We start from the raw sequence: 71,661 nt of genomic DNA on the forward strand, positions 1-71,661 counted from the left end.
TGAAAAGGTGATATCTTGCCTGAGACTAAAGGATGATAAACAGTTAATGAAAAGTTACTAAAAAGACAAATGACCCAATTGAAAAATGCACAAAGGATCTGAATAGACATTTCTACAAAGAAGATAAACAAATGGCCAATAAGCACATGAAAAGATGTTCAACATCAATAGGCCATCAGGGAAATACAAATAAAAACCACAATAAGATGCCACTTCACATCCATCAGGATGGTTATAATCAAACAGATGGACAATAACTGGTTAGTTAGGAAGTGAAGAAACTGGAACCCTTATACACTGCCGGTGGAAACGAAAAATGGTGCAGCCACTTTTGGAAAACAAGTCTGGCAGTCCCTCAAATGGTTAAACATAGAGTTACCATATGACCTAGTAATTGCACTGCTAAGACATATACCCAAGAGTATTGAAAATATATGTCCACAATATAAACTTGTACCTAGATGTTCATAGCAGCATTCTTTTTTTAAATGTTTATTTATTTCTGAGAGGGAGAGAGAGAGAGCAAGCAGAGGAGGGGCGGGGTGGGGGAGAGACAAGAGGATACGAAGCAGGCTCTGTGCTGACAGCAGAGAGCCCAATGTGGGGCTTGAACCCATGAACTACAAGATCATGACCTGAGCCTAATTCAGACGCTTAACCGACTGAGCCACCAAAGTGCCCCACAGCAGCATTATTTTTAATAGCCAAAAAGCAGAAATAACCCAAATGTCCATCAACTGATGAATGTGTAAATAAAATATGGTATATTATTCATACAGCAAAATGTTATCCAGTCATAAAAAGGAATGAAGTACTGACACATGCTACAATATGGATGAGCCTTTAAAATAGTACACTAAGTGAAAGAAGCTCATCACAGACCAGATACTGTATACTTCCATGTATATGAAATGTCCAGAACAGACACATCTATAGAGATAAGAAATAGACGAGCATTTTCCAAGGACTAGGAGGAGGGAAGGAAGAATGACGGGGAGTGACTGCTAACTGGAATGAGGTTTCTTTAGGGGGTGATGAAAATGTTCTAAAATTGAATTGTATATTCTAAGTGGATGAATTCTACAGTATGTGAATATCTCAACAAAGCTGTTATAGTAATAGTAATAAGAAGAAGAAACTAAGGGAAAAAGGGAGGAAGAGTTCAGTTCCCAGACAGAGAAGTATGGAAAGGAAATGAAGGGGGGAAAAAGCAGTGTGACTGAACTACAGTGAGCAAGGAGAGAGCAGTGGGAATCGAACTGAAGAAGCATACAAAGGCCAGGCCTTTCGGGGGCTTGTAGGACTTTAGTCTGAGAGCAGTGAGAAGCCATTAAAAGCCACAAGGAGATCTACAGTGGATATGTGGCCTGATAAGTTGAAAACCATTAAACCTATCTAGCTTTCCACACTTTGTGTTCCACAAAACACCCCCTCAACTATCCAAGGAACGTAGAAAAGGGTGCAGAACTGGCCCGTGTGGCTCCAAAGAACCAGGACCAATGGGCAAGAGGCTTATTTGAGCTCACTTTATAATTTTATTTTATTGTTTAATGTTTGTTTATTTATTTTGAGAGAGAGCACGGGTGCGTGCACAAGCAAAGGAACAGCAGAGAGAGAGAGAGAGAGATGGAGAGAGAGAATCCCAAGCAGGCTCCATACTCTCAGCATAGAGCCTGACGCAGGGCTGGAACTCACAAACCATGAAATCAGGAGCTGAGCCGAAATCAAGAGTCAGACACTTAACCAGCTGAGCTAGTCAGGTGCCCCCTGAGCCCATTTTAAAGAAAGTTTCATAATACTCAGGGCTTTCCAATAAGGTACGGCAGCTCCCTGACACCAGCAGTGTTCCTGCAAAGCTGTCATACCTACATGTGCTCTGTAGGATACTCTAGCACTGGGTAGGACATCAGTCAAGATTACTTCTAAAACTGAAACCCATTCAATCACTAAGATTCTGCAAAGACAGAACTCGCTTAGCTTTTCTGAAACTATCTGTGTACAGGAGCCCTTTTCTTACTCATTAGCCACAAATGCTCTTGCCCAGCTGCTACAGTTAACCATTAGGTGGACTCATGGTCCTAGAAAGAGTCCAGAATTTTCACTAAAATAATTATCAGGTGTCCTATTTTAAGCATATTTGTATACAATTAATATAAAGGTCAAAACACATAATGGCTCTCTGCTAAACTCCCCATTTGGGGTCAAAGAGCTGCTGCAATAGCTTCATGCCCAGCTGAGTACCCAGCTGGTGGAGCAAACCTGGCAAACAGAAACCCACAGCCCAGAGGCTTTATCCATAGCTGGCCCAGAACATTCCACCAGCATCCAGGAAAGAGGATGCCAGAAATATTCCTCAGACCACTTCATGAAACCACGAAATAGTCAAAACAGGGGGCAAGCTTTGAAGGAAAACGGTTTGGGGCTAAAATAAGACCCAGTCTTCCTGTCTAATGATTCAGGAAGACTGGATCTGCCCCCCCCCCCATCCCTTTCTCAGTTAGATATATACCCAGCCGATGATGTCAAATCAAAAATATACAATAAAAAGGAGCCACCTTGAAAATAGTATGGCACTTCCCCCAAAGTTAAGAATAGAATTACCGTATAATCCAACAATATTACTTCTAGATATATCTACCCCCAAAAAACTGAAAGCAGAAATTCCCCCCAGGTAGCTGCACCCCCATGTTCATAGAAGGGATATTTACAACAGCTAAGCGGTGGAAGCAACCCAAGCGTCCACCCACAGATGAATGGTTAAAGGAGACTTGGTACCCCACAACGCATACAATGGAATATTATTTAGCCACAGAAAGTAAGGAATTTGGGGAGGAATTCCTGCCACATGCTACAATGGATGAACCTTGAGGATTTAATACTAAGTGAAATAAGCTAGTCACAGAAAGACAAGTATCAGATGATTCCACTTAAATGGAGTTCCTAGATTAATCAGAATCACACATAGTGAAATGGTACTTGCCAGGGTCTGAGGGGAGGAGGCAGAGGGGAGAGGGCAGAGGGGAGTTCTCATTTCATGGGTATAGTGCTTCTCTTTGGGAGGATGACCAAGTTCAGAATGTGGATGGTGGTGAGGGTTGTACAACATTGTGTGATTGTACTGAATGCCATTGGACTGTACACTTAAAAAGGGTTAAAAATGGTAACTTCTGTGACGGATATTTTACGACCATTAAAAACAGCAGTCACCCTGCAGTACTCAGAACTTAGAACTTTTAGATTCTTGAGAACCTGCACAAGTAGAGCTAATATACTGGTGCCGAGCCCCGAATTCATCAGATTTGGGGTTTACCTTATTTTTTCTGGGCTCCTGTGAACTTTAGGGTCTGAGAGGTGTAGGGTGGGCCTGTCTATGCGGGCTGAGCAGGATTCCGTGACCGACTCAACCGCCCGCCCACCGCTCCTCAGAAAGGAGCAGCCTGTCTGTCTCGGGTCCTACCAGCCGTCTTTAATGCGCCGGGAGCTGCACGTTCTTCCAATCAAAGGGCAGCGCCAACCGCAAGGGGTCTATTTCCTTTTGTCCCGCCCTCCCCTGCTTCCGACTGGCGGGTTTCAAACCCGCGGGAGCCAATGAGAGCGAGCGGACGCGCTGAGCCCCGGCCTTAGATCCAGGCGCGGGTTTTGAAGAAAAACTGTCGCGAAGGAGTCATGGTGCCACCGCGACCGTCTGCAGCCGCCGGTGAGTATGACCGTGAACCCCTGCGTCTCCCATGCGCTCAAGCAAGGGCAGGGAAGAAGGGAGGGCACTAAGTGAGTTCTTTTCGCGGAAGTTGCCCCCGTCTGCTCGCCTGTCCACTTTGGTCTCCCCCTAGGCGTTTCCAGTCTTAGGAGAGCTGACATCTGGCCGCGGGGAGGGGAGAGTGGGTGCGGGGCCAGATGCATCACAGGCATCTTCCCAGTAATTCCTGCAGCAGCCCTGCAAGGAGATGTCATTGTCCTCTCGTTTAGGTAGAGAACCTGAGGCCCCTTGCCCGGGTCGCACTTACAAAAAGAATACAAGAGCTGCGGTGGCGACCCAGATTTGGCTCCAGGGAGAGCCTGGGTGTGGTCTTATGTGCTGCGTCCTGAGCTTTGACAGCTACCAAGAGGCCGGTTCTGACGTTAACAGGGGGCACTGGAAGTTGATGGTTAAATTTCACTGAGAGCTGAGGGTCCTGGGTTCCCTGATCTCTTAAATATACCTGGAGCCCTTAACTATCTTTCCAACTACTCAGATGCCATCTGCTCCTAAATGCAGACCGTGTTTGGATAGTTTCAGTAATAATACCTGTTGACTGCCTGCTAGGGTCATACACTAGTCTGTTACGTCCTGGGCACTGTTCTTGGTGCTTTACATAATAGCTCTTAAAGTTGGACATTTCTGTCTCCATTTTTATAGGTCCAGAGGCAGCAAGGCTTTCTAATTTGCTAGAAGTCACAGAGCTGGGATTCCAACCTGGTCTGTGAGCCCCTGCTCTGTACACTGCCTGGCATGGCACACAATGCTTAATTCTCAAAGCTGTCTCCTTGGGATGCATCAGAGACAGATATCAAAACACACAGCACCTCAGTTTAGACGAAATTAAGAATAGTTTTGCACCCCTGTAGTCTTTTTTTTTTTTTGTCTTTTTTTTTTAATTTCTTTTAAATGTTTATTTTTGAGGGAGAGACAGACAAAGAGTGTGAGCCAGGGAGGGACACAGAGAAAGGGAGACAAAGAATCCGAAGTAGGCCCAAATCCACGAGCCTTGAGATCGTGACCTGAGCCAAAGTTGGACGCTTAACCAACTGAACCAACTGAGCCACCAATCACCCCGACCTTTTTTTTTTTTTTTGCCATTATTGAATTTTAGCCCTTTCCAACTACTTATTCCATGAACCCCCTAAGCTGGCCTATTTTGACCGTAGGCCCAAAGGAAACCATGTAAGGGTTTGTGGGCAAAAATCATCATCCCTGTCAGAAAAAAAAAAAAACATAACTAATGAGACCAAGGCTGGTTCATAAGCTCAGGTGAGCCAGTAATAGATTTCTTCATGCAAAGCATAATACATTGTAGCTGAGAACAGTGGCTGTGAGCAAGGGCTCTGCCATTGGATAAACCTAGCTTCAGATACTCGCTTTGCTACCTACTAGTTGGGTAACTTTGGGCATATCATTTACCCCCTTTAGATTTCAGACTGTAAATTACCTCAGAAGATTGTTGGGCAGATTAAAGAAAGCAATGTAAGTGGGAAGAGCTCAGTATAGGATGGAGCATACAAATGATATTGTTGACATAAGCATTAGCTTGGAGGCAAACCTATGGGACTAGGGACTTTATCATATGTGATCCAAAGCCAAAAGCATTACAGAAAAGCACCATCTATTAAAAGCTAGATGACCGGGTTAAAGCCTCCAGCTAAAGCTCTGTTGTTTGTTGGCTTGCCTATTTTGCAGAAGAGCGGCAGAGAAAGCTCCAGGAGTACCTAGCAGCCAAGGGAAAGCTGAAGTGCCAAAACACCAAGTGAGTCGTCTCACACAGTTATGCAAGTTCTGTTGCCCTGGTTGCTAACAGCAACGTAAAGCCTTTCAAAACATAGCCCTTTTTGTGTGTAGTCTACTCAGACTGCATTGAAATCCTCTGATAACTCAGAAAAGGGTATATTGGTCCAGACATGACAAAACCCTGGCCAGTATCTAGTACACTGGCAAGACTAAAGCACTATTATTGTGCAGTCTCTAAGGGAAAGAGGAGAAGGTCCACAGTATTACCTACAAGGCTTTATCTGTCCCTGTCCCTGCTTTTTTTCACTCCCTGAGAAAGGGGTTCTTATGAAGGCTAGAAAAGGTCAATGAGTTGAGTGCCCCCAGTTATGCTACTCCTTGCTAAAGCAGGACAGCCAGTTATAATCAGTCCACCAGCACCCTCCAGCCGGACCTCTGTGGTCATTCTCTTAGCACGTACTCTTGAGGTGGACAGAATATGACTGTTTGACTTTTGCCGTTTGTCAGCATCTTGCCGTTGTAGTGGTGTTACTAGTCCCTCTTGCTTAGCATTGATATATTTTCTCCCCAGCGTGTGGCTAAATTTTTATTTGGAAATGAATTTTTACAAAGTTAGCTTTGACCCTTTATTTTAGTTTCATTTTACTTTGGGGTTTTAACTCAACTCTATTTCCTCGATTAAATAAATTTAATTCATTTATTCAACAAATATTTATTTAATACCTATAATGTATCAGTCACTCTTGGTTCTGGAGATATGGTGCTTAACAAAACAGAGAGGCCCCTCCTCTTCCAGGGTTTATATTCAAGATGGGGGAAACTAACAGCCAGTCATGGTCAAAGTCCCTGTTAGTCTGGCAATTGTTTTTGATCCATGCAGATTGAGTCCTTCTAAATTCTCCTCTATTTTCCTATGCCTTTTTGCATTTTCTGTCTCACTAGCTAGATTTCATATCTGCTCCAGTTTTTTTAATGATATCTCTTTTTTTCACTCCTGAATATTCATTATCTGCAGATGCTTAAGCTTTTTAAAGAAGCTGTTAATCACCTTACTTGACATTGTATCTCTAGTGCCTGGCACACTGCAGTGTTCAAGGACTGATGTTTGAATGAACAAGACTATGCAAATATGAAGAAAATACATACATCTCATTAATCTTGTTGGAATGCTATATTTATGCATAGAACATCTCTGAAAATGATTACCAAAAAAATGAGTAAGTGGTGTGGTCTAAGGAATAGAATAGCGGCACTAAAGAAGGGATAATAAGGAGACTATTGGATATAATTTTGAATAGTTTTACTATATACAGATATTCCAATGATTTAAAATTCTAATCATAATAAATTTTAGTTACTATACTTCCCAAGCTTTGCTGATCCTTCTGGACTAAGAATTAGTTTTATTTTGTCTTTTATAGGCCTTACCTAAAAGCCAAGAGTAATTGTCCGAATCCTCCACCTTCTAAATCTGTAAGTAGATGGGGTGCCTGGTTGGCTCAGTCGGTTGAGTGTCTGACTTCGGCTCAGGTCCTGATCTCACAGTTCATGGGTTCAAACCCCACATCAGGCTCTGTGCCGGCAGCTCAGAGCCTGAAGCCTGGAGCCTGTTTCCAGTTCTATGTGTCCCTCTCTCTCTGCCCCTCCCCTTCTCATAATCTGTCTCTCTCTGTCTCTCAAGAATGAATAAATGTTTAAAAAAAAAACTTCTTTTAAAATCTGTATGCAGAAATTAGTCTTTTAAAAAAATAATCATTTTGGATGATTAATAATAAAAATAATGAAGACGTTTACAACCTAAAGACTATATTATGCAAAGATACTTCTTTTTGAAAAGTTTAGCATATTATAGTTCAGTTTTGTTAACCAAAAAACAAATCCTCAATGGCACATTGGCCCTCTTAATAGCTAACATTAATTGAACATTTACTATACATCTGGCACTTTTCTTACTTACATTGACTTTATTGAGTCCTTACAACTTTATGAGGTTGGTACTTAGTAGCCCCATATTACAGATGAGGGAACTGAGTCACAGAAAGGTTAGGTAACTTCTTAAGGTCACATAGTTATTACATGACAGAGTGAGAGCCTGTGGTCTTAACCACTTGAGTATGCTGCCATGAAGTTAAATGACTCAGTAGTCATTCAAAGGGACCATCTTATTGTATCTTCCAAGCTACTTAACAAGATATGCTTCCCAAGCAGTTCAATGCCACTAGATTATGGACAGAATGGTAAAGGATTTTCACATTTTCAAGGTTTAAGTGGGAGAATTTAGCCTTCTGAAAGGCTACTATAACGGCATTAGACACTGTAAAGGAAAAAAAATGTATATAAGGCAAAATTGGTACCTCATGATGTGAAACAGTTGGGAATCACCGGGTTAGACTTCTACTTTATGCAGATTGAGTTAGTGTAGCACGCAAGTCTTAAAGGAAAAACAAAACAAAAAACTTCATTCAGAGTTCCCAGAGGCATCTCTCGAAGCTGACAGTACTGTATACCTATCTTTTTTATCCAGTTGTGAAGATAAAAATTAAGTGGGAAAGGCAATTATGAAATAGGAGAAACTAAAAGGATTAGGCAAATAATAGTCCTCATTACAATTGTATAATCATTTACAATTTACAAAACATTTCTATACCTAATTGTAATAGCTAACATTTGAGTACTTATTATCACCATCCAGATCCTGGGCAGGACACTTTACATACAGCATCTCAGTTAACATTAAAACAACCCTACAAGAAAGGTGGCCTTATGATTTAATGTCCAGGTACCTTTGAGAGTAAAAGGAGGTACTGTTATGTTGGGCCAACAGCCATAAATAAAAACTATCTTGAGGAAAAAAAGACATTATAACACCCTTCCCAGAAGACAGATATCATTATTGTTATTCTCATTTTACAAACGAGAGGCCTGAGTCTCAAGGAGATTGAGTACTTGGCCAAAATTCTATAACCAGTAAGGGTCAGACTTAGGACTTGAACAAAGCTTTTTCGGCACCCTCTTACTGCAGTGCTTCTTTGCACTGTGTGTCAAAGAAAAACACACAAAGTTTTTCTTTTTCTGTCCCTATCTGGAAGTTTTAACATATTGAAATAAGATTTGAAAGGATTCCTTGGAGCCATGCTCTTAAATTTATTGAGAAATAGTAATGTATAATTGTTTAAAACTGCCTAGGTCCAAATGCTAACTCCTTCATTTTCCTGCTAAATGACCTTGGGCAAGTTATTTACCTTAATCTATAAAATGGAAGTAATGGGAGATATCCCATAGAGTTGTTTGAAGGCATTGAGTAAGTGAATATTGAAATACATTAGAAATGTCTCAGACTGGGGTATATGTTCCTCTGGAGGTACGTAAAGTATCTCCAAAGGGTACCCAGGTTAACAGAATCAGCTTCCAGATCCTCAGCTTCCACAGCACTTTTGCCTAAAATTGATTTATTGGAGCACCCGGGTGGCTCAGTCAGTTAAGCATCTGACTTCGGCTCAGGTCATGATCTCACAATCCATGGGTTCAAGCCCCGCCTCGGGCTCTGTGCTGACAGCTCAGAGCCTGGAGCCTGTCTTCAGATTCTGTGTCTCCCTCTCTCTCTGCCCCTCTCCCACTCGCTCTCTGCTCTCTCAAAATAAAATAAAGACATTAAATTTTTTTTTAAATAATAAAATTGATTTGTTGTAGAATATGCCTCACATACAGTTTCTCCTTTCCCACCTCCCTTGTCAATATCATCCTTCTACCATTTTTCAGTCCTTTCTTTTTTGTGCTGTTTTAGGCAAACCCCTCACCCTTCCCATCCCCAAGTTTCATGTGAGGCTTTGCCCTGAGATGGGAATGCCTCCAGAGTACAATATCAAGGGACAGTAGTGAAATAATGGTGTTGATGTTGAGAAAGCCATTTTCAAATCAGGTGGCTTCCAGTTGTTTGCATTCAACATTGTCATCCAGTAGAACATTAAAAATAATTTTTTACTAAGCGATTGATGTCCAATTTTTAGTATATGCCTCTAGCTGAGTTCAAAGAATTGACTATAAGTGGCTGTAACAAAACATCTTCTATTCTCATGAACTCATGAACTTATTTTTTTATTTTAATTCCACTATAGTTAAGATCCAGGGTTAAATTAGTTTCAGGTGGACAATATAGTGACTCAGCCATTCTCTCTGTTACTCAGTGCTCATCAAGCCAAGTGTACTCTTAATCTTCACCTGTTTCACCCATTCCCTCCTCATACTGCGCCCCCCCCCACCTTCGTTAACCATCTGTTTGCTCTCTGTAGTTAAGAGTCTTTTTTTTTTTTGGTTTGTCTCTTTTTTTTCCCTTCATTTGTTTTGTTTCTTAAATTCCACATATGAGTGAAATCACATGGTATTTGTCTTTCTCTGACTGACTAATTTTCTTAGCAGTATACCTCTAGATCCATCCATGTTGCAAATGACATGATCTCTTTCTTCTTTATGGCTGAATGATATTTATATACACTTCTTTATCCATTCATCTATTGATGGACACCTGGACTGCTTCCATAATTTGGCTATTGTAAATAATACTGCAATAAACACAGGGGTGCATATATCCTATTGAATTAGTGGGTTTATATTCTTTGAGTAAATACTCAGTAGTGTGATTGCTGGATCATATGGTAATTCTATTTTTAATTTTTTGAGGAACCTCCATACTGACTTCCACAGTGGCTGCACCAGTTTGATTCCTACCAACAGTGCACGAAGGTTCCTTTTTTTCCACGTCCTCACCAATACCTGTTGTTTCTTGTGTTTTTTATGTTAGCCATTCTGATAGGTGTGAGATGATACCGTTTGTGGCTTTGATTTGCATTTCCCTGATGACGAGTGATCTTGAGCATCTTTTCATGTGTCTGTTGTCCATTTGTTTGTCTTCTTTGGAGAAATGTCTGTTCATACCTTCTGCCCATTTTTTAAACTGGATTATTTGGTTTTTGGTGTGGAGTTGTAAACGTTCTCTATGTATTCTGGATACTAATTCATCTACTTATTAATGTGAACAAATTTTCTCAATGTTTTTATTTAAAAAGATAAAGGAATAAAATTGATGTAGACCTCTGTTTCATTCCAGCAACAAATGTCTCCCAATGGATACATAAACTAATTATAGGGATGGGAGCTCCCACCAACTCATTAAGAGATATATTTCTATTTCTTTATGAAAAAATATTTTCCTTTTCATGTTTAATAATTAGTGATCAGGGTGCCTGAGTGAGTCAGTTGAGAGTCTGACTCTTGGTTTCAGCTCACGTCATGATCTCATGGTTGTGAGTTCAAGTCCCATGTTGAGCTCTGTGCTGACATCATGAAGCTTGCTTGGGATTCTCCATCTCCCTGTCTCTCTGCCCCTCCCTGGAGTGCACCCTCTCTCTCTCTTAAAATAAATAAACTTTTAAAAAAATAATAGTTAGTGGTCAAAATTGGTAACATTTCTCCTTTTGCTGGATTATTTATAATTATGGCAAAAACAAATAAAATAAATTTATAAACATATGTATATTTGTTGAGAAGTGTGATAGGGTAATGAACTATATGCAGCCAAGCACAAAAATCTAGGATGAAAATTTAGTGGTGAGCTGGAGAGAAATAGACGAAGGGAAAAAAGGAAGCATGTTATGTTTTCAATTTTAAAGAAGTATGTATAGTTTTTTAAAGGCATTATAGTATCAAATTTGATTTTTATCTTAAAATGTCAATATTGACAGTGTGCCTGAAATTACATCTTTTGCAACTATTTAAACTAACAATGAAAAACTTTAGACATTAACTCTAAAAAGTATGAAAGGGTACAGAGTTTGTCAAAATTATTTTGGGCATATATGAACAAAAACACTTGAAAATCAGTGATAAGATGAGCTCTACCATCTCTCCCAGGCCTGCCATAGTCCTATTTCATCATATCATCATTTTTTGTGCCTGTATCTTTTTGTTAGCACTCCTCAAGGACAGGTGTCTTCTCTCTGCATTTCCTTAGAGTCTGGTGCTGTGACTAGGATACATTCTAGTAAATCTGTTTTGATTTAAACCCTCATCATATATTGTAAGTCATATATTTTCTCCCTCCCCCGACTTCGTATGTCCAGAATAAAGTGACCAAATTCAGTTTGAATCAATTGTTCCTTCTTGTATATTGATTTTTTTTTAATCATTTTGATCCATCAAGTCTGAGGTATGTTGTCGGAGACCAGGATATAAGATGACTGAATGAAGTTCTACCTCCAGCCCTGCCTCAAACACCCTGCCTGACCTTGGGCAACTCACTTTCCCTCTCAAATGAAGGGATTCAATTTAATGATCTCTAAAAGTCCAGCCTTGGGGACGCCTGGCTGCCTCAGTCGGTAGAACATGCTACTCTTCATGTCAGGGTGGTAGGTTCAAGCCCCACCTTGAGTGTGGAGACAACTTAAAAATAAAATCTTAGGGGCGCCTGGGTGGCTCAGTTGGTTAAGTGTCCAACTGCAGCTCAGGTCACTATCTCGCAGTTCGTGAGCTCAAGCCCCACATCGAGCTCTGTGCCGACAGCTCAGAGCCTGGAGCCTGCTTCACATTCTGTGTCTCCCCCTCTCTCTGCTTCTCCCCTGCTCGCACTCTGTCTCTCTCTCACAAAAGTAAAATAAACATTAAAAATTTTTTTAATCTTAAAAATAATAATAATAAAGTAAAATTTCGACCTTAATGGTCTGTATTTGCATGTTGATTGCTGGCTATTCTGTCAGCCAGATGACTTCTAAGCCTAGTTTTTCTCTCAGTGTAGTACTTCACACTGCAAACCAGTTCTACCACTTACAATAGATTAGCAAGGCCAGGCTAATCTAAAATGAAGATATAAAAATGAACAAAAGAGAAAATACTTGCAAGTCATATATATGATAAGGACCTACTATCCAGGATATACAGCAAACTCTTGCAGCTCAACAGTTAAAAAATAACCCAGCTCTTTAAAATGGACAAAGGAAAATAATAATAATAATAACAACAACAACATGGACAAAAGATCTGAATAGACATTTCTCCAAAGAAGATATACAAATGGCCAATAAGAACATGAAAAGATGTTCCATATCATTACCATCAGGGAAATGCAAATAAAAACCACAATGAAATACCACTTCATACTTAGCAAGTTGGTTATAAACCAAAAGAGACATAACAAGGATAGGGGAGGATGTGGAGACATTAGAACCCTTCTTCCATGTTGGTGGAATGTAAAATGCTACAGCCACTTTGGAAAACAGCTTAGCAGTTCCTCAAAAGTTAAACATAGAGTTACCATAGGGCCCAGCAATTTCACTCCTAAGTATATACCCAAGAGAACTGAAAACATGCTCACACAAAAGCTTCTAACAAATGTTGATGGTAACATTTTACATAATAGCCAAGAGTAGAAACAACCCAAATGTCCATCAGTCAATGAATGGATAACCTCTGCACTGTCAGCAGAGTCTGCTTGGGATTCTCTCTCTCTCTCTCTCTCTCTCTCTCTCTCTCTCTCTGCCCCTTCCCCTGCAAGAGTGCTCTCTTGCTCTTAAAACTAAGATTAAATAATAAAGTTTATTATTGAAAAATAAAGTGATGAAGATGAATACATTCTACAATATGGGTGAGTCTCAAAAACATTATGCTAAGTGAAAGAAGCCAGAAACAAAAGGCCACATGTTGTATGATCCCATTACATGAAATGTTCAGAATAGGCAAATATATAGAGACAGAAAGTAGATTTTGGTGGTTGCCACTGTTTGTAGAGAGAGGGAAATGAGGAGTGACTTTTAACAGGTATGGGACTTCTTTCTGCGGTGATGAAAATATTCTGGAACTAAATAGTGGTAATATTTATACAACCTTGTGAATATACTAAAACCCACTGAATTATACACTTTAAAATGCTGAATTCTAGGGGCACCTGGGTGGCTCAGTCGATTGAGGGTCCAACTTTTGATTTCAGCTCAGGATATGATCCCAGAATCGTGGAATTAAGCCCCTTATCAGACTCGATGCTGAGCATGGAGCCTGCTTAAGATCCTCTCTGTCTCCCTCTGCTCCTTCTCTCCTCACTCGTGCTCTCAAATAAGTAAGGTGAATTCTGTGGGATGCGAATTATATCTCAATTTAAAAAAAAGAACAACTAAGGAATAGCATATATTTGGAAACTTTGATACCATCGTCCCTGCCTCTTCAGTAAGCAATAATGGAGAGATCCGAGGTGGATGTAAATGTGGGGACTGGAGTAATCCAGCTATAGCCAGGTGATGTACCATCCATCTTTCTGGCTCCCACTCCCAGCCCTCCCCTCATTCACCCCCAGCAACACTGCCAGACGTGTTCCATTCTAGAGTGAACACCTCTTTGCCCTTAATGGCCACATCGTTCTGTTAGACTTTTACACACTCACAGAGCTTACATAGTAATTCTCAACAATATTACCAAATCAAAAATTAAGTGTGGTAACTCTAGCACTCCCTCTAGCCCTCCTATATCTTCTGGAAGTCACAGCTTGCTCCTATTATTTACTATATCAGTGCTAAGCTCCCTTCGTTTTCTTTGAAGTTCTCTATAACCTAGCCCTACCTTTCTTATCCAATATTAAAATCACATGCCTAAAACATTTACTTGTTAATAATGTAGAATCTAACCTTAAACCCTGTCCTGACTTTACAAATATGACTTTCTACTGAGATGTTAGATTTAATTGAAAACTGTTCCAAAGTGTCTTCAGCCTCCCATCCTCTACCACCTACCTATCCTTGCAACTGATCTCCAGGGACAGGACAAAGGTTCTTAAGTAACGCTGTGACCTTTACAAAGGCAGTGTTGTTTAAAAAAAAAAAACAACAAACAAAAAACGTATGGCAATACACTCTACTACTAGGAAGAAGTTGGGAGGTACCCTAACATAAGTTTATTATGTATGTATCTTTCCATTGTCCCTAGAAGGACACTTCATTTGAGACATTCATGGACATTCAGCAAGTACTTGTTCAATTGAGGCAAATTTGTTTTTTAACAGCAATTATGTGTTCACTACATCTCTGCTTAATTCTATCAAGCTAAAATATTCTAATACATTTCTAGTAGGAGTTCAAGTTATAAAGACCATCTATTAGTGAGCCTTTATTTCCCAGATTCAACTTTCTTCAATAAAATTCTAAATAAAATAACTTTTTTTATTTTAAAAGCAGTGAACTATTGTTATGAATTTAATTTTTGATATTTTTCTTTGTCTTTTTAGACTATTCTACCCAAAAAGAATATTACCAGTAATGTTGCTTTGCCTGTCAAAGCTAGAAGACCTGTCAGCACTGAACTCCAGCCCAGACCTGCCAATATCACAGAATCCCAGAAGCCAAAGTTGGAGCCACCAAAACTACTGGGCAGAAGGCTGACTTCAGGATGTGTTTCTTCGAACTCAAACTGTAAGCCTTCCAACAATAGTCAACAACAGCATGAAGCTGGATCATCCACCACTGGAGAACTGTCTAGAAAAACCATGGGGACACTTACTATACATGAACTGAAAACTGCAAAGCAGCTGGTAGCCAATCAAGGAAATGCTAAGTGTACAGATTCTGTGGACCCTAACCATGTTGAAAATGAATCCTTAGACTGCTTTCTAAAAGAGATAAACAAAGAGAACTTGCCCCAAACCTCACCAGACTCTGAAAGGAAGCCAAATCCTGAATTATGGACAATAGGTAAGCCAAAGACTAACTCTTATAATCAAACCAAGAGCAGTTTGGCTCCTAAACCAGGCTTGGGCAAAAGTTCAGGGAATGGTGCTATTCTGAAAGACCGAGTTAATAAACAGTTTGTTAGAAAAACACAAATTAGAATTCCACCAGTAAAGTCACAGCAACTCTCTAGAGGAACAAATCTTGCAAGACCAGGAGAAAAACTGAAGACAGCTCCCTATCACTATGTTCAGACCCTTAGTAGGACTCGAGCCTCAAAGAAACCAGTGGTCAAGGACATAAAGGATATAAAGGTTAATAGGGATAAATCTGACAGACCAAATGAAACTAAGGTACAGTCACACACTGTTACTGAACAGAAAGGAAAACACACCAAACCCCAGACATGCCCCAGGGTGCTTCCGGGAAGCTGTAACAACAGACATCCAAACATTAAACAAGGTCAGAAATCCACTCAACCTGGTTTTAGACTTCGGACATCATGTGCCCTGCAAAACTCAAAAGCCACAAGCCAAAGGCCTAATTTGACAGTTGGCAGTTTTAATTCTGTCGTTCAAAGCACCCCTAACATAAGAGCAAATGGAGCCAATGGGAATAAATACAGCAACAGCTGTCAACAGAAAGCACAGACTTTGGACTCCAAGTTGAAAAAGACTCTTCCCCAGAACGATTTTCTTAATAAGACAGCTCCTAAAACTCAAGCTGGTAACAAAACCATACATGGAGGAAGAGTTCCAAATGGAACCCAAACTAACCCAAATATTAAGAAGAAGATCACAGCAGAGGATCGAAGGTACTTTGCTTTACTTCCATGATTGTGCAGTTTTAGATGATTAGGCATATTGACCATCAGGAATACCCAGTCAGGACACAGGCCATAAATAATGACTTCCTAGTAATTAGGAACAAATATAACAGGTACTAAGACTTGGTAGAGCTAGGTGGTATATACATGTAGTATAAATTATTCCCTGTAAATTTCTGTATGCTTGAAAATAATTTATTTTTTAGAAAGAAATTGAAACAAAAGGGTTGGATAAGAAATAGGAGTTGCAGGGGTGGCTGGGCGGCTCAGTAGCTTGAGCCTCTGAGTTCCACTCAGGTCTTGATCTGCCTGTCCATGGGTTTGAGCCCCGCGTCAGGCTCTGTGCTGACAGCTCAGAGCCTAGAGCCTCCTTCAGATTCTGTATCTCCCTCTCTCTGCCCCTCCCCTGCTCCTACTCTGTGTGTGTGTCTCTCTCTCAAAATAAACATTAAAAAAAAGAAGAAGAAATAGGAGTTGGAGATGTAGCCTACTCATTCAACAAGTAGCCTGCGGGGACTGATCAACAATAGAAGAGGGCAAAGTAGGAGAAGCCAGAGTTGGGAGTTCACATAGCTAGGAAGTGGGGAGTTGGTAGTCCCTTCTGAAGCAGACCAGTGGTTAAATCCAGAAAAGTTATCTGGAAATTAAGTTAACAGGAAATTTCCATGAGTGTGAGCAATCCAAGTTTTGGAAAGTAAGCTGAGACAAAGAGGAGCAATTAGTTCACATACAGAGTTCAGATGGCAGAAATCAGGATCTCCTGGTGCTGGGAGTTAATATTAACATTCATGGTGCTTGAAACCAAGCCAAAGGATGCCACGCTTCCTGTACAGCACCAGACATAATCTCATACTGTGGCGAACCTCCCAGGAGAAGCACCTATGTATACTTGGTTGGAGTAGAAAATAAGGAGATTCCTGACTGACAAGGGTGAAAGGAACATGTAAAATTAGATGGTAGCGGGATGCCTGGTGGCTCAGTTGGTTAAGCGTCCAACTTCAGCTCAGCTCATGATCTCACAGTTTGTGAGTTCCAGCACCGCGTTGGGGCTCTGTGCTGACAGCTCAGAACCTGGAGCCTGCTTCCGATTCTGTCTCCTTCTCTCTCTGCCTCTGCCCCACTTGTGCTCTGTCTCTCAAAAATAAATGCAAAAAAAAAATTTTTTTTTAATTAGATGGTAGCTAAAAAGTATAGCAGGGTGAAGTGAGGGCAGGATCTAGTCTCTGAATACAGCCCTGAACACCACCACCAAGCTCTCTGCCCTCCTGAAGAAACAGAAAGTAAACAGCTTAATTTAGGGTGATGCGATTGAGAGAGTGAGACTGGGCTGATTTCCTTGGGTAGAAAGGCCAGGGAGGTGCTTTCAACAGCATCTGGTCTAGGGAAAGGATAGTGACAAAAAGAAGAAGGATGAGCCCTCTGAGCAAAAGGAAAACTGAGTACAAAGACCCCAAGCTGGCAAATGAGGAAGGCAGGGTCCCTCCCACGCAGCCCACAGTCTAGACCAGGTAATAGACGATGGGTCTTAAGACAGTGTGTGGGATGCTGACCATGTTTGATTACACACGAGGACTCTGTGGAGGCGGGTAGATCACTCATTGCTGGAGTGTTCCTTGAGCACCTACAGTGTGCAGGGCATCGGGAGATACAGCAGTGAGCACACAGTCAGTCTGCCTTCATGGAGCTTTCTTCCTGATGTATCTATGGAAAGTGCTGGAATAATAAAATCCTAGCATTGAGGTCCTGGGACTACGTTGGCTTTAGAAAAGGTAAGTTCCCTCTTCACTTAGGACTGGGAGGAAGGCTGAGATAGGAAGAATGCCAGGAACAGCAGGGAAGCACATGCTTCTGTCATTAAGCCGGTGGTTCGCGTGTAGGTGAGGCAGGGGCAGTTGGGACTGAAACACACTGTGAATTATGCTCTGGAGTCAAGGAAACAAGAGGGCTAATTAGTAATTGACCTATGGGGAGAACAAAACCATAAGGTCAGAGAACAGATCGGTGATCGTCAGGAGCTGGGCATGAGGAGCAGGGTTGACGACTAAGAAGCAAGAAGAAATTTTTGATGGTATTATATCTTGATTGTTGCTATGGTTACATGACTGTGCAGTTGTCAGAACCCACAGAACTGTACATTAAAAAAGGTGAATTTTACTGTATGTTACTGAACACTTGTGTGTTCTAGACCTTGAGCTCCACACTGGGACATCCAAGATATCTGCCTGCATGGAACTTGCATTCTAGGAAAATCAACACTTTGATGAAACAGAATAATTACAGATAATTACCTCTTCAAGAGGTGTCATTTGAGCAGAAAACTGAATAAAAATGATAATAGAAGACCCCGAGGCAGGCATGAGCATAGGCCAAGTAACTGAAGGGCTACCAGAGCTCCTGGAGGGGAAGAGTAAGAGGGAAAGTGGTCTGACTGGAAGTTGGAGAGGCGTGGAAAACATGTTTAATCTTATTCCAAAGGCCTAGGAAGTTCCTGGCAGTGACTCACTCAGTTTGCTTTACACGTTAAACATCACTCTGGCTACTGTTCCCACAATGTATTTGATAAGGGTTAGAGTGGAAGCAAGGGCATGAGTTAGGAAGGAGGCTGCTATTAATAGCCTTTCAGGCAAAAGGTCACAGTGATATGAACTAGGACGGTAGTAGTAGAACTAGAAGCCTGTACCATGTGTGTCAGGTGTGGGGAAGAAAGGACTACTCAAAGACAGCTCCTAGTGTTAGGTCCTACTGACTGGGTGGATTGGGGCACTGTTTATCATATAAAGAAGGCCACTTGGCAACAGGTTTGGGGATGAAAAATCAAGAGCTTTGTTTTGGACAATATTAAATTTGAAATGCGTGCCAGACATCAAATAAAAAATACCAACTAGGCAGTGAATTTTATAAAATTTGGGGCTCTTTGTAAACATCTGGGCTGAAATGTACATCTGTGAGTTATAAACGTAGTATTTCTTTTATGTTTTTTATGTTTATTTATTATTGAGAGAGAGAAACAGAATATGAGTGGGGAATAGGCAGAGAAAGAGGGAGACACAGAATCTGAAGCAGGCTCCAGGCTCTGAGCTATCTACCCAGAGCCCAACACAGGGCTCGCACCCACAGACTGTGAGATCATGACCTGAGCTGGTCAGATGCTTAACCGACTGAGCCACCCAGGCGCCCCTAAGCATGTAGTAATTTAAAGAAGCTGAAGAGCCAACATTCAAATGCTTAGTTAGGTCTATAGGTCTTGGTGCTTCCCCTGACAGTAGTCTGTTGGCTGCTTAGAAGAGGGGTGAAGAATGTGGATGGTGGAGAAGAGCGAGGATTCAGACATGGCGCCGTCAGAGACTAGCTACTTAATCCCGAAATTAGTGATCTTGTTTAGGAAGAAAGGGGGTCGTGTGTGGTAGGAGAGGGCTAAGGAACTGGACAGTGTGGGTCACTCTGGCCAAGACCCTACTGCGGACAGGATGCAGGTTTGGTGGGCATGGGTGAGTGGCTCATAGACCGCTGACGGTAAGAGAAATTGAGTGCTGAATTCATCATCTTAGACATGGAGGGAGGTCTTAGTGCCAGAGGTAATAAGCAGATGAAATGAAAATTTTTAGAGAAAAATAATGAAAAAAAAAGAACGAAGAATAATCATGCAGTCCAGGAATTTGAAGATTGAGATGCTACCCACCAGTAATACTAGGAATCCCTCTGCAGTCTGCCTTCGGAAGGGGAGGGGCAACCAGTGCCGCCATTACCCCTTTGTAAATTGTTTTTTATTCCATTCTCCTGACCCTGTGTGTTGTTGAAGGTATGTAGTGGTACTCAATTCATGCACACCTTATACTTTGGAAGGCAGCTATGCTCACCACTATACCACCAACGCACACCTTATACTCTGGAAGTGTGACTTTATACGAAAAGAAACCTACACCATGTTCTCACCCCACCCCTTTAATTTTATAACAGGAAACAGCTGGAAGAATGGCAGAAATCTAAGGGGAAAATCTATAAACGGCCTCCTATGGAACTTAAAACAAAAAGAAAAGTAATAGAGGAAATGAATATTTCATTCTGGAAGAGTATGGAAAAAGAAGATGAAGAAAAGAAAGGACAACTTGAACTGTCCAATAAAATTAACAACACTCTAACAGACTGTCTGCAGTTCATTGAAAGGGTGAGTCTAAGTAAGCGCTCAAAGTTTTGGCCCACAATCTTAAGAGTTTTTAAACATTTTTTTCCTTTTCTTTTCTTTTCTTTAATTTCTTTATTTAATTTTGAGAGAGAGAGTGAGCAGGGCAGGGGCAGAGAGAGAGGCTCCAGGCTCTGAGCTGTCAGCACAGAGCCTGATGTGGGGCTCAGACCCACAGACTGTGAGATCATGATGGATGCTCAACTGACTGAGCCACTCAGGTGCCCCTAAACATTTTTCTTAAATACAGTGTCAGAGAGAGAACCTCTAAGGAATTCAGCTGCCTTTTTTAATATAGATGACGAATATCAGTGGTAATAATGGCATGCATTTAAACCATGGCTCTTGCCACGCACTCTTCTAACACTTCACTTATATTATCTCATACAATTATCACAATGACTATTGCCATGCCCACTTTACAAATGAAACTCAGGCACAAAGAAGTTGGAAGACTAACCCAAGAGCCTGCCTCTAGAAGGATCCAAAAGGAATTTTTCCTTCTTTAGCCATCAAGGTCAAAACAAAACATTTGACATCTGGATATGAAGCTGAAGTCAAAGGCAAGGTCATGTGTACAGTTAGATTATCCTAAAGACTGGGTGGCTATAAATGGCATCGAAATTGTATCTTGGATTCTGCAGATAAGGATAAAGGAGACAGTCAGCAAAGGGTAAGATTCCCAGGAGATGCCTTGAAGGAAAATTATATTAATAAAAAGTAATTGGATAGACATCTGCACTGAGGTCCTTGCCTGAAGCAAACCCTATTGTGTCCTTTGACTGTTGGTGTTGGACAGCAACAGAAAAAGGAAACCTTCAGTGGAGGTCTGCTCCAGGCAATTTTCTCAGAAAATTCACTTAAACGTTAATTATTTCTCCTTTGTGGAATTAAATTCCATTCTTTTGCTGTTACAACAACTCTTTCTTGTATTTCCATTGTATTAAATAAAATGCATGAATACATTCTTATCGCTAAAAACATTACAGAGCGCCTGGGTGGCTCAGTCAGTTAAGCGCCTAACTTCGGCTCAGGTCATGATCTCATGGTTCATGAGTTCGAGCCCCACGTCTGGCTCTGTGCCGACAGATCAGAGCCTGGAGCCTGCTTTGGATTTTGTACCTCCCTCTCTGTCTCTCTCTCTCCCCAAATAAATAAACATTAAGATATTTTTAAAATATAAATAAAGTTACATTTTGTGAGATTTAGCCCTTTTAATATACACCTGCCTGCATCCACACACACACACACACACATATACACCCCTATAACCCTTGCTTACCTGTGCCATCCTTGATACTTCTGTTAGAGCTATACAGAAATTATTATGAATATGTAAGATGTATATGAATGTTGATCACTCCAGAGTTTGGTCTCAGGTTTGGTTTTGCATTAAAATGTAGAGATATTCCTTACTTTCAGCTGTGACAAACATTTTCCTATTTGGTCTCATGTAACTCTTAAAATTTAATGACTGGTATCAAGACTCATTGAAATATGCTGTTTAAGTGGGTGCCTCATTATATGTAAATTGTACCTCAGTAAAATTGAAATTTTTTAAAATTAAGAAAAAATGATCAGACTGATTCCTGCAGAACTTCTCTGACTAATATTAGATGTGAGAATAATAGCAAGATGGTAGTAATTACCTCTGGGTATTTTTTTTTTTTACAGGGTGTACTTTCTAATGAAATATTTACCATATTGTCCAGTATTCCTGAGGCCGAAAAATTTGCTAAATTCTGGATCTGCAAAGCAAAGTTTTTGGCAAGCAAAGGGACCTTTGATGTTATTGGGCTGTACGAAGAGGCCATTAGAAACGGGGCAACAGTGAGTGTCTGTCTGTCTTGGGTGGGTGATTTCCTGAAAACTCTCCCATGTGAGTTCTCTGTTGTTTGCAATACAGCAGTCAGACAACACAATGTGAAACTTCTAATTCACATCATAAAGTTACGTACAGAAAATGAAACACAACATACCCTTCATTTACATTTAATTAACATTTTATTTGATAGAAAATAGTGTTACATGTAAACCAATAGAATCAGTGTTCTTGTCAAGTGATTGTGTCTCACTTTACACTCACTGTAGAGATATGCACTTATGGAAAGTTATAACATCAATGTACAGTACTTACAAAGTCATACCTCATCATAAGGAACTGAAAAACACATTAAGCCACAACATCAATATTCACAGCAACAATTCAGAGTCAGTGCATGAAAAATAAATTTAATTCTAAAACCTAGTAAAACCACTATTTTTCCATAACTTTTTTTAACAAAGACTGCATCCAACAGTTTTATAACTCTTTTCGCTTAAATGCCACTTGCCAGTATCATTTTATATTTCACCATACCTCTTCCCAGGAGTGGTCAAAGTCAGAGTTGTATATGCACATAAATGGTCAAAGCAGTTCAATAAGGTTCTTTCCATGAGGCCTCCGGGGCCCTTTTCTCCCATTTCCCACCTCCTGGAGCAAACTGGTTATTTTCCTATTCACCTCGATAGTTTCACGTAGTGTGCCTGTATTGGTGTTTCTTGATTTTTCGGTTTTAGACATGACTTACAGACTTCCAACTATGCAGGATGAGGAGTTAACGCCCTTTCTCACATACACTTGCACAGATTCCCTGAGACACATGCCCTGCAGACTTTTGCCACCCTCTGTATTTTCATTCGAGTCCTATGGAAATCCTGGTCACTAGTGTTATGAGTAATCCTGTGTTTACATTGCTATGAATATGTAAGAAATACATGACTGCACTGAGCCGTGTAGTATATATACTATGATAACTTTGCCTTTCACACACAACTTTCTACTTTTCCTGAAGCTAATTATTGTCTTATTTTCCCTTTGCTTCGTTTTCTGAGTATTTATTACTATATAATTAGTTCCCAAACTCTTTTCTAATTGTCTAAATTTCTCACTACTTTCAAAACATCATATAATCTATCGATTTCTTTTTCTTAGAGACCCTTCTCCCAGGCCCTTCTGACGTGTTCCAAGCTCAGCAGGTTGGCCTTTAACCTGTCTTTGCCGCCTGTCACCCTGGGACCTTTCACCATTACCCTCAGATTCTCTTTTCTTCCGACATCTATTTTTCTTCTCTCTCTGGTTTTGTTGTTGTTGTTGGTTGTGATGGCGGTGGTCTTGTTTTGTTTTGTTCTGTTCTCTATGCATTAAAGGCTTTATTTAGATGTCAGAACTGGGCTTTTTACAAAGAGGTGGGTTTGAAAAAGCTTAGGGGCAGCTGGGTGGCTCCATCAGTTAAGCAGTTAAACATCCAACTCTTGGTTTCAGCTCAGGTCATGATCTCATGGTCTGAAGATCGAGCCCTGAGTTAGGCTCTGCACTGAGTGTGGAGCCTGCTTAAGATTCTCTCTCTCTCCTCTCTCTCTCTGCCCCTCCTCCACTCACACTTTCTTTCTCTTTCTCTCTCTCTCTCTCTCTCTCTCTCTCTCTCTCTCTCTCTCTCTCTCTCTCTCTCCCTCTCTCTCAAAAACAAACAAACATTAAAAAAATGTTCTGGACACATGGATGAGGTTTTACGATAAGGTCATCTGGCTGAACTGATTGGTTGAAGAACCCTCAATATCAGTGTCTTCAGGTCTTTCCTCTAAAACTGGTCATATTCTCGGGCATCTTGGCAGCTCAGTAGGTTAAGCATTTGACTCTTGATTTCAGCTCAGGTCATGATCTCAGGATCATGAATTCCAGGCCCTCATCAGGCTCCACACTGGGCATGGAGCCTAAAGATTCTCTCTTTCCCTCTATCTCTTAAGAAACAGATAGATAGATAGATAGATAGATAGATAGATAGATAGATAGATAGATAGATAGATTGATAGGTAGGTAGGTAGGTAGGTAGGTAGGTAGGTAGGTAGGTAGGTAGATAAAACTGATCATATTCTCTAAAGAAGGATCTTCCAATCTCTTCCTGGGAGCTGGGAACCAGGCTCCCAGTGTTGTGAGGGAGAAGAAATCTGGGAGTCTCAACCTTCAGCATGGAAACTTTCATGTATCCATTTTTTTCACACATGGTATTCCCCCAGAGATTGGAAAATGCATGCCCAGTTTATGTTAGAATTAGCACTTGGAGGTCTGACTGCTGGACAGACCTCCTAATTTGGACCCGACCATTCATTCCTGAGCCTTTAAAGGTCCTGGGGTTGAATCATGGTATTTCTCAGCCACATTCCCAGCTTAGGATCTGGCCTTTTCAAGTTGATTAAGTTGGTTACCTCTTCCTTCTGCTGTCTAGCTTCCAAATCTTGTTGCCATTTCTATTCTTTGCCTTTGTTGCCTCCTTTAATCCCGTTACCATTTCAGTAGAGTCTCAACAGGGATTAGAAATAAATGTATATTCAGGGACACCTGGTGGCTCAGTCCGTTAAGTGTCTAACTTCGGCTTAGGTCATGATCTCACAGTCTGTGAGCTGGAGCCCGCCGTTGGGCTCTCTGCTCTCAGCCAGAGCTGCTCTGGATGCTCTGTCCCTCCCCACCCCCCGCCCCCTCACGCATGCATTCTCTCTCAAAAATAAATAAACATTTAAGAAATAAGTGTATATTCCATCTATCATTTTTAACTAGAAGCCTGTAAAAGTGTAAAATACCTTTGATAAATGTTTTATATAATTCAGACTTAGCAATATGTTCTGTACATTTATTCCCATTCCCTTAAGCTTAAAGCACATTAGACTTTGTGAAAATTGTATAAATAGCTTTGCTTTTATGCTCTGTTGTCAGTTTATATCTATTATTTATTTGATACAGAATCCCTGATCAGAAAGACCGACCTCCAAATAGAATTTTCCTATGAGAAACTACAGCTCATTTATGATGTTCTGGTTCATGGCGTGGTTTACGTACTTTGAGAAAGGAAGGCTATCTCAGATCATTTTCCCAGAAAATTACTTTTCTGTGACGGCTTTTCTCTAATGCTATGTTTTTTATGCTGTGTTTAATATTATGTTTAATGCTATGTTTTTTTATGTTATGTTACTAAATAAGAGAAGAAAGAAAGGAAATGCTGGGGGAAATTACCCAAAATGCTAACTAAAGGCGATATTTGGGTGATTGGGTTATGAGTGATTTCTCTTTTTAACTTTGACTGTTGTTCAATTTTTCTGTAATGAGCTATACAGCTTTTATGATTGAAAACAAAAATTCAGTGAAGAAAACACTAAAAACTCATGCTGCATTTTCTCTATAACTAACTGTACATCTTTGGGCCAAAATCTTTTTGCGGGAACGCATCTTTAGCGGCCATATAAGACAGTACGAAGATTAATGAATTTAGAGAAATGTCACCATAGACTAGTTTCCATAAGCACATCTCTTCTTTAGAATCAAGCATGCCAGCATTTGACCTAACATTTTCTTTGTTCCTTCATCTGTCATATAAAGCTATAAATCTGAAACTCTTTAAAATGTTATTTATTGTTAGACAAAAGATAAGAAAGGAAACATTTTTATTATAAAAAGAAGTTCATTTGATGTTAAGCAAAGTTGCTTGGTCATTTTCCCCATGAAAGTTTTGAATACTGTTCATGTATTTTCTTCCTTCCAGCCGATACAAGAGTTACGAGAAGTTGTTCTTAATATTTTGCAAGATACAAACAGAACCACAGAAGGTATTGGTATTTTTGGTATTTAAATTCACTCCCTACAACCTGTCATGTAAAAGTCCTCAAGGAACACATAGGGAAACAAGAAACAAATTAAAAGTCCCCTGACATGCCTCTCAGTTTTTGGTTTCCATGGCCTGGCTTTTCCAGCCATCATCATCAGCTGATTTATTTCTTTTATTACAAGTAAATGTTGCCCAACACCAAACAAAGGTTGTTCTCACAAGAGCAGCCTAGAGGAGGGTGTCTTGCTTCCCTGGATTTCTAGGTGGGAGTAGACAAGCGGCTCTTTCTCAGGTAAGACTGAGGCAGAAGAGAGAGGTGCCTTGCTGTAAATTCCATGTTCGGTCACAACAACCTCCTTAGAACAAATTCTAGTTAGAAGCTTTAAAAATAGCTGGAGCAGGCACCTTTGCACTTGGCTAACCACTGGTCAGAACCTTTAGAGAACTCTTCTATGAAAAATACTTTGGCCCACTTTAATTGCTCATATCGTTATATGAGGAGAAAGAAAAAACAAGCTATCTTGAGAAAATAAAATAGATTATTTTTATGATCTTGGAAGGTGACAAATGGTTTTCCTTTAAGACAGATTGAACTTTGAGAAACAAGCCATCTGGAGTGATAGCTAACCCATGACTTTGGGGATTAAGGTCACAGAGTAGGTATACTCTGGGTAATAGTGTCTCATCCCAGAGTAGGAGGGGATGTTGACCCAAGTGAGGCAAGAAAATTGACCCAAGATACGGAATAACGGTAACAGGATTGTCCCTGAGGGAACTTCTCTCAAGAGAGAATAAGGGACTGGGGATGTGTTCAGAATGTTGAAAAGGTATCAAGGCTCCATCTCAAGTGGCAAGAAGGCCAAAGGCGGGTTAGAAAGATGGCCCGATGCAGCAGGGCCTCGCTAGAGGGCTAAGAGCAAAAACTAGTTCTACGTCCCATTTCACATCGATTACTCTTTATTTTAATGGAGAGATCATTGTACATATTGATTTTTCATCTTACTGACTCTTAGTTTCAGTATTAAATTGCTAAACCTCACTTCCCTTCTTGGCCTTGCAGACACAGGCGTTCCCTCTGACTCTTCAGTTGCCGAAACGAATATAACATCAGTAGAAGAGCCGGCCAATAAAACAGACTCTGAAAAGCCTTGTCTTTCTGTAGAAGAGAGAGAACAGGTTACAGCAACACCCCAAATAACCAAGACAGAACAGGATGACCATCCTGGTATCAAATTACAGGTGGCCCCCATCCCTAGGTAAGCTGACTCTAAAGCGGGCTTTGTGTCCACAGGCCTAATTCAGCTCTGTTCTCGGTTTCGCTTCCACAGAGCCGGAGTACCAGCAGTGTGTGGAGGCCCTCGGCCTCACGGCCTCACGTGAGGACCAGGTGGTCTAATCCGCCTTTGGCATTAAGGGAAGGAGCTGAGGGGGAGGGGGGTTGGGACCATCGACAAGAATATGTGTGCCTTTTCTGTACACACACCATCCTCCTCATACACTCCTGCCCTGAGGAAGGTGCTGCTGGAGTCTGGAAACCATTAGAATGGATCCCCCCCGCCCCCATCCCGTTCCACCTCTTCACCCTCATCTGTCCCGAGCTACAGATCCCACCTCCCTTTCCTCCCAGCCCCACGGTGCGGACGCCAAGTGCCAGGCAGGGGCAACCTCCCTAGATATGGGAGAGAAGGGACAGCCAATCACCCTGTAAGAACAGGGAGCGCATTCAAGGACGTACTAGACAGAAGTTGCTCATTTTATTGAGAGTGTATAAGTTTAAGGCAGAATCCATAGGAACGGTGTCAGGGCACCAATGTCATTTTCTAAAACATTAATATAACGCCAGGCTCTGTTCAGGATCTGAAAAGCAAATTCCAAACAAAAGTGCCAGGACCACACAGGTCTGTGTTGCCGGTCCCTGGAGAGCACAGCCGGGCCTCCCTCGGCCCCGGCGTTATACTTGGCTCATGGATGGACGGAGGCAAGCAGTTGATCTGAAAATCACCTTTTTGCTGGCTCTGGAATTTATTAGGAGAGTTTTTAGCAGACTGGTGGGCTAGTTTTGCTTAGGCTAACATAATGAGTGGGTCTGTGAGGTGTAGACCAGATTCACTACATAGAGAGAGGTCTCTGCAACCTAGCGTCTGAGCTCCTTTTTATGGGAACGCATTAAAGCTTACAAGGAAGATGCCCAATTTGTCCCAGTTTCAAACTGTTTGGTCCACCATCTTAAAAGGTGTTTTTTGAATCGTTTTCTGTCAACGCTAGAATCTTAGAATTCATTACCCCAACCCCATTTGGTGTAAGGCCCAATTTCCTCAAAACCTGTCGACTCTTTGAAAGTTTATGGAATAAACCAACCCCAACTGCCATGTATTTGACCTCAAGCAAAAACCACACTTAACAGTTCATTCAGGAAATCCTTACGCTTCTACCATCCAGGAGCAGCCGGTCAGCAGCCCATTCCTCCTGACGATCGGGAGGAAGCCATCTTAGCACGAGAGCTGCTCCCCACATACCCTTACCTCAGCTTTCGTTGAAATGCCTGTCGGGTTTTATCAGGGATTTAAAAATTAAGAATAGGAAGTGGAATTTCAAAAGAAGTAATAAGCTCTGGAATACGCCTCTCTCTGTCTCGCAGAATGAGCGGAATGGCGGAAGTGCAGGACATGAAGCTGGTCACTCCCGTGCGGCGCTCGGCGAGGATTGAGCGGGCCGTGTCCCGCTACCCGGAAATGCTGCAGGAACACGACTTGGTGGTGGCTTCTCTTAAGGAGCTGTTAGAAGTGGAAGAAACAGATTGTTTTATATTCCGTAAAAACGAGGCTTTGCCTATCACGTTAGGGTTTAAAAGCCTCGAGTCGTAATTTCTTAATGCCTTGGAAAAAATGTTTCAGAGGCTCCATGAAACAAGAAATAACCTGCATCCGGGTGACCTGGAAAAAAACTATATAACAAACAGGCAGATTATGGGCTCTCAGGATTTAGTAATTTGCTGGCTTACTCTCAAATTTAATATCCCCATGGGACTCTTTGGTTGATTGGTGTAAGACTGTGTGCCACAGTTGTCTAACATAAACTTTAAACTATTGAATATTAACTTACCCCCAAGTGTGGTAAAATTTTTCACTTTATTGACCTACTTTACTCTCAGCTTGGTTCTTTTGTATTTCAGAAGGGCGGTGCCACAGTGTGATGGGCGTCCCCGTAGATGAAGGGCAGTCCCTGAGCCAGCCCGGCAGGGCTTCTCCAGAGAAACACAGCCCTGAACCGGGGGCGTTATCTAGCTGTCTGTATTCGAATCTCATTTTGTATTTGTTATTCAGAAATGCTTCACATACAAACGGGGTGGGGTGGGGGTGGGTGGGTAACGGGGGACACTTGTGTCTTCAGTTCTTTGTTCTGCTACCGGACACCTGGCCTGACAAGACGGCATGAGCCCCAGAGACTGTCATAGACTGTCTTTCCTTGGAAAGATAAAATCACAATCGTTATGTAAATATAATGTATAGAAAAACCTAGCCAACATATTTTCAATTGTTAAATTTTAGCTTCCTCAATATTTAAGTATTATCTAAAACCAAAAAATCTAAATTTTGTTCATTCCTGCTTGTTCGTTTGTTTTCTTTATTATCAAACACAGTGCTGATGGCTTGGCCTAGAGAATTAGAGCTTTGTCCGGGGAAACGCTGATAGGCTATCCCAAGAGGCCTCATAGGGAACATTCATTACCATGGGGAACTCACCTGGATCAAGAGTCTGACCATCAGCCTCACCCAGAAACTAGATTTGATCACAATGAGAGAAGCACTGTGTCTCAATCAGGTTTATAATAACAAAGTTTATAAAACGATAAAGTCAATACACGAACTTTTTTTTTTTTTTTTTTTAATTAGACAGAGGGGCAGAGAGAGAGAGGGAGACACAGAATCTGAAGCAGGCCCCAGGCTCTGAGCTGTCCGCACAGGACCCGATACAGGGCTTGAACTCACGAACCATGAGTTCATGACCTGAGCCGAAGTTGGATGCCCAACCAACGGAGTCACTCAGGTGCCCCTCAATACACTAATTTTCAGTACGAGTACATGGTCATCCACAGCAAAATGCGGGAACCCAAACAGCCAGTGCTTTCCTTCCTTTGGACGGACTCACTTTACCTGCGAAGCCCAATAATTCCCAGGATGCTTCGAGATCACAAAATATGAAAGCCAGCTTCAGTGCGGTTTCTGTCATCGCCAGGGGAAAGGCCCTACACACACAGACAATAGCGTAGGGCTCTGTGACTTAGTGCTTCCTGGGGCCGTGTTCCGTGCCTCTTATCTCACTACATCTTCACGATGGCCTTATGACATAGGTGCGGGGACAGCAGTCAGACGGTCAATGACAGGGCCGAAATTTCAAACTCAAGGTTGTCTGGCATGAAGTCCAGAGCTTTCGCTCCCTGCCTCTACTCAAAGTACAGAAATGCAGACTCGGATGGTGATGAGGAGAGCCCTTCTTGCACGGCTCCCATTTACTAAACAGGAATCATGGCAATAGCCCAAGTACTGTCATTTGTTCTACAACTGAGGCAACAAGATCACACTAACCAGGCCACTAACCTGGGATGATGCTTCCATCTGGAGCTGTAGAAGACAGGGCAGGAGAAGGGACCCACGTTAGCCCATTCCTGCCCCATAGCGGACTCCTGGGCATCTGTAGGGACAAATGCAGATGGAGATAGAGTAGCTCCTCTAGTGGCAAGGTTTCCCAGAAGCCCCCAGTTTTTATAGACAGCAGCCCCCCCCCAACTCTACTCTGCCCACTGCTGCCAGCTCCCTGCCCCATGATGCTACACAAAAAAGCCCAGGAGGGTGAGCTGGAGATGGACGGTTCTGGTAGATGGACATCATTTTCTCAAAAGTCCCGGGCCAGCATGGTTGGGTAAAGGTCAAGTGTCTTTATATGTTTATATGTTTGGTGCTCAGGGTTGCTGCAATTTCTTCACCTGTCTCTGGTCACAACTTTGGCACTGATGCCTGACAACATTTATAACTATGCTTTGCGTGTCCAGCTTTGCCAACAGGCATTCTCCGGCCCTGCTCATCGAAAAACCTGGAGCTCGGGTGAGGCCGCACATTGAGAGCTCACTGCCCCCTGCAGCGTGTGGCAGGGTGGTGCAGGGGACAGAGCATGTCCCCCAGAGCTCTGTAAGAGAACTGGGTTCAAATCGTGGCTCTGCCGTCTACTAGCAGCGTGACAGCAAGTTACTTAGATTCTCTGCCTCCATGTCACAGATGACAAAATGAGGATTAAAAAACTACTTTGGTGAGTTATACTGAGCACTAAACAGAATCAGTTTAAAAAAAAAAAAAAAAAGTCACGCAGCCCAATACAGGAAACACAGGAAAAACTCGGGAAATGGTTTTCCCTTTCAAACATCTGGAAGGCAGCCAGTCGTGGCAAGAGAAGCAGGAGGACTAACTACCTTCAAGTCCAGATCCTTGACATGAGACTACATGTTATGAGGTGGAAATAACGACATTCTGCTGGGAGAACCGACACGCATGCGCAGGGAGCACCGAGCTGGCCGGTCTCACGGCTCAGCTAACGCTGGGGGCATCACGCCTACCACCACCTCCCTGCTCTTGCCCCAGGAGCATGTCCAGGTGTCCTAGAGGAAAATCAGCTGAAGCATTTACCACATCATCTGCGCTTTATCCACTTCTTCTGCAGTCACTATGTTTTTTGGAGTTTTTTTTAATAGTTTTTAACATTTATTTATTTTTGAGAAGAGTGATAGGCAGAACATGAGCAGGGGAGGGGCAGAGACAGGGAGACACAGAATCCAAACCAGGCTCCGGGCTCTGAGCTGTCAGCACAAAGCCCAAAGCGGGGCTCAAACTCACAAACTGTGAGATCATGACCTGAGCTGAAATCGGATGTTTAACCAACAAGCCACCAGGCACCCCTACGGTCACTATGTTAACTGAGAGTAAAGGGACTATAGATTCGCTCCCAGCAACTGGCATCCTTTTTATTAAGGAAATACTGAGTTAATGTGGTCTCCACTGAAAGCAGGCCTGAAGGTTGGGCATGAGGGAAACTTTCCCAGCAGCAGCCGCTTGTAACTGTAACCTCTCCTGTGCATGTATTATGTCGCCCACAGTTACCCGCAAGGCTTTGACCCACTTGTGTACCGACGTGGGAGATTGGGTCTGGGGAAGCTCAAAAGCTCTTGGCAGGGCTGGAGACCAGTGGCTCCTCCTGGGGCAGAGAATCGGGGATACCCAGGGAGGCTCTGCAGGGACCCCCCAGCTCCGGGACCACCTGATACAGCCAGCTGAGCGGGTAGTGCAGGAAGTTGAGGCAGGTGGCGATATAGGTCTGCATAGCACATCAGCTGGTTGGAGAAGAGCGTCTGGCGGACACCGCAGTGGAATGGGCTGCCCATCATGCCACAGTACAGGTCTAGCTCCAGGGTGACTCTCAGGCAGAGGACAGATCCCCCCCACCTGGACCTGCAACACCCACAGCCGAATCCCACCTGCTGGGACCAGCTCTGCCTTCCCTGGGTCTGTCACTTGGAGACACCCGGGCCTCTGCCCCCAGTAGGGAAGGAGCTGTGTTCTTTAAGCCCAGAGGTGGCTCATCGTGCTTTGGGAGGTGGGGCAGCCCTCCACTTTGCCACCGAACCCCCTCCCTGCTTTCCTCACAGTTACCTGCCTGGCTCTGGAGAGTGACTACCCAGACTAAACCCTCAGCTTAATGTAGCTTCTGATGCCCCAACAGAGGACTTCGCAGAGCCCCACACACCATCTTCTGGGGCCACTCATCTAGCTGCCCCCCCAGACGCCGATCACAGCTGGCTCGTACGGCACATGAGGACCTGACCCTACAGGCTGGCATGTCTCAAGAAGGGCTAATGGAGATTAGGTTAATGGAGATTGAGGGTCTAGCCACGCCCCACGAATCACCCCACAGGCTGAACTTAGTGCTCCTGCGGCAGCACGCCGCCGTCGTGTGGAACATAGACCAGCAGAGGGCGCCGGCAGACAAGGCCAGGTGGACCTCTGCAGGGCTTGCTGGGAAATCACATAACTGGGCTCAGGAACCTGGGACAGAGCAGTTCTGGGCAGGTGGCCTGGAGGCACACACCCAGCCCCCAACCCCTCACTAGGGGTCTCCTCAGCACCCATTCTCACCTGAATCTCCCTTTTGTTGGGGTTGATGACTTGCAGCCCATATCTACTCCCATCTGTGTGCCTGGTGCAAAAATGGCCACCTGACTCAGGAGAAAAGGACCGGTGCTTCCAAGCTCTAGGCACGACCTCCCTAGACCCCACGGAGGTCAGAGGGCACTCCACGGGCACACAGTGCACATCCTGAGTCCATGAGAGGACAGGCATCCTGAGTCCATGCTAAGCATGTGAGGAGGAAGGATGTAGAGGTCATAGTATGACCCAAGGGGGTCAGAGGGATCCCCAAATCCAGTTTACTAGGGAAGCCCGGCCTGGAACAGATCTTGATTTCCTGACTGCCCTGGCCAGGACCCTTCACCCCTCTCCCCTCCGCTGGCAGGGAGCACAGGTCTGCCGGGTGCACGGTCCAGCCTCATCAGCTCCTCCATCTGCTCTGAATAGTAGACAGAGGACAGCAGGGGATGAGTGAGAGCCCTACCTACCTTTGTTTGCCCCAGACCCAGCTCCACCATGCAGTGAGGGTGGAGAGGTCACCAGGGGTCTACACATACCCCCGCTGTGTACATAACATCCTCACCCCTTCCTCACATCAACTGAGACGCTGCCCAGAGCAAAGCAGTGACAGCAAAGGTCCTCGGGGACAGGTGAGGAAGCTACGCAGGCAGTCAGGTGACCCACCCAAGGTCACATGGTAATGACGCATCTCCAGCTCGTAGAACAAACCCGAATTGTTTAGGCTCACAGCTACTCCTGACTCAGAGGACACTTCCAGTCATTCCCAGGTGTGGGACTGCAGCTTCCACTCTCTGAGAGTCCCCGGGTGAGTGGGGAGGGTACAGTCAGGGGAGGAAGGAGTTCTCAGGCTACAGAAACACCACAGCACTCTGGAGTCAGGACACAGTTATTTGAGTCAGCCTTGCCCTTTCTGGCTGTGTGGATTTGGGCAAGTTACTTAACCTCTGGATCTGTTTCCTCATGTATAAAGTAGATCTACTCTCATAAACCACAGAGTGGACAATATTATCACAGTCACTACTGACCCCCAACAGGGAAGAGGGCAAGACGATGAAGGGGCAGGCCTCTGCACTGGTGCCTGGTGCCCCCTACCTGGTCCTGAATACCCCCCCTCCCACCAAGCTCACCCTTCTCTAGATCCCAGATGCCCAGCTCCCAGGACAGCTCAGGAACCACCAGGTAAGTTCGCCGGCCCCGCCGCTTCTTTGACTTGAGGATGTCTCCAAAGATGTGATCTGCAATGTACAGGACATCCATGCCCCAAGCAGCATGCACACCGAAGAGCAGCACACACGTCCGAAGAGCCTGGCCCATCATGGGAGGACAGGCTTGCTCACAGCCGCTTCTGTCCTGGTGGGCAGGTTGGGGACACCAGCTCCTAGTCTAGGGAGGGTGTTGGTAGAGGCATGGGGACAAGGTGGAAGCTGGTACCTCCAAAGCAGACCACACAGTGCTGGTCAGGCCCCATGTAGGTACCCATGTGGAGCTTGCCTGAATCCTGGAAGGAGAGAGGGGCATCCTGGTCAGAGAGAGCAGGGCCCTGGGAGCAGCCGGAATTACTATGCGGGTGTGAGAGGAAGGAGGTGACAGAGAGTCCCAAAGGAGCCCGCTGGTTCCCCACCTCCTGGGACAGGCAGAGCAGCAGCGAGGCAACTCCCAAGGGCAGGTCAAGTGTGAAGGGCAGGCTCTCTCCCCACCATGCAGCCCATGGGTCAAGGTGGATGGGGCCTCAGCCCATTGACCTGTCTCAGCACTGTCCCCTCAGCCAAGAAGCAGGGCTTCTGTGGGTCCACCATGATCAGGTCGAAGCAGGACCTCCAGGGCCTGGCTGAGCCCTCAGCCTGTGGGGCAGGGATGGGAGAGTGGGGGGGTGTGTGCACGCGCACACAGATATACACACACACACACACACACACACACAGTTTGGAACATCAGACACCAACACACCTCACAGCTCTTCCCTGGCCACCCACCAAGCTCTGGACTGGTGAAAGCTCCCCAGCCCTGAGGTCACAAGCCCATGCATGTGCCCTGGCCCTGACTCCTAGCCCTGAGCACCCTTGGATTCGAGAACCAGGAGGTCTGGCTCCCCAGCATCCTCGACCATGACTACTCTGGCAGGAGGAAGTGCTCAAGAGGTATTTGTGGAAGCTGCTGTTGGACACTGTGCAGGCTGTCATGTCATCCTCAGGATGTGAGCGCAGCCGCTGAGTTAGCGCCCTGCTCACCCATTGGCCTGCCAGTGACACCTGGTCACATGTGGTGCCACAGGGTATGTCATACACACCCCTCCTCTGGGCCTGCCACACCTGATCTCACCCCCTTGCACCTCATTAAGCCCTTCCCCCAAACATCTGCCTCTGCATCTTCATGGCTTTTCCAAGGTCACCAGGGACCTTCCAACCCCTTGACCTGGCTGAGATCACTGGCCTCCCACGCCCTGCAGGGGCTCCAGCAAGGTCCACGCATGTGAAACACCCCCTCCCACACTTGGTTCTTCCTCAAGGGGAGGGCCGGACATGCAAGGGGCCCTCAGCACTGTGGCCTGGCCTGGTCCCCCTCCTGTGGCACAGCCTACCCCAGCCAGGCACGTGGCACTCACCTCACCAATGCCAAATAGGTAGGTCACGATGGCCTGGCAGAGACAGGGCAAGGGTCAGAGCACCCAGTTGGGCTGGGCCAGCGGCCGCTGCCCACCTCTGCCCTCCCCCCACAGGATACGCTGGGGACCACAGGAGCAAGGTGGTGAGACGTTTCTCAATCCACTGAGACCTCAAAAAAGGCCAAGAAATGGGGCACCTGGGTTGTCAGTCTGTTGAGCAGCCGACTTCAGCTCAGGTCATGCCCTCACAGCTTGTGAGTTCAAGCCCCACGTCAGGATCTGTGCTGACAGCTCAGAGCCTGGAGCGTGCTTCAGATTCTATGTCTCCCTCTCTCTCTGCCCTCACTTGTGCTCTCTCTCACTCTCAAAAATAAATTAACATTAAAAACATTTTTCTTTAAAGGCCAAAAAATGGAACCTAAAATGCCACCCAGACTGTGGGAGTACCACCCCTCACTGTTCCTACAGGGCCAGGAAGGAGGGTTCCAAAGTCCTCTGAGCTCCAGTGGCTGAGGGACCCACCCCTTCATCTACACACATCTGTGTAGTTGTAGCTGCTGTTCATAGCCAGAAACACTTTTGCAACCTCCTTCATCTTGCCCCGCAAGATGGGGATCCCCACCTGGAGCAGAGGCAGAGGTCACTTCCAGGGGTGGGGCCTCCCCCAGCTGCCATGGGATCCCTTTCTGGCTCTCAGCCTCCCAGGCATGGGCCTCCAGGCCAGGCAGGGAAGTCTGTGACTAAGCGAGGCCACAGAGCTCTGTCCGAATCTGGAAGGCAGAGGCAGGGACACAGCCCCACGGCCCTGGGGAGGAGGGGGACAAAGGAACAGGGCCTGGTTATGACCCACTCTCATCCTTCTCCACATATTTGTCCAAATCCTCCAGGGTCTTCTCCTTCAGACAGCCCTGCAGAGGGGAGCAGCGCGCTGTGTGTGTGTGTGTGTGTGTGTGTGTGTGTGTGCACGCGCGCAGAGGTGTGCACATGTGCATGTGCGTGCAGGTGTGCGTGTGCGTGTGTGTCTGCCTGCATGCAGAAGTCCAAGGTGCAGGAGCCCAGACCATAGTCTCCAGCGGGAAGGAGAGTGGAAACTCTGTGGAGGCTGGAGCCCTCGGGGCGTGCCCAGTAGAGCCAAGGGCAGACAGGTCAAGGGTCCTGGGGTCCTGGGCACTCATGGACTGGTAGACATTATCCATGGCATCCCTCCTGTCCTGGAAGAGGCTTCAGAAGGACATGAAGAGGTTCCCATGCTGACAGCCAGTGTCACAGCTGGCACAGGCTGAGAGGACAGGACAGGCTGATAAGGGGGCCTGAGATGACCACCCAGCCTGGACCCTATACCAGAGTCACCCCTCTGAGCTTATGTCCCAACCATACTGGAAGGAGAATCACCCTGTGCTGAGGGCCATCCCTTGGGGGGCACCAGTTACAAGGTTGAGGGAGGCGGCCTGCAGTGAAAGCCTTCCCACTGAGCTCCTAGAGACCCTCAGGAAGGATCTCTGCTCCTTGGCAGGGACCCCACTTCAGGGCTTGGGGCCTGGGCAGTGGCCATGTCCTGTTGGTGACCCAGACCTGGACAGTGCACAGAACTCACTTGGTGTAGCAAGAGCAGCCAGAGAAGTCCACCAGGCTGGCATACAGATGGATTTCTGGGGTGGAGAGGCCAGTCAGTTGCTGACCTAAGGATCCAGAGCAACCCACCCAGGCCAGAGCTTGGCCCCCGGGGACCACCTCCTGCACCCCCTAGCCAGCCCTCACCAGGCCGGTTGAAGAGCATGGTGAGGATGTAGAACCTCTGCAGGTTGTCCCTCTGAATGAACTTGAACTTGCTGGGGTAGAAGGTCCAGATCTCTGCTCTGGGGAGGGAGCTGGCTGGGTGCCATCAACACCCCGTTTCTAGTGCCTCCTAGCGGTGCACTCAGGGCCTGCCATTCCTTCCCACCTCCGCCCACCCCTGCTGTCCCTCTTTCATCCAGCTGGCACTGTTGAGCCTCTGCTGTGTCCTGGGTCTCTCCTCCCCCGCCTTCTTCTTTCCCCCATCATACTTGCCCTCCACCCCAGGAACCTTACTTACTCTGAGAGGAAGGTGAAGCCATGGGTGCCCAGCAGACGTTCCCATGGGTGTCCACCTTCAGCAGGTTCCCATAGAGCAGGTCAAACGCCAGCCCCCTAGGGAGAGAGCACAGAGGCTATGGATGGGGGTTCCAGGGCTGATTACTGGCCACAGCTTCCCACCCCAGCCAGATCCCACGCCTGGTGGGGAAGACAGGGTCGTAGGTGTAGCGCAGGACCTCAATGTGGGTACCCAAAGCACACCAGGCTCCAGCAGTAACTCGAAGGCCAGTGCCTCGTAGGCTGGGGACTTGCAGGTTATGGGAACCAAGCAGAACCAGGCCAGCTTGTACCTACTCCCTGCTCCCCGACCCCCAAATACCCTGCTCCCTACCCCCATGTCAAAGCCAAAGCAGCGATTGAGAAAATCCTGGGGAGGGGAAGAAGGATGTTGGAATCAGCCCCCCAGCTCCCCAGGCCCCGTTAGGTGTGTGTGCCTCTGAGCACATGCCTGTGAGCGTGTGGAAGCGTGCACAGGCAGCCTCCGAGAAGCGGCAGCTCACCACGCAGGAGTGCACTGTGGACATCCCCAGGGGTGTGCAATTGTTGGCAGGGGGAGTCACTGTCTTGAGTGGGTTCACTGTGTCCAAGCTCAGAGATGTGTTTGTCATAAATAGGCAGCACGGGTCACCATACGGGAGGGGATGCTTGAGTATATATTGTCAGGGTTTCTGGGTGACAGGTCGCTGCCCACCTAGAAAGAAGGGGTCCCCATGCAAGCACAGGGGCTCGACAGCATTTTGAGTGTCCCCATATCAGTGTATTTAAAGGAGTCACTCGTGGGGCTGCTGTGTTATGAGGACTATGTCAGTATGGGATGTTGACAGGCTGAGGTGCCCTCAACCCCCACCCCAAGTGCCATCTCACTGCTTGCGCCAGTCCTGCTTCAGGCCTAGAGAGGAGACCAGGCACTGGAGTGCCCCTTGGGGCTCCCTTGGCTCTCCCCCATCCCCACTGGGCAGCGCCATGAGGAGTGGGCAGGAGGCGACAGGTGCTTTCCCAGCCACCTCCGCGCTATCGGGGGGAACTAGCAGCTTCCTGATCCCGCAGAGGCTCCAGACACCACTGACCCAGCTGGCCCCACCCTGGGCCCCCGTCTCCTCTTCTGGGGGAGGAGTAATTCATGTTAGCCTCTGGTGTCCTCTCCTTTATTCAAAAAGGAAAGCAGTTATGATCAATGAAGAAGAATCCTTCGATATTCTACCACCTCCATTTCTAGGGCTTATGCCTCCAAGGACTTCAACCACCTAGAACCCTTCAACCCAGGATGAAACAAACATAGGGGTTACAAAGGCAGGAGACTCATGTACTTCAAAAAATAAAAGAGTCTCGGGGTACCTAGGTGGCTCAGTCAGTTAATCTCCGACTCTTGGTTTGGGCTCTGGTCAAGATCTCATGGTTTGTGAGTTCAAGCCCTGACAGGCTCTGTGCGGACAGTGTGGAGCCTGTTTGGGATTCTCTCTCTTTCCCTCTCTTTGCCACTTCCCTTTCATGCTCTCTCTCTCAAAATAAATTAATTAATTAATTAATTAAAACAATAATAAAGCAGACTTTAATAAATACATAAAGAACTCAGGACTCTTGCTCTATGCACAACTCTCACACACTTGGTTATCAATTTCCCACCCAGCGCCACTTAAAGGCATAATTACTCAAATGCACGCCGCAAGCTATAAGAAGTGGCAGATGAGAAGAACCTCCGAAAAAATTACAAAAGTGAGGGCAGAGCAAATTGAGACCATTTAGTGCGGAGCTGTAAACAGCCCTGAGGGCCCACAGTGCTGATTTTACAAGAAAGCACTGAGACTTCCATTAGGAACTTTGATCTGGATTTTCCAAAAAAGACATATGATGTAGCACGTCCTCTTCAAAAGGAAGACAAGGAGTCCCTGGGTGGCTCAGTCAATTGAGCGTCTGTCTGACTCTTGATTTCAGCTCAGGTCATGATCTCATGGTTTGTGAGACTGAGCCCTGAGTCAGGCTCCAGGCTGAGCATGCAGCCTGCTTGAGGTCCTCTCTCTCCTCTCTCTCTGCTCCTCCCCCACTCACACTGTCTGCCTGTCTGTCTCTATCTCTGTCTCTCTGTCTCTCTCAAAATAAAATAAACCTTAAAAAATTAAAATAAATAAAAAGGAAGATAAGTTTATGATGCCCTTTTAAAAATTCTCTCTAAAATGACTAAACTAGGGGGGGCCTGAGTGGTTCATTCGCTTAAGCATCTGACTCTTGATTTCAGCTCAGGTCATGATCTCACCATTCATGACTGGGATTCTCTCCCCCTCTCTCTCTGCCCTCCTTCTGCACTTTCTCTCTCAAAATAAATAAATAAACTTTAAAAAATAAATAAATAAAATGACTAAACTAAGTGAAATGAGACACTCTTAAAGGATAAAAATTATCTGGAAAAAACATATTTCAATGGAGTAGTTCTTTTCTTTGCAATGCCAGATGAACAACTATCAGAATGATAAAGCAAAAATATAGAGGCACAGGAGCTACATTCCTTCACTGGATGGATGGATGGATGGATGGATGGATGGTGGATGGATGGGTGGATGGGTGGATGGGTGGATGGGTAGATAGATAGATACATGGTTCCTGTCTAGTCAGAAACAAAGGGAGGGATACGTGGTTGTAAGACATCACTGGGAAGTTCCCAGCCCTCCCACTGGAAGTTAACATGGCAAAGTATTTTTTTTCCTATAGCTGAACTTAGGGTTCCATCCCAAGCTTCCCTTTCACCTGAGGACAGGAAGGTCATCCAGTGACGTTGAGGTAACTCTGTCACTTCAGCACTTTCTTGGGCCACTTCTCCAAGTGCACTCTCAGCCATCTCCTAGGGTTGACTGAACATTATGGGGGTTATTCCTGGCCGTGCTGGTAGTTGGTAGCTGTTGCTGCCCCTCGCTTCTTGGTGGGGCCTGGTGGGACCCGCGCTGGCACAGGTGGGGCCTGCACCTCCCCGTGTTGCCGTCTGCTGAGGTGGCCGGTCTCTGCCCCCATCCCAGGATACAAAGAGCCCCTTGGCTAACTGTCGGTCCAGCTGGGGAGGGATCTCAGGGCTGTCAAAGGGCCTTCTTGGTCAGGACCCCTATGCCACTGTCATGCTTGTGAAGTCTGCCACGTGTCAGAGCCCCTTCAGGAAGAGATTTGTCATAGTAACAATAAAGAAACCCAGCATTGTGTTTACCACAAGCCAGGCCTCATAACAATCCCATGAGATGGGTCTAGTGCTATTCTGAATTGTCAGGTGACCAAACCAAGACACTGAGGAGTTTAGCATCTTGCCCAAAGTTACAAAACGAATAAGCAGCAGAGCAAGGACTGAACCCAGAGGCCAGGCACCAACATCGGCGCTCTGGTCCCCACAAATGCTCTTCTGACAATGTGCTGGTCAGTGCTTCTCAAGATGTGAGGGGCCCGGGAATCACCTGGGGTCTGGTTAAATAGAGCTTCTGAGTTAGCAGGTCTGGGGTGGCACCCGAGATTTTGCATTTCTTTTTTTTTTTACATTTATTTTTGAGAGACAGAGAGACCGAACACAGATGGGGAAGGGTCAGAAAGAGAAGGAGACAGCAATCAGAAGCAGGTCCCAAGCTCTGAGCTGTCAGCATAGAGCCTGACTCAGAGCTTGAACTCAGAAACCATGAGATCATGACCTGAGCTGAAGCCACATGCTTAACTGATTGAGCCACACAAGCACCCTAAGATTTTTCATTTATTTTTTTTATATAGTTTATTTTTGAGACAGAGCACGAGTGGGGGAGGGTCAGAGAGAGAGAGGGAGACACAGAATCTGAAACAAACTCCAGGCTCTGAGCTGTCAGCACAGAACCTGATGTGGGGCTTAAACCCACAAACCATGCAATCATGACCTGACCCAAAATCGGACACTTAACCGACTAAGCCACCCAGGTGCCCCGAGATTTTGCATTTCTAACAAGTGCCCAAATCATCACCAGGATGAGGGGCATCACCACATTTAAGGGGCAAGAGTGGGGCATTAGCCTGTACCTCAAATCCCCTGGGGACCTATAAGCCTTCTGATGAGTGAGAATCAGCCGGGCAAGTGCAGGTAAGGGAGAATTTGAGCCCAGGAGCCCCACAGCCAGTGTTGAGTGACAGTGTGGCAGGGGGACCCCTCCCTCTCTGAGATTTACATGTAACTGGTCCAGAGATGACCCAAGCAATGGGCATGCTTTACCCCCTGGGTAAATGTACCACAAAGTTTTAGGACTTTGCTTTAAAAAGACATTTAACAAATCAAGCCAATGCTAGATACAGTGGGTACACAAGGAGGCTGAAGCCACCTTATTCTTGGGCCTTGGGAATCTCATCCCTCATGGAAACACCCAGCATTTATTGAAAACTGTGTCTTTTGTTACTTTTCTCATTTGAGTCTCACCTCAGCCCTGTGCTGTGGACATTATTACTATGACTACCATCTTCTTCTCTTTCTAGAGACAGAAACAGGCCACACCAGGTTAGGGACTTGCTCTAGAAACCTCTGAATTCCCTGAGCCTTCACCTTTCCTTTCACTGATCCTCCTCTTAAAGCCCTGCTGCCACCACAGACAATACCACCACCATCTTTCTGGAAGTTTCCGGGGGAAACATCCCCTTTCTGTCACTCCCTGCAGTCTGACCTTGAGTCTCAGTCAACACCCCACCCAGCTGATGGGGACCATGTAGGGAGACAGTCACCTCCCTTTTGGGGTCATTGGTTCCTCTTCCACTTGGCCTGGTAGCCACACGGAGCACAGGGGTGAGAATAGAAATCCCTACAGTTGCACTGGGCCAGGAGTGCTGCTCAAGGTAGGAAGCGGTGGAGGGCAGGAAGGGAGGGCTCAGCAGCCAGATGTTTTTGCTGGGCTCGTAAACCCTCCACAAGCCTGGCCACTATCTCCTGTTGCATCAGGTAGGACATGTAGAAAACATGGGACCTGGGCCTGTCCCAGGAGCCACATTCCTAGAATGACAACCCCCCTCCACACAGTGTTTGCAGTGAGCAATCACTGCCCTGAGGGACACTGGGCTTCGTGCAGATCCAGTCACAAAAATGTCCTATTCCTTTGAATCCTCCAGTTGTGAGAAGCCATCCTTTACAAGTCATATAGAACAAAGGCTAAATGCAAAAAGACGATTCGTGAAAAGGCATAGGCCAGTGTGCAACAAAAGAGCAAATCTGTTATTTTTCAATTATTGAACAAACGTGACTAATCATGGCTAAGACGACGAACTCAAAAACTGTTGAAGGCATAGTCCGTCCGAGGAGAGAAAAAACAGAACACAAAATTGCATTTCACTGGCATGCCCGCCATTTAAGAACACATGTGCAAAAGCACTGGAGAAAATAACTCAAAACAAACAACGGCTTAATGTGCATATGAATCACCCAGGGCCTGGTTAAAATGCAGGATTATACTTATTTTTTAATGTTTATTTATTATTTTTGAGAGAAAGAGAGACAGAATGTGAGCATGGGAGGGACAGAGAGAGAGAGACACAGAATCAGAAGCAGGTTCCAGGTTCTGAGCTGGCAGCACAGAGCCCAACACACAGCTCAAACTCACAAACTGTGAGATCATGACCTGAGCTGAAGTCAGGCACTCAACTGACTGAACCACACCAACACCCCAAAAAGCAGGATTGTATTTAATTTCTTGTCTTTAGTATCTAAATTTTCTTATATGTGGCTCAATAAAGAAAAATAAACTGCATAAAACGACATGGAAACTCAAGAAATATTTAAGCCAAATGAAAATAGAATACAAGTGCTAAGTAATTTTTTTTTCATTTCATGAGCACCTGCCCTGAGCCAGGCACTGGGCACTGTGGGATGAGCCCCCGATGGTACCACCCACCGCATAAGCCAATATCTAGCACCCATGTCCTGAGCACGACATGATGCTGCCCATGAGGTCTGAAGCAGCCAACCAGAGGGACAGGAGAACACACCTGTTGGGGGGAAGGCAGATTCAGAAGAAGGTGATCCCCACCAGATTTTGAAAAGAACAAGACTTCCCCAATTGAGTGGCTGCAGGAATAAAAGGAAAAAGGGGTATAATGAGCCCACAACTGTTCTGGGGGGACCCAAAGACATAGGGCAGGAGAACAAGGCCAGATCAGGAAAGGTCCTATGTCCTACTAAAGAACTTGACCTTGACCCTATAGGTGGTAAGAAACCTTGGCAGCATTTTGAGCAGAATGAGGATATGATCCCCCATAGTTCAAAGCTGCCCCTGGTGGCAGTGCCCAGGACTGGCCAGCTAGGACAAGGGACAGCTACCGAGAAGTTACTGCAATAGCCCAGGCAGGAGCTGTGGCCTGAATTGAGAGGGAAGGGTTGGCCAGAGAGTCATTGGGTAAGTCAAGGCCTGGGGACCAATTAACTGCAAGTGATCCTAAGGAAGGAAGAAGCTAATCACTACGATGCTTGAGAGGCACTGCAGTAGGGGCCACCAACCCAGAGAGGCGGCAGGAAATGAAGGCACTTGTTGGGAGAGCACGAGGTGGGAAGAGAGTCCTCTGTCTACAAACCCTCACCTGAAGCCCACGGAGCCAGGTATATTTCAGAATTCAGTATTTACTGAGTTTAAGAAGGTAACACATGATTTACTGCATATATGCACGATCACACCCTTGGAGGGTCTGGGACAACAGCCCACAATCAAACACATTGACATTCCTTCAGCCACCATATAAATATTCATTCACACGAAGTGGGCATATAAAGACAACAGACAAAGCTCATAGTCAAGGCCTGCCACCAAATGAGTGTAGGAAATCCTTTCATTTTGGGGTCTAGGGATTGAAGAGGAAAGATGTTGCATCGGTATTAGTGGTAGGTCATGTCCAGGAGGGCCCTTCGGGAGAGACGAGTGTTGAGGACAGAGCCCCAGAAACAACCACACTGGGATGGAGACAAGAGAGGACACAGCAAAGGAGGCTGAGCGGGAGCAGCCAGGTTGGTAGGACAGAAGTAGGAAGGGCTGTCCCAGAAACCATGCAAGGAAAGAGGGAGCCAGGAGCAGGGATGGTGACATAGTCAGGCCAAGTCAGAGAAGCCCCAAATGTCCCCCAATATAAGGCAAACAAAGGTCACAGGAGACCTTGACCGGTAAGCCATGAGTGGCAAGATGACAGCAGCTAAGTGGGAGCAGCGTGGGAAAGCCCTTTCAGGACTCTTTGCTATGGAAGAAATGATCTTGGGTGCAGTGACCAAACTGCCACTGCCAGAAAACATGGTGGAGGTGCCAGACTGGGGTGTCAATGAGCAAAAAGAGGGCAAAGGAAGGAAAGTGGGTTATGGAGACGATGTGTGTCCAGCAACAGACGTGGCTGAGAATGTTGGTGGCATCTTTGTCCATAATAACCCCAAACTGGAGACAACACAGATGCCCATCAGGGCCAGGACAGACACGTCCACCCAACGGGAGCAGCAGTGTGCTGCCCACGCTAGCAGGGCTGAACCTCACAGACCCATGAAGGGTACAGATCCACATACTGTACTGTATGGACGCTGTACCTCAATTTAAAACAAATTAGGGATGATGGAATTTAAGGTTTCAATGTTTTTATTTCTTTTTGAGGGAGAGAGACAGGATGAGAAGGGGAGGGTCAGAGAGAGAGGGAGACACATTCTGAAAACAGGCTCCAAGCACTGAGCTGGGCTCGAACTCACGAACCACAAAATCATGACCTGAGCCGAAGTCAGACGCTTAACCGACTGACCCACCCGCACACCCCTGGAATTTAAGGTTTCCGATGTGGCCAAGTGCTGAAGGGGGTAGGGCCGAAGCCAGTCTAAGGGAGCCTGATGGAGTTCGGGAGGGGAGGGAGCTCTGTGCTCCACGGACACAGAAATCATTCTATAGTTTACACAGATTGCAAAACAGGTCTGAGAGCTGTTCTTGCAAGGGGATGGGCAGCAGTGGTTAACGCGCAGGCGCTGCTCCAGCAGGGCTGCCGGGCGTCCCGACCCGGGCTGTGTGCAGGTCTGACCCCCCAGCTCCATTGCAGCGCTCCTGGGCAGTCCTGCGGACACCGCGGGCACCACCGCTCGCTCACACACCCTCACAAGGGCCAAACCTGGACACAGATGTTCGTGACACCATATGAGGGGAGCGACCTTCACCGGCCCTATTTACAGTCAGGCTGGTTGAGGGCTCCTTTGACCCTTGGATCAAGTTCCCAATGAGATTTCTGAGAATTCTCCCTCCCCCATCTGCCCACCAGCTAGCCCCACCAGCGCCTGTGTGTGGATGACGCGGGACTCATCAGGGAGGCCTCAGGGAGCAATGAACCATAGGTGCCCGACGTAGCGGCCATAATCATTCCAAATTACTATCAACCAAAAATGCTTCCAGTGCTTTCGTCCTGAGTCTCACTTTTCTTTTCCATAAAATAGCTAGGTCTATGTTACTTTTTAAAGGGCCATGTTGGAGAGACATGAGGGTGTTTGCGCCATCCGGGCAGGGTGACAGTCCACAAATTTGTCACATCCAGACTAAGAGAGACACAGTAGCAGCCCACGAGGCCCAGCGCGGCAGCCCAGATGCGTCTCTAGGGTTCTGGGCAGCACAAGCTAAGCCCTGTGCAAAGATTCTAGGTCGGCAGGAGACTGACCTAATTAAACACACGGGCTTATTCTTAGACAAGGAGCCCCAATTAAGGCCCAGGGCAGGCACGGCACTCAGGCACAGCTCTAGAGGTGACCGGAATAATTCTTTTTTTTTTTTAAAGAGCCGTTACTTACTTCTCAACATAAAAGTAATACATATTCATCATAGAACATGTGGAAAATACGGAAAGTACAGAAAAGAAAACGCTATCCAGAGATAACCATTATTTTTGCTTATTTCCTCACAGTCTTGTCCTCTACACATTTACATGTTTGACACTTGGCAGAAATGCTTACTCACATAATGTAAGTGGAAAAATATATGAAATTATAAAGAGCATGATCTCATATTTGTTATATAAGTCAGGATTGTCACATGAACTGTTGATTCCACTCAGTATTAAAATGCAGGCATCTCCCCCATCCATTAAATATTCAGCTACTGAGTTTTATGGCTGCATTGGAACCATCATATAGAATAAAGTATAAACTATCACCCTGTGATGGGGCATTTAGGTGGTTTCCAACTTTTCAAATAACTCTGTTATTATTTTCTTGACCTAGATTTCCGGAAGACAAACTATTTTAGGATTCTCATCAGACATTGCCAAATGGCTTTTTCAACATTTGAAGGAACTGGTGCTGCTACGGGCACAGTGGGGGATATCGTACTGCTCGTGGTGTATCTTGACTGAGGCAGTGACAACCAGAACTTTATCGCTTGGGGTAACTCCAGATCAAACACAAGAGGCCGCTGTTAGCGGGTAGCGAACCATCTTGGACTCGAAGACTAAGCACAGCCCTGCACTGTTTCCCAGCATAAGTCCGTTTTCACAAGGTGAGGCTGCTGTAACAAACAAATCTAGAGTTTTAGGGGCTTACGACAAGGAAGGCTTATTTCTCGCCCACATTACTCATAAGATGTGGGTCGACTGTGGCTTTTTCCCAAATGTCTTCTGGTTCTGGGACCCAGGCTGACCAAACAACCCCTGTCTCCATTCTCATGTCCAAAGACAAAGAGACCAAGCAGAAGCCCTCCCTGGCTCTGATGGCTTTGACTTGGACATGGAAGGCATCACCCCCACTCACTTCCACTAGCTGGTGCGGGGAGGTAATGTGTCAAGTCTGATGCCAATGAAGTGAAGTGTCCACTCTTCCCCAGGTATGCCCTGAAGGTCACATGGAGGGGCAGGTACAGAATCTTCTATGGACTGGACAGAAAATATCTGGGAACTAAATTACAATCAACCAAAGCCATGAGCCCCCAGAAACCATGCGCCATCACCTCCTGGTACCGAACCTGACATCAAGAATGTTCAACACCAGAATCCTTTCTCATACTGGAAATCCCCACGGCCTAGAAGTTTCCCTGGTGGCTGATGGAGGGGGTTACCTAGGTTTGCCTTTTGTGCAAATACAAGAAAAATCCATATGTTTGTGTTTATTTAGGTCTATATATTTATAGGTAGCTCCATTGAAAATAGTAAAGATACACTGTTAAATTTTTAAAAGGCAAAAGTGGGGCACCTGAGTGGCTCAGTCTCTTAAGTGAATGACTTTGATTTTGGCTCAGGTCATGATCTTGCAGTTTGTGACATTAAGCCCTATGTCTGGCTCTGTGCTACAGCCTGCTTGGAATTCTCTCTCTCCCTCTGCCCCTACCCCCACTCACACATGTGCACTCGCACTCTCTCTCTCTCTCTCTCTCTCTCTCTCTCTCTCTCTCTGTGTCTCAAAAATAAATAAATAAACATTTTTAATATAAAAAAATAGGGGTGCCCGAGTGGTTCAGTCAGTTGAGCATCCCACTTCAGCTCAGGTCATGATCTCACAGTCCGTGAATTCAAGCCCCGCGTCAGGCTCTGTACTGACAGCTCAGAGCCAGGAGCCTGCTTTTGATTCTGTGTCTCCCTCCCTCTCTCTCTGTTCCTCTTCTGCTTGAACTCTGTTTCTCTCTCTCAAAAATAAATAAACATATAAAAAATAAAATAAAATATTAAAAAAATAAAAGGTAAAGAGAAGCCTCTTTACCAGAATACTATTTATTTTTAAAAGAAAAAGAATACATATAATTTATGCTTATATATGCATTAGATATCTTAAAAAATCAATAAGAAATTGGTAACACTGGTTATTTTAGGAAAGCAAAGCAAGGAACCGATGGTGGAGGGGAGAGACTTGCTTTTTGCTCTATATTCATTTCTTTACCATTTGAATTGTTTTCCTTACATCTATATTGCCTTTAACTGCCCTTTTCCAATCCTTTTGCCTTCGGTCTTCATGTAGCACAGGCTCCCTCCTCTTCCTCTAATTGCTCCCACGTTAGGATGTCCTGACCCCCATACCTAGAGCCTCAGAAAGCAGAATTTCCAGAAAGCACTGGAAACCCCAAGAAAAACAAATAACAACAGTTACAAAGCAAAAAAAAAAAAGTTCATGCTCCAACAGGCCAGGCCATCCTCACATGGTTGTGTGGATCACACTCGTGACTACTTGACAGAGAAATCCCTTCCAGGAAGGTGAGATCAAAAATAGAGCTGAACTTCTCTTGCAGGAGTCAGGAGTCTTGCTCCTGAGAGGAAGGTAGGGAGATGGCGGCAAGCAAAGGAGACTGAGGGAAACGTTTGCAGAGGAAGCCAGTGGTGCCCCCAAGACAGGGCAGTTTAAAGGTGGGGCTGCCTAATGTGCCATTGGCTGCCACGCCCCCTCCCCTGTCCTCCTCACATCCCCAGGTGTGCTCCAAATCTTCAGAAAAGCCTCCCGTACCCCACATGCTTGGTGTGAGCAGGTCCCTTTGTAGAAGTATAAAAGGCTAAAAAAAATAAAAAAATAAAGGGCTGACATTTACCATCTGGATGTGTGGAACGGGGACAGAACCCGTGAGGGCGGGAGCTGAAGTCAGAGATAACAGGAAATCCTAGTCCCCAGGGAAATGGTGAGAAGTTTGGGGAGTGCTCTGGATTTCTAGAGGGCATGGGATGTGGAGTTCAAATCAAGCTGCTGTCTACAAAAGCCTGGAGCCCACAGCGATCGCTGGGTTTCATAAGCAAAGATGCTGGATACAGAATGTCCTCGTGAGCGGCTGTGGTGAGGGTGGTCCACACCATCACCCTCGGCTGGGATCATCAGGGGAGGCTCACATTCTCGGAGGCCTTTTCCACACCCTGACAAAACCCAAAGGCCAGGGAGAAGTTTGCATATGACACTGTGTCACTGAGTCACTGATTGGGAACACTTTGCTTGATGACCTGCACAAGTTCCTGGGGCAGGGGCCACGTCCAGGTGGACTAGCACAAGCTCTGGGGCCCCCTGTGTCCCACATCGCCAGAGACCAACAGGGTGTTACTAGGCTCCATGAAGTAAAGTTGATATAGTTGAATAAATTTGGGAACCAGTGGAATAAACAGGATTTGTAACTGGAGGACCCGGAGGGCAGTTTGCTAATGAGAGAAGTCAGACAGAGAAAGACAAATGCCATATGATTTCACTTATATGTGGAATCTAAATAATATATGTATTAAAAAAGAAACTAAGCCCAGATACAGAGAACAAATTGGTGGTTGCCAGAGGTAGGGGGTAGGGACGGGAGAAATGGCTGAACTGTTTTTGTTGTTTTAATTTAAGTAAATTAAATTTCTTAAAAAGTAGGCACATACTGCAGAAGAATACACTGTGAAAATTATAAGTTCCCTCCCTATTCTCACTGGCCAGGGGTAAGTGCTGTGAAGTTCCATCTAACCTTCAAGACCTTTTTCTATGTCCAACTACATAGACACATGTGTGCATATTATATGCATAGAATTATGACATGTATATTATTACTCAGTAACTTAAATCATTTGTTAATTTGGACATGTTTCTACATAAATACATAGAAATCCACCTCATTCTGCTTAGGCCCATGATTTTTAAAACCACATTAGAAATGCTTGTCATTTGTGGCTCAGTAGGTTAAGCATATGACTCTTGCTTTCAGCTCTGGTTGCAATCCCAGGGTCGTGAGATCGAGCCCCACATCAAACTCTGCTGAGCATGGAGCCTCCTTAAGATTCTTCTCTCCCTCACTCTCTGTCCCTCCCCCTCATGTGCACACACAGTCTCTCTCTCAAAATTATCATTTGTTATAAAATTACTATATATGCATATGGTAACAAAGAAGTTCTTTAAAATAAAAACTGCAGATACCAATTGTCACCTATCAGACTGGCAAAAATCCAACAAGTTGATAATCCCCCCTGTTGGCCAGGCTGTAGAAAAAGAGAAACTTCCACACCTTCTTTGTGAGAGGGTGAAGTGGTACAGCCCCTTCTGGACAGCCATTTGGCAACCTCTGTCAAAATTAAGAGACACCCTTAGACCCAGCAGCTCCACTGTTACACTTCAGAGTGACGTGTACACATCCAAAGTGACCACATGTACAAGGATGTTCACTGCAACGCTGCCCGTAATAGTGAAATAAACAGTATACACTCACCGATAGAGGGCTGGTTAAATACATAAGTTCTCTGCATAATGGAATGCTTTATATAAATGGAACAATGGAAAAGAATAAAGAAGCTCTTCTTCTTATCTCCTAATAAGGAAAGATCTCCAAGGTATACCAATAGCTAGTGGAGAAAAGAGGTTGCACCATATTCTGGAAAAAAAAAAGAGAGAGAGAGAGATAAGAATCTAGATTTGTATTTGCTTGTATTTTATAAAGAATCTCTGGAATGATATATGAGAAACTAAAAATAGGAGTTTAGAGGATAGAGAAGGTGGGAGGAATTGGAGACTGAGAATAAGAGGAAAAAGACTTTTCACAGTACATGGGCTCATATTTTTAAATTGTGAGCCATGTAAATTTCTTACTTATTCAAAAGATGAAATTAAAAACTACAGGGAAATGATCGTATGAAGAAAGTGTGATTATAACCAGATATAAAATTATACCCTGAGCACAAGTCATCATTAGAATGAAAGATGTATTTTTAACTTAGTGGAGACAAGACAAATGCATAAGACCCAAACGTTGCAAGATAATTTAAGCTGTATAAACATGCCAAATGCTAATGGAGTGTGGTAATATGACACAGTAAAATGATGAATACACCCAGTAGATAGATGCCAGCAAGCCTGCTGAACCACCAAGCTATGATAAATTGCGATGTACATTTCATTTCTATTCCTGTTATGTTACTATGGAGAAAGCAAAGTTTTTGCTTGTCTGTTTCTTGGGTGTAAGGAAGAGAGAAGGAAGGAAAGCAGGAAGGAAGAAGGAGAAGAAGCAAAGGAAGGGAGGAAGGAAGACAGGAAAGAAGAAAAGCAGGCAGGAAGGATATCAGTCAATTAGGAGGGAAGGAAGTAAGGGGTGTGAAGGAAGGACCAATGAACCCATCCACGGCAATGTAAACTGGCGCACCCTTTTTGCGTGGCAATTTTGCAATATCTAGCAACACTTATCACACATGTCCTTTGACCCAGGAGTCCCCTTTCTGGGAATATACCCAACAGATGTATTCCCATGGCTATGTAAAAGGTAATTAATGTGGAATATAAAGATATAGCGCAGCATAGTTTATAGGGCAAAAACCTGGAAGCTACCAAAATCAGCAAGAAAAGTGGTTAAATTATTGAGTACAGTAAAACCTTAGATTAACTTGTTCTGCGAGTGTTCCACAAGACGAGCAAACTTTTCTAATAAATTTTAACTTGATAAATGAGCAATGTCTTGCAATACAAGTAGTACGTGATGCCAAATATCACTTGATCACAACTGAGCCAATGTTTCTTCTCCCTCTCTCTCTCTCTCTCTCTCTCTCTCTCTCTCCCTCTCTGTCTCCCATGCTCTGATGCTCTGTCTCAGGCCACAGTGTTAGGCAGATATCAGTGATTTTCCAGAACATTGGAAGGTGCCCACACTAGCACTAGTGTATTTTTTGTCACTATAGACAGTCCTTTGCTTTTCCATACAAGAGTAAGCTCAGGAATGCTTTGCTTCATCCTACGTCATTAGATAGGTTCCTTGTTTAACAAAACAAGAAAAGAAAAAGATTCCCTTGAGCCAAAAGATAGCAGTAATTCCATTAGTGATACTGAAAGTCATCCTACACAGGAACTCTCCTCTCTCTTTCTCCCTCCCACCAGCCACAAAGATTTTTCAAAGGTAAGTGCAGGGTAATTTTTTTGTCTTTATGTTTTGTATTTTCTTTATTATTTAGTATCGTATTACAGTATTGTAATCATTTTTATATGAACATTTTGGGGGGTGTGGAAAGAATCATTTGAGTTTCCATTATTTCTTATGAGGAGATTTGCTTTGATATACAAGTGCTTTGGATTACAAGCAAGTTTCCGGAACAAATTATGCTCGCAAACCAAGGTTTTACTGTATTCTCAAATGCGACCCTCTGCAGAATGACGTAGATGTGTCTATACTGAAACCAAAACACAGCTGTGATCTTAGCAAGTGAAGAAACAGGTTGTGATAGAGTGAACAGCATGATTCTATTTATGTAAAGATAAAATGTATGAAGGACAAGCACGTCTATGGAAAATGTCTGGAAGGATCCACCAGCATCTGTTAACAACAGGTAACTCTGAGGAGTGAGACCAAGGTTAGGGGCTGGGGGGAGGGGATGGGGGAGACCAATAGGAAAACACTTTTTGAATAAGTTACGGTTACCGTGTGCATGTTTATTTTCATTTTACTTTGTTTATTTTTATTGTGGTCAAATACACATAATGTAAAACGTATCACTTTAACCATTTTCCTGTGTACAGTTCAGCAGCATCCAGGACATTCACATTGTTGTACAATTATCCTCAACATCCATCTCCTGAATGTTTCATCCTTTCTTTCCCTCTCTCTCTCCCCCTGCCCCATTCAAGCTCATGCTCTCAAAATAAATAAACTAGGGGCACCTGGGTGGCTCAGTTGGTTAAGCATCCAACTTTGGCTCAGGTCATGATCGCACAGCTCATGAGTTTGAGCCCTGCGTTGGGGTCTGTGCTGACAGCTCAGAGCCTGGAGCCTGCCTCGGATTCTGTATCCTCCTCTCTTTCTCTCTCTCTGCCCCTCCCTGGTTGTGCTCTGTCTGTCTATCTCTCTCTCTCTCCAAAATAAATAAACATTAAAATAAGTAAACTAAAAAATTAGTTTTATTTTTTTTTCACCTCCCAGCCCCTCCCCAGCCTCAAAATTATTTTTAAAAAAACATTTCATTCCTTCCTACTGCTGAGTAGTCTCCCCTTGTGTGGCTGCATCACATTTTGTTTCTCTTTTCATCCCTTCACGGGCACTTGGATGTTTCCACCTTTTGGCTACGTGAGTGATGCTGCTATCATCATGGGTATGCGCCTGTCTGTCCAAGTGAGTCCCTGCTTTCAATTCTTGTAACTGCGTACTTCTTAGTGGAATTGCTGGATCATATGGCAATTGTATGTGTGATTATTTTGAGGAACCGCCATATTGTCTTCCATGGCAGCTGTACCATTTTACATTCCCACCAGCTATACACAGGGTTTCAATCTCTCTACATTGCATGTTACTTTTATAACTAAAAATGTATTGAATTTTTAAAATCTAACTATTTTATTTTAATGAAGAAACCTAATATTTTTCTCTTCTTAAAACTATTGTTAGAGGGGCACCTGGTGGCTCAGTTTGTTAAGTGTCCAACTTCGGTTCAGGTCATGATCTCACAATCTGTGGGTTCAAGCCCCGCATCGGGCTCTGTGCTGACAGCTCAAAGCCTGGAGTCTACTGTGGATTCTGTGTCTTCCTCTCTCTCTGCCCCTCCCCTGTTTGCACTCTGTCTCTCTCTCTTAAAAATAAACAAATGTTAAAAAAAATAAAATAAAACTGTTAGATTACAGATTCCTGGAGGTCAAGGATCAAATTTTTTTTTGATGTTTATTTTTGAGAGAAAGTGAGCAGGGGAGAGGCAAAGAGAGGAGACATAGGACTTGAAGTGGGCTCTGCCCCAATGTGGGGCTCAAACTCACAAACTGTGAGATCATGACCTGAGCCAAAGTCAAAGGCTTAATCAACTGAGCCACCAGGCACCCCAGGGTTCAGTTTCTTTTAATATATCGACTGTTTGTTAGAAAACTGTGTCGTCCGTGGAGGCCTTCCTGGAGAAGGAGGAAAGAAAGTCACAGAGAGCCTGGGAAGCATGGACCCCTCCTGACTGGACAGCCTGGCGGCCACAGTCCCCACTCCAACCACAGTCAACACCCCAGCATCCAGGCCCGTGGACATTCCAGAACCCAAGACCCCCCTGGCTTGACAACTGCTGGGGCCCCCAGGGCCAGCTGGCTGCCGGCGCGGCACTGAGACCGACCACAGCACTCAGAGTGGGGCTCTGCTCGGGCCCCACAGGCAGCCCAGAGGATTTCCAAAGCCAGCGACCGGATATCTTGTTAAATAGGACATCTTCTCAGCCCTTTTTGGTCATGGGAGTGTCCCGGAGGATGAGCAGGTCTCTCTGGAGGCTACCCCATTTCACCTGTTCACCTGCTACCTACTTTACTGCCAGGCTGGATATTCCAGGGATGCGAGTGCTTTGCGAGGTTACGGCGTCTCTGTCTAAACCATAACCACAAATACATGGGGGCGGAAACCTAAAGCACCTGTGTTCAGGCCCAACGCCTAATTTCCATGGCGACACAAGTGGGGGCATTGAGTAGGGGCTCTCTGGGAATGGGGAGGTGAGTGAGGGGCTGCCTCTCCTCCCAGCTTCAGGTCACTGGGCACAACCAAGGCTTCTTTTACCTGCTTCCATCTGTTCTCCGAACAGAGCTGGAGAGACCTCAACCCCCAGGAAAAGCCTGGGGCTACTGGAGTGCATCGAAGCCTCACCCCACAAGCAGGCTTCAGGCCCTCCATCCGGGGCCTCTGCTGGCCCCTCCCACCTTGTCACACCTTCTGCCCTGGCTCTCATTCCTCTAGCCACACTGGCCTCCTAATCCTTGAAACCACCACCTATTTCCTGTTTCAGGACCAGGCTCTCCTGGAGCCCTCCCAGATCTTGCATGGGCACTCTGCCCCCATCTTGCCCCAAAAGGGATAGAGGCTTCCCCTCGGACAGCAGGCAGGCAAAGGTTTGTCTGAGGTGCAGATAAAATTGGAGCAGAGGGGGCCTTTCTAGATGCTTCTAATGACAGCATTGTGGGCACCCCCTTTTCTTATGTTTATTTACTTAAACATAGAGGGGGAGAGAGAGAGAGAGAGAGAGAGAGAAGATCCCAAGTAGGCTCCATACTACCAGCACAGAGCCCAACTTGGGGCTTGAACCCACAAACTTTGAGATCATGACCTGAGCTGAAATCGAGTTGGATGCTTAACTGACTGAGCCACCCAGGTGCCCCTGGGCATTCTCCTTTAGAACTTCAGGGTCCATTCACAGTCTTTAAGCTTCAGAATGAACTTAAACCTAGAAACAGAGAGAAAACCAGAGAGTCTGGAGAGCATCAGCCAGACGCCCCCACACCTGGCTCCTGTGGCTTTGATTCTGGGGTCTCGTCACAGGCTCCCAGTCTGAATCCAAATGCCAGCTCTTTCTCAACCCTGTCTGAACAAGCCTACCCAGAAAAAACCTTCCTCCACATTTCTGCTCCCCTACCCCCCCAGCTATAAGCCCAAAGACCAGGACAATAGGGGTAAGTGTGTACCCCTACCTGCTCGGTAGCACAGAGCTCGTGTCTCTTCCCAGGAGGAAAGTAGCAGCAATGACTAACCTTCATCCACTGCTTTACTACTCAAAGCTCCTATAGCACTTGATTCCCTGCCCCCTCCCCACAGGCATCCTATAAGACAGAAATCATGGGTGATTAGGACACCCCTGTTAGGGACGAGAATATGGGTGTCCAGAAAGTTCAAATACCTTGTGTAGGTGGCTCAGTCATAAGCGGGGAGCTGGGTCTCAAATCCAGATTTTCTTTCTTTCTTTCTTTCTCTTTCTTTCTTTTTCTTTCTTTCTTTCTTTCTTCTCATTCTCTTATGTTTGCTCTCTGCTAGGACTTAATGATAAGTTCAAATATCCAAATTTAATTTTTTTAATGTTTCTTTACTTATTTTGAGAGAGAGAAAGAGTGCAAGCAGGGGAGGGGCAGAAAGAGGGGGAAAGAAGCCCAACTCCAAGCTCAATCCCCCAAACCGTGAGATCATGACTTGAGCTGAAATCAAGTCAGATGCTTAACCAACTGGGCCATCCAGGTGCCCCTGTCCAGATTGTAATGGGCTCGTGATTTCTCTATTTTCATTTCACAAGGGATCCAAAGATCCTGTATTAACCCAGGCTGATAAAAGAGGAAGTGCTAAGTAGGGAAGACTTTCCAGGACCCTCAAATCACAGAACCTCGGAAGTCACCAGCTGAGCCTTCAGACCCACATTGATGACTCATTTCCTTCTTTAGGAGTTCCTGCTCTCTCTCCCAGTGACTCACCCTCCCTCCACTTTCCCGCTTCTCAGCTGTGTCTATCCACTGTTCCCCCTGCCCACCACCCCTCCCCTCCAGCTTCATCAGAATCAGCCTACCTGTCCTCAGGGTGACCAGAGAGGAAAGCCGCAGCACTGGTGAGAAATGAAGCTCAATCTCTTGGGGTTAGATGGTTCCAGCATCTAATCTGGTTGAAGTGCTGGAGCTCTGGAGAGAGAGCAAAGTTGGGTTCAGGCAGAAGAAGATACACCAGAAAGGCCAAGGCTGGCTCTGGCCACAACTCCCAGGTTGGGCACAGGAGTGAGGGAGGTATGGGAGGGTTCAGTGGGGCTCACTGTGGGGAGGAGGCAGCTGCCATGGTGGCGGGCCTGGGCAGACTGCAGACACAGAGCACGGACCCTGCTGGGCCAAAGCAAGGGATGCTGGGCAATCACAGACCCCGCGGAGCTGGGCTCCGGGGTTCCTGTGATTACTGTCACAGCCTCAGTACAGAAGCCAGACGTCAAGTTCAGGCTTGCGGGTCTCTGGCAATGAAGCCAAAATGGGCAAGCAGAAAAAGGCAGCAATGAGAAGTTGGGATCACAGAACGAAACGGCAGAAACCAAAGTCAGAAAGTTGGGACAAAGGGCAGCTGAGGGGACCAGGAGAGCAAGCAGTGACCCAGCATCTGCCAGCTGGCAGCATGACGCTGGCATGAGTCAGCAACAGCCACACCTCTTTGGCTCTGGCCTGAGTCCACACAGGAGCCAAAGTCCAGATGGAGTCACTTGCCCCTCACACCTGGATACTGAGGGCTGCTTCCCCTAGAACGCACCTGACCTTGGACCTGTGGAAGAAAATGGGGCTGCTGCCTCCAGAAAAAAAAGACTGAATGCTAAGGAAACAGGGAACTGAAAAATCCTCATTCCAGTCTAAGGATGAAGGACCAGTCTACAAATCTATCCTCAAAATGAGGATTTGAGTTGCTCAGTGGCTAAATGTCCAAAAGATATTGTGTCATATTGCCAAACAAGTCCCAGCCACTTCCTCTAATGTGGGGTCTCTGGGGACTTTCCTCCAGTCAACACCCCTGGTCATAGTGGACCAAGAAATGTAGCACTCTGTGGATATGGGTACTGTCTAGGTAGTGATGTTTTTCACTGTAGATTTCCTGCCAAGCCTCACGAAAATGTCTATGCCCATCCACATGCATATGGGGGCCCCCCCCGGGCAACAGCCCCCCAGGGGCCCACCCAGCCTACTGTAACTACGCACCCAGGAGTGCAAAGGACCAGTGTTCCTCCACAGCTGGACCAAGCAATGTCCCTTCTCACAGGGCTGTAAATTGCAAGCATAGGACACAGCACTGTTTGAATTCCTAAAGACTGACAACAACTTACTGTTCATCAAGAGGTGATATCTTAGGGGCACTTGGGTAGCTCAGTCAGTTGACTGACTCTTGATTTTGGTTCAGGTCATGATCTCACAGGTTCATGAGACTCAGCCCCACATCGGTCTCTGCGCTGACAACCCAGAGCCTGCTTGGCATCAATCCTCTCTTTCAATCTCTTTTTCCCTCTCTCTTTTGCCTTTTCCCTGCTCATGCTCTCTCTCTCAAAATAAACAAATAAAATTTTTAAAAATGATGAGGGGCACCTGAGTGGCTCAGTCAGTTGAGCATCCAACTCTTGATTTCAGCTTAGGTCATGATCTCACAGTTTTGTGGGTTTGAGTCCCGTGTCGGAGCCTGCTTGAGATTCTCCCTCTCTCAGTGCCTCATCCTCACTCTCACTCTCTCTGTCTCTCACAAAATAAATAAATAAACTTTAAAAAATTATATCTTAAATCATGGCTCATTCACTAGTCAGCCATCCAAACACATAAGGCAGCTCTCAATTTGTATTACAATGAAATGATCTCTAATCTATGCTGCAAAAAGTCAGGCACCAAATATTGCACGGAAATGACATCATTTGTATAAAAAATGCACACATATTTTGGTCCCTCTGACATGTAAATGTGGCCAGGATAAATCACTGAAGTACAAGCATTTAGAGTCTCCCATTACCCCCTCAGAAGAAGGGAGCTCCAAGGCAGGGGGGAAGGAGGAGGAGCAAGATGGAGTTAAGGAGACAAAGTCTGGAAGAAAGAGACTTTGGGGTACTGACGAAAGAAGACTTTTTTTTTTATGAGAGAGAGAAAGAAAGTGTGAGTGGGGGAGGGACAGAGAAAGAGCGAGACACAGAACCTGAAGCAGGCTCCAGGCTCTGAGCTGTCAGCACAGAGCCCCACACAGGGCTAGAACTCACAAACTGTGAGCTCATGCCCTGAGCCAAAGTCAGATGCTTTGCAGATAGAGTATGGACACACGGCTCCACGGATCAGACGGACTCACGCAGGGTTTGAATCATACAGCAGAGACAGGAAGCCCTCTGTCAAACCCACTTAGTAGGCAGGTGGCCCTGGTGGCCGTTGCCACAGCCTGGCATCCACCAGCGCCCGTATGGGTGGCCAGGGTATTTTCACCAGACCAACTCCATCACATGATTCTGGAGGTTCGTGTGGCCTGCTGAGGCTCCCAGCTGTGAGCTCTCCAGAGATGATGCGGGCACCTAAGACTGTTTGACAGAAAACAGTGATTTCCCTCGCTTACAACCAAGAATCCTGAGACGTGTGTGTGCTGTGTGCCTCTCTCCACAGTGCTCGCAAGAGACCTTCAATAAAGCCCTACACTATTTTCACAGGCAAGGCTGTGTTTGTGTTTCCTTTTTATAATTTTTTAAATTTAACATTTATTTATTATTGAGAAACAGAGAGAGAAAGACCATGCGCAGGGGAAGGTCAAAGAGAAGGGCAGACACAGAATCCGATGTGAGCTCCAGGCTCTGAGCTGTCAGCACAGAGCCAGACATGGGGTTCAAACTCACAAACCTTGAGATCATGACTTGAGCCAAAGCCGATGCTTAACCAATTGCACCACCCAGCTACCCCCACATTTGTGTTTCTTACAGACATACCTCTGTGGTGAGGCAAGAACACAGAGGCCTGGTTTTATTTGGGTTACAGACAAACGTGCAATACTGGACATTGTAAATGGGGGGGGGGGCAGTTAGTGTCCCCACCCATCCCAGTGGCTGCCCTGAGGACTGAGGACAACGTAGGGAGGAAGACTTCTTCTCATTTGACATTTCTTCTGTACTGTTTGGATCTGGTTTTGCCATAGTCGTATATTATTTTTAAATGTTTTTACAGTCTAAAATAAGTACTTAGAAAAGAAATGTGACACATCCACAAATATATCAGAGTGCCTACATGAGAAAAAAGATAAAGTGAAATATGCATTCTGGCAAAAAGTGTGGCCTTTGGAAGATGCAAGTGGCAAAGAATTGGTAGTCTGCTAAAACCAGGCAAAAATCTTAATTTAGTGGGCTCTCAGGACTGCACACTTTTTTAAGTGTTTTCTTTGGCATCTCTTGTTGTTACTTGATATTACTTATGCAATAAGTGATTATTTTTAGCATAACCTTTAACAACCAGCAGAAGAGGGGCTTGCTCTGTAGCTACCTACGGCAAAGGAGGGGGCAGGGAGGAGGGAGAAAGGGTCCAGGTTAGCAGGAAAAGGGGGGAGATGAAGATCAAGTACCTATAGAGAAGGCCTCCACTGGCCCGGAAGGGGGAATGGAAAGGGCCATCTCTGGCAAAGTCAAAAATAAGAGAGTGATTCTAAAAAATTGCGGTATACCCATTCATGGAGTATTATTCACTAACAAAAAGAAAAATACCACTGATACTTATGGCAACACAGAAGAATCTCACAAACATATTGAGTGACAGACACAAAAGTATACACACAGCCTGATGTAATTTATGTAAAATTCTAGAAAAGGCAAAACTATGGTGACAGAAAGCAGGAATGGAAGAGACTGACCGCAAAGGTGGAAGAGGGAACTATTTGGTGTGATGGGAATTTACTCTCCGACAACTGTGCGGATATTTACGCTGGTGTTTACATTTGTCAAAACTCATCACACTGCATACTTAAGATGGGTGCTTTTTATTGTATGCAAAGTGGACCTCAGTAACAGTGATTTTTTTTTTAAATAGAGGAGGGGATTTTGAGGGAGAAATTGATATGCTGGAGTACGTTTCCTCTGGTGTATATGCTTGGTGGTATTTATGAATGAATGATGGAAATGTATAACTCCCGTGATTGCCCGTTTGGGTTCAGGGCAGGGCCAGATGGATGCCAAGTTTTCAAGTATCAGAGAGAAGAGCAAACAGAGCCTCTACCCATCTCTCTACATACTTTCCCCAGGTACCAAGGGACACCAGGCAAAGGTGAACAGATGAATAACTCTACTCTCCCTACCTTCCCTTCAGGAAAGGAGGGGAGACAGTCTCTTGATTACTGCCCATAGCAGGGCCAACTGCCTGGCCCTGAACTTGGGACATGTTCATCAGGAAAGCATCAGGTATGAGGGCTGGCCAGAGCTTCCATTTTATTTTCAATATTTGGTGTTCACCCCTACTGGGAAATAGGCGAGCGACATCATGAAAAGCAGACTCAAGAAAGTAATCATCGTGACGGCCACTGTCGGCTGCACGTTCCACCTCCCAGGGCAATCCACCCAGTGAGCACCTCTGCCCAGTACAGTGAGTGGCCTGGCCCCATTCTCAGGGTGGGGAGATGAGCCAAGGAGGCCCCAGGCCCTTGCCCTCAGCTCGCTCACTTGCTCGCTCACTCACTCTTCATTCGAGGCCCAGAGTCCTGCACCCAGGCCCTTCCCATCATCCTTGATCTCCAGGCCCTGGGGTGAGAGGCAGGGTGGCCCAGCAGGAACTGTCCTTAACACCTGACTTCAAAAGCATGTGCGGGCGCTTATTTGGGCGACACGTCTAGAAAGGTGGAGCAATACAGAAAAGATAGGTACAAACTTCCGGTTATAAAATAAATAAATCATGGAGATGAAGAGTACTACATAGGGAATATGGTCAATAAGATTATAACAACTTCATATGGTGACAGATGGTAGCCACACTAATCATGGTAAACATAGCATAATATGTATAATGGTCAAATCACCATGTTGCACACCTGAAACCAATATAATATGTCAACTATACTTCAGTTTTAAAAAGGGGCGCCTGGGTGGCTCAGTAGGTTAAGTGTCCGACTTCGGCTCAGGTCATGATCTCAAGGTTCATAGGCTCAAGCCCTGCATCGGGCTCTGTGCTGACAGCTCAGAGCCTGGAGCCTGTTTCAGATTCTGTGTCTCCCTCTCTCTCTGACTCTCCATTGCTCATGCTGTCTCTCTCTCTCTCAAGAATAAATAAAACATTTTAAAATTTTTAAAAAAATTTTTCAGGGGCAGCCGGGTGGCTTAGTCAGTTGAGCATCTGACTTCTGCTCAGGTCGTGATCTCACAGTTCTTGGGTTTGAACCCCACACTGCCATTAGCGCAGAGCCTGCTTGGCATCCTCTGTCCCCTTCTCTCTGCCCCTCCCCAACTTGTGCTCACCCTTTTTCTCTCTCTCTCTAAAAAACCAACATTAAAAACAATAAAAATAAAAAATTTTTAAAGGAATGTGAGGAATACCTTTCTTGCCCTGATGATAAGAAGAGGATCAGTCAAGAGGGAGAGGTTACAGTGAGGCCCAGCTCCAGACAGCTCCATGTAGGTATATATATATATATGTTAGAACAAGAAGATGGGCTCTGGACCAAGGGCAGATTCATATTTTTATCCAGGGAACTTAAGATTGCAAGGGATTTTTGATGCAATTCTCATCAAAATCTCCTCAGGGGCTCCAAAAATTAACTCAGTTGCAGCTAAAACAAAATTAATAATGCTCATTAAACACAGTGACAACTTACATGCATTTGTAGCCCTAAGATTTACAGCGCTTTCACTTAAATCATCACACTTGCTCTTCACAACAACTTCAAAGACAGGGAACATATTACTTTCCAGGTTCAAGGTCATGCAGTAAAATTTTATACCAATTCAGAAAAGCACTTTGAAGGTCTAATTCAGACGAAACTCTTTGGACAGAGAGAGGGGTGTCTCTCTCCTAGAACTGGCTGTGATATTATCTGGATCTTTGTGACGATTGTGGAGACATCATGGAAGGTGTCTATGGTGAGCGGAGGGCTGGTTTCACACTCGGCATTTCCATTCTCAGTCCCCTCTGCTCGGCGGCTCTATCTCTGCACCCTGCTCTGTCTCCTGGCTTACGTTCTTGAGCTATGAGTTCATGTTTTGGTAGGTAGTTGCTTTTACTGTAATACAGTGTTCATTAGAGGGGCATCTGGGGGGCTCAGTCGGTTGTCAGACTCTTGACTTCAGCTCAGGCCGTGATCTCACAGCTCGTGTGTTCGAGCCCTACCATGGACTCTATGCTGACAGTGTGGAGCCTGCTTGAGATTCTCTCTCCCCCTCTCTCTCTCTCTGTCCCAACACCCTGTGTGCTCGCGCGCGCTCTCTCTCTCTCTCTCTCTCTCTCTCTCTCTCTCTCTCTCTCTCAATTTAAAAAATAGTTTAAAAAAAGAAAAATCACCAAAATTTATAGATCATACCAAATAACCTCTTGGTTGGCCATGCCCAGGGGAAACCAGCCTGTAGACCCCCAGCCAGACAGCAGGACCCTGGCATGGGGACAGGTCCCCAAAGATCCCACTGGCCTGGGAACAGTAGAGGAAGTCCTCCAATACAAGGAATAGTGTGTATCCAACCTGCCTCCTAGGAATGCTGGGGAAATAGCACCCTGGTAGATACACACTGCCATCATCATATGATAAGATATACATATTATCATATCATAAATGCACATATTATCATATCATATTAATATTATCATCATTTTTATGGATGCCTCTTCTTTCTACTGGGTATTTTAAATCGTTCTGGAGGGGCCAAGCCTACTAGGAACGCAAAATGCTGTGCAAAGATGAACACCACCAAGGTTTAGGAAAATTGGCAGGTGGGTCCTCAAGAAGGACTCCAGGAATCTGTTACTTGAGCAGCTTGTGAGGGAGACCTACTCAGCTGAGACCTACCGCCCAGGCTGTCCTGCTGCTAAGAGATAACCTGACCTGTCTCCTCGAGCCTCCAGGGTTCCCTCCCTACTCCGAACCCTGATATACTATCCAGCTTGTCACTGTACTAGAACTGAATTGGTTTTGTCTCTCCTGCTTGCCTGTGAGCTCCAAACAGGCCAGGACTGTGCCTCGGGCTATGGAGGGCAGCAGGTATCACGGGAGGACCAGCTAAGGAGGAAAGGGAAGGCTGGGTCTGTCCCTGTTCCGTCAGGCACACCAGTGGACCCTTTGTGCCTCTGTTTTTCCTGCTGTAAGAGGGTGGAATAAGTCCTGCCTACTTCATAGGGCTTAGAGCTGCCCTGCCCAGTATGGTAGCCACCGGCCATGTGGGGCTATTAGGAACTTCGTGTGGCTGGTGTGATTTGAGGAGTGGTCTAAGTATAAGAAATACGCCAGATAATCAAAGACTCGGTACCAAAAAGTAAATATAAATCTCTCAATAATTTTATATTGATTACATGGTAAAATAATATTTTTTATATTTGGCTAAGTCTATTATATTAAAATTAGTTTCACCTATTTCTTTTTACTTTTTAAAATGCGGCTATTAGACCTGTTACAATTACATACAGGTTCCCATTATACTTCTATTGGATAGGGCTAGTTTAGAAATCCAAGAAGGTGCAGTAAAGAGCTATTCAGATGGACAGTTGTCACAAGCCTATTTCTTCTGTTTCCTTCTCCTATGCCTCACAGCATGTGGGCACACCCAGGCAGGTTCAGAAAATCCCTGTCAGACATAAAAATGGACATTTTTCAGCTGAATATGTCAGGTAGTCCAAATCCACCTTCCCTCCCACAATGAGGAGAACAAAGAATCTGAAACCTGAAGCAAATTAAATGATATCTCCTAATGACCCACCAGCAAGACAAGATTATCCTTTCCCCAGGAGTTTCGGGACCTTTCTTTTCCAGCAGCATCTTCTGAATATCTTTTTGTTTTTAATGTTTTATTTATTTTTGAGACAGAGAGACACAGAGCATGAGCAGGGAGGGGCAGAGAGAGAGGGAGACACAGAATCTGAAGCAGGCTCCAGGCTCTGAGCTGCCAGCACAGAGCCCGACGTAGGGCTCAAACCCACAAACTGTGAGATCATGACCTGAGCTGAAGTCGGAAGCTCAACCAACTGAGCCACCCAGGTGCCTCACTGAATATCTTTTTTAAATTAGCTTTTACAATTGCTTCTCGGCCTTTTGGCTAAGATCAAGTGTAAATTAGCTTTCACGTTGAAAAAACTTTTGTTCTGTTGCCTACAGATTCCTTCTCCCCTTCACACTCTGCTTAGTTTTCCTCAGTGACTTAATAATAAAGAGGTCTGGGTTCCTTACATATAGAAAGGCCCAGAGGTTATCAGAGTCCAGTTAAAGCAGCCCTGGACAGGAAAGCCTCAATCCTAAATAATGTCGCTCTCACTGGACTTCAGCTTGCTAAGCCCTGACACTGCTCTACCTTGTATTTGGCCAAAACCTGAGTGATGGAAGAAACATATTTTAAATATTTTGTAGATAAGTTATCTGTCATAAAATTTCAAGGCCCACACTGCCAACCTTTTTTTTTTTTTAAGATTTTAGTTTTTAAGTAATCTCTACACCCAATCTGGGGCTTAAACTCACAACCCCAAGATCAAGGGTCACATGCTCTACCAACTGAGCCAGCCAGACGTCCCCCACACTACTTTTAATTAATAAGAATGAAGGAATGTTTTGGCACAAAATCTTCACAGGACTCATCAGCCTTTGACAGCAGCAGTGACACTGTAGGCATCCAAGAGTCTACCTCATCCAGTCCACATTTTACAGATGAGAAGACCAAGGCCATAGAGGAGGAAGGATGGGGGCTGGTCCAAAGACCAGGAGCCAAGTTGCAAACCCCTGACAGAGCACCTGGTTAGTACTCTACAACCACTTTGCTGAAAAATTTTAAGATAATAGGGGCACCTGGGTGGCTCAGTCAGTTAAGTGTCCAACTCTCAGTTTTGGCTTGGGTAATGATCTCATGGTTTGAGGGTTTGAGCCCCACATCAGGCTCTCTGCTGACAATACGGATGCCTCTTCAGATTTTCTCTCTCTCTCCCTTTCTCTCTACCCCTCCCTCGATTATGCTGTCTCTCTCTCAAAATAAATAAATTAAAAAAAAATTTTTTTAAGGTAACATTCATTTCTTATGACAAAGTAGCACCTTTAAGAAATATCTGAAAAAAACACAGAAAAAATAACCAATAATTCAGTCAACCGCCCCCCCAACCCCCAACCAGAGATAATCCCATCAACTGCTTGCTGTCTTTACTTGGTCTTTTTTCTATTTTCAAAAAAATATGTGTATTTTTTTTTACTAAAAATTTTGTGATTTCTTCCCCTTCTGAAAAAATAGTAAACATTCATCCCAGTGAAATATCCTTTATGTGATTATTATATTGTCATTGATGACTCCACGGTATTCCATTGAGCAGATTTTTAGCTGTCTCTTGATTATTGGGCATTGGTATTTTTCTCCAGTTTGTATCTATTACAATAGTGCTACAGTGAGACATTTTGTAGGGCTTTCTTTCTTTCTTGCATACTTTGGTGATCGTTCTCTTTTTTAGTTTTTTTTATAATATTGACAACCGCCCCCCAAAATGATGTAACTGTACATTCCTTCAACAATACATGAGACTACACATTTCTTCAATCCTCTTAACATGGACGGAGTTTTATCATTTTTTCATTCTTTCCAGTTTCATAGGTAAACAAAGTACTTACCCTTAAATATGTATTTCTCTGCTTATTGCTAAAATTAAACATTGTTCATAGGTTCTCTGAGAACAGGTATTTCTTTTCTTAATAACCTTCCTAGTGATACATTTTCACTGTTCATTTTTCTGTTGTAGTCTATTATCTTTTTCTTCATTATTTCTACTAGCTCTTTGTATGTTAAGAATAATACCAAAGTCAGAAAAGGAAACTACCAGAAAAGAAAGTTACAGACCAATATCCAGTATTATTCAGCCATAAAAAGAATGATATTTTACCATTTGCAACAACACAGATGAACCTTGAGGGTATTATGCTAAGTGAAATAAGTCAGACAGAGAAAGACAAAATATCATATGATCTCATTCATTTACATATTGAATCTGAAAAAAAAAACCCAAGCTCATAGATACACAGAACAAATTAATGGTTGCCAGAGGTGGGGCCTGGGAGGGGGCGAAGTGGGTGAAGGTAGTCAAAAAGAACAAACTTCCAGGGGCACCTGGATGGCTCAGTTGGTTGAGCGTCCGATTCTTGATTTCTGCTCAAGTCAGGATCTCACGGTTCATGGGAATGAGCCCTGCGTCAGCCTCTGCACTGACAGCACAGAGCCTGCTTGGGATTTTCTCTCTCTCTGCCCCTCCCCCTCTCATTCTCTCTGTCTCTCTCTCTCAATAAATAAATAAACATTAAAAAAAAAAAGACTTTGACTTTAAAAAAGAAGTATCAACTTCCAGTTATAAAATAAGTCATGGCGATATAATGTACTACATGGTCACTACCGTTAATAATCCTGTAGTGCATATCTGAAAGTTGCTAAGAGAGCAAATCTTAAAAGTTCTCATCGCAAGAAAAAAAAAATACTAGCAAACCCAAATTCCACAGAGCATATTTAAAAGATCATACATATCTGTCAGGGACACCTGGGTGGCTCAGTCGGTTAAGCACCCGACTTCGGCTCAGGTCATGATCTCACGGTTTGTGGGTTTGAGCCCCGCATCGGGCACTGGGCAGACAGTTCAGAGCCTGGAGCCTGATTCAGCTTCTGTGTCTCCCTCTCTCTGTGCCCCTCTCCACGCATGCTCTGTTTCTCTCTATAGCAATAATAAACATTAAAAAATTTAAAAAAATAAAAAATAAATGGTCATACATATACGTCAATTATATCTCAATAAAGTTGGGGGGGGGGGGAATCGTACACCATGATCAAATGGGATTTATCCCTGGGATGCAAAAATGGTTCAACATACGCAAATCAATAAACATGATACACCACATCAACAGAATGAAGCATAAAAACTATCATCTCAGTAGATACAGAAAAAGCACTTTACAAAATCGAATGTACTATTATGATAAAAGCTTTCAAACTAGATATAGAAGGAATATACCCCAACACAATAGAGGCCTTATATGACAAGCCACAGCTAACATCATACTCAATGGTGAAAAGCTGAACACTTTTCCTCAGGAACAAGACAAGGATGCTCACTTATATTAGACATAGTCCTGAAAGTGCCAACCAGCAATTGGACGAGGAAAGGAAACAAAAAGCACCCAAATCAGAAAACAGAAGTAAAATCATCTGTTTGTAGATGACATGATATTATATATAAAAAATCCAAGGGGCACCTGGGTGGCTCAGTCAATTAAGCATCCAACTCTTGATTTCAGCTAAGGACATGATCTCACAGTTCGTGAGTTCAAGACATGCATCGGGCTCTGTGCTTTCAGTGCAGAGCCCACTTCAAATCCTCTGTGTGTGTCTCTCTCTCTGCCCCTCCTATGCATGCTCTCTCTCTCTCTCGAAAATATATAAACATTAAATTCTTTTTAAATCCTAAAAATTCCAACAAAATATTTAGAACAAAAAAATGAATTCAGTAAAGTTGTGGGACACAAAATCATCATACAAAACTCAGTTGTAATTCTACACACTAACAATGAACTAACCTGAAGAAGCAATTACAAAAACAATCCCATTTATAATAGCATCAAAAAGAATAAAATACTTAGTAATAAATTTCACCAAGTGAAAGATGTACACACCAAAAACTATAAAACACTGATGAAAGAAATTGAAGACACAAATAAATGGAGGAATAGCCTGTGTTCATAGATTAGAAGAATTAATACGGTTACAATGTCAATACAACCCAAAATGATCTACGGATTCAGTGCAATCCCTATCAAAATCCCAACGGCATTTTTTATAAAAATATAAAAAACAATCCTAAAATTTGTATCGGACCAGCAAAGATCCCAAAGAGGCAAAGCAATCTTGAGAAAGAAGAACAAAGCTAGAGGCACCACACTTCCTGATTTCACACTATTATACAATGCTATAGTAATCAAAACAGTATGGCATCGGCATAAAAATAAACTCATAGGCCAATGGAACAGAATTCAAAGCCCAAGTATAAACCCAATATATGATCAATTAAGGGCCAATTAATTTTTGGTAAATTAATTTTTAACAGAGGTGCCAAAAATATGCAATAGGGAAAGGATAGGCTGTTCAAAAAATAGTATTGGGAGGGGCGCCTGGGTGGCTCAGTCGGTTAAGCCTCCGGCTTCGGCTCAGGTCAGATCTCACGTTCATGGGTTCCAGCCCTGCGTCGGGCTCTGTGTTGACAGCTAGCTCAGAGCCTGGAGCCTGCTTCCGGTTCTGTGTCTCCTTCTCTCTCTGCCCCTCCCCCTCTCATGCTCTGTCTCTCTCTGTATCAAAAATAAATAAAACATTTAAAAAAATTAAAAAAAAAATAGTATTGGGGAAACTGGATATTCACATGTAGAGGAATAAAATTAGACCCTTATATTATAATATATATAAAACTAACCCAAAATAGAGACTTAAACATAAGACCTAAGACTGTAAAACTTCTATAAGAAAATATAGGAAGTAAGCTCTTCAACACTGGTCTTGGCAATGATTCTGTTGAGGACTCTAAAAGCACAGGCAACAAAATTAAAAATAAACAAGTGGGACTACACCAAATTAAAAAACTTCTGCACACCAAAGGAAACCATCAATGAAGTGAAAAGGTGACCTCCAGAGCCAGAGAATAGCTCTATCCCAAATACATAAGGGGTTAATATCCAAAATATATAAGGAAGTCATACACTCAATAGTAATAATAATAATAATAATAGCCCAATTTAAAAATGGGCAAAGAAATTGAATAGTCATACAAATGGCCAACAGATACATGAAAGGGAACTCACCATTACTAACTGTCATGGGAAATGCGAATCGAAACTACAGTGAGATATCACCTCATTTCTGTTCGGATGGCTACTATCAAAAAACACAAGAGGGGCACCTGGGTGGCTCAGTAAGTGTCTGAACCACCGCTCAGGTCATGATCTTGCAGTTTGTAAGTTTGAGTCCCACACTGGGCTCTGTGCTGTCAGCTCAGAGCCTGGAGCCTGCTTTGGATTCTGTGTCTTCCTCTCTGTCCGTCCCCTGCTCACACTCCATCTTCTCTTTCTCTGAAAAATAAAAATAAAAAATGAAAGTCTTTAATAAAAAAAAGACAGATAATAAGTGTTGGCGAGGATGTAGAGAAAAGAGAACTCTTGTGCACTGTTATGGGGGATGTAAAAGGCACAACCATTATAGAAAACAGTACGGAGGTTTCTCAAAAAATTAAAAATAGGACTACCCTATGATCCAGCAATTCCCTTTTTTTAAATTTTTTTTTAGTTTTTTAATGTTTTATTTATTTTTGATACAGAGAGAGAGGGGGGTGCCTGGGTGGCTCAGTCGGTTAAGCCTCAGACTTCGGCTCAGGTCAGATCACACGTTCATGGGTTCAAGCCCCGCGTCAGGCTCTGTGCTGACAGATAGCTCAGAGCCTGGAACCTGCTTCCGGTTCTGTGTCTCCTTCTCTCTCTGCCCCTCCACCTCTCATGCTCTGTCTCTCTCTGTATCAAAAATAAATAAAACATTAAAAAATTTTTTTAAATAAGAGAGAGAGAGAGTGAGGGAGGGGTAAGGGGAGAGAGAGGAGAGAGAATCTCAAGCAGGCTCTATGCTCCATGTGGAGCCACCAAGGGGATTTATCCCATAACCCTGGGATCATGACCTGAGCTGAAATCAAGAGTAGGACACTCAATGGACAGAGCCACCCAGGCGCCCCCAGCAACCCCACTTCTATGTGTATATCCAAAGGAAATGAAATCAGGGGTGCCTGGCTGACTCAGTCCATGGAGCATGGCACTCTTGATCTCAGGGTTGTGAGTTCAAGCCCCACACTCAGTGTAGAGATTACTTAAAAATAAAATCTTAAAAAGAAAGAAATGAAATCAGCATCTCATAGAGATATCTATAGTGCCAAGTTCATTGCAATACTATTCACAATAGCCAAGATATGGAAACAACCAGTGTCAGTTGATAGATGACTAGATAAAGAATTGATATAGCTTATGATATATATATTATTCCATTATTATATATAATATCTTCATACAATACAATATATATAATGGGATACTGTTTTACTTAGCCTTAAAAAAGGAAATCCCTGGGGTGCCTGGGTGGCTCAGTAGACTGAGCAATCAATTTTTTTTTCTAATGCTTTTATTTATTTTTGGGAGAGTGAGAGCACAAGCTAGGGAGAGGCAGAGAGGTGGACAGAGGATCCGAAGCAGGCCAAGCCCAATGCAGGGCTGGAATGACCTGAGCCAAAGCCAGACACTTAACTGACCGAGCCACCCAGGTGCTCAGGGACCAATTCTTGATTTCAGATCGGGTTACAATCTCACGGCTTCTGGGATCAGGCCCCGTGTTGGACTCCACACTAACAATGCAGGGCCTGTTTGGGATTCTCTCTCTCATTCTCTCAAAATAAATAAATAAACTTTAAAAAAAAAAAAAGGAAATTCTCCCATTTGCAATAACATGGATGAACTTGAAGAACTAAGTGAAATAAGCCAGGCACAGAAAGACAAATATTGCATGATATCACTTATATGTAGAACCTAAAGTCATCAAATTTAGAGGAACACTTAAGAAATAGTGTTTTCCAAATAATCCAATTTAAAAATGGGCAAAAGACATGAACAGACATTTCT

The 71,661-nt window shown here is 44.7% G+C and overlaps 2 protein-coding genes and 2 long non-coding RNA genes across 4 annotated transcripts; 1 reads left to right on the plus strand and 3 right to left on the minus strand.

Annotated features, from left to right (window-relative positions):
* Positions 1 to 3,612: 3,612 nt before the first annotated feature.
* On the plus strand, positions 3,613 to 28,919 carry CKAP2L (cytoskeleton associated protein 2 like). The gene is made up of 9 exons (XM_029936300.1): positions 3,613 to 3,697; positions 5,435 to 5,501; positions 6,904 to 6,955; positions 14,742 to 15,994; positions 19,964 to 20,171; positions 21,861 to 22,016; positions 25,760 to 25,823; positions 26,883 to 27,078; positions 28,461 to 28,919. Exons 1-9 carry the CDS (start codon positions 3,667 to 3,669, stop codon positions 28,684 to 28,686), a joined length of 2,253 nt encoding a protein of 750 aa, XP_029792160.1. The 5' UTR covers positions 3,613 to 3,666; the 3' UTR covers positions 28,687 to 28,919.
* LOC115289090 lies at positions 26,762 to 28,328 on the minus strand. Its single transcript, XR_003907371.1, has 2 exons — positions 28,225 to 28,328; positions 26,762 to 26,978 (listed from the first exon to the last, which is right to left on the minus strand). It is a non-coding gene; the product is annotated as an uncharacterized LOC115289090 (long non-coding RNA).
* A 3,107-nt stretch (positions 28,920 to 32,026) lies between the features above and the next one.
* NT5DC4 (5'-nucleotidase domain containing 4) lies at positions 32,027 to 38,256 on the minus strand. Its single transcript, XM_029938535.1, is given in 18 exon segments — positions 32,027 to 32,185; positions 33,004 to 33,183; positions 33,312 to 33,433; positions 34,143 to 34,320; positions 34,430 to 34,517; positions 34,753 to 34,856; positions 35,618 to 35,650; positions 36,156 to 36,235; positions 36,468 to 36,525; positions 36,787 to 36,886; positions 37,212 to 37,266; positions 37,376 to 37,473; positions 37,692 to 37,728; positions 37,731 to 37,786; positions 37,871 to 37,911; positions 37,913 to 37,937; positions 37,939 to 38,059; positions 38,181 to 38,256. Coding segments are annotated over 18 exon segments (1,611 nt in total).
* A 12,587-nt stretch (positions 38,257 to 50,843) lies between these two features.
* On the minus strand, positions 50,844 to 56,973 carry LOC115289257. Its single transcript, XR_003907514.1, has 3 exons — positions 56,873 to 56,973; positions 56,219 to 56,354; positions 50,844 to 50,988 (listed from the first exon to the last, which is right to left on the minus strand). It is a non-coding gene; the product is annotated as an uncharacterized LOC115289257 (long non-coding RNA).
* Between the last annotated feature and the right edge of the window lie 14,688 nt (positions 56,974 to 71,661).

Source organism: Suricata suricatta, chromosome 4 (assembly GCF_006229205.1).
Source record: "Suricata suricatta isolate VVHF042 chromosome 4, meerkat_22Aug2017_6uvM2_HiC, whole genome shotgun sequence".
NCBI lineage: Eukaryota > Metazoa > Chordata > Mammalia > Carnivora > Herpestidae > Suricata > Suricata suricatta.

Coding starts and splice junctions, on each gene's coding strand:
- CKAP2L (XM_029936300.1), top strand. CDS start 3,667: ATGGTGCCACCGCGACCGTCTGCAGCCGCCG. Junction 20,172..21,860: donor GTCTGCAGTTCATTGAAAGG/GTGAGTCTAAGT, acceptor TTTTTTTTACAG/GGTGTACTTTCTAATGAAAT. Junction 27,079..28,460: donor CAGGTGGCCCCCATCCCTAG/GTAAGCTGACTC, acceptor TCTGTCTCGCAG/AATGAGCGGAATGGCGGAAG.